The sequence below is a fragment of the Chenopodium quinoa genome, unplaced genomic scaffold (assembly GCF_001683475.1).
Source record: "Chenopodium quinoa cultivar QQ74 unplaced genomic scaffold, ASM168347v1, whole genome shotgun sequence".
Taxonomy (NCBI): Eukaryota; Viridiplantae; Streptophyta; class Magnoliopsida; order Caryophyllales; family Amaranthaceae; genus Chenopodium; species Chenopodium quinoa.
In genome coordinates this window covers 689,367-761,455 of record NW_018745403.1, presented here as the reverse complement: position 1 = coordinate 761,455, position 72,089 = coordinate 689,367, and the positions used below count along the sequence as shown (strand labels likewise).

General features: G+C 37.1%; 3 protein-coding genes and 1 long non-coding RNA gene across 6 annotated transcripts; 3 read left to right on the top strand and 1 right to left on the bottom strand.

Moving 5' to 3' along the window:
* The first annotated feature begins 269 nt into the window (after positions 1-269).
* LOC110713083 (probable LRR receptor-like serine/threonine-protein kinase At1g51820) lies at positions 270-7,941 on the top strand. Its single transcript, XM_021891547.1, has 6 exons — positions 270-660; positions 6,680-6,801; positions 6,929-7,025; positions 7,161-7,220; positions 7,319-7,508; positions 7,606-7,941. The coding sequence occupies exons 1-6, from the start codon at positions 270-272 to the stop codon at positions 7,898-7,900; spliced, it is 1,155 nt and encodes a 384-aa protein (XP_021747239.1). The 3' UTR covers positions 7,901-7,941.
* Positions 7,942-8,290: 349 nt separating this feature from the next.
* Positions 8,291-8,885, bottom strand: LOC110713082 (ubiquitin-conjugating enzyme E2 10-like). Its single transcript, XM_021891544.1, has 3 exons — positions 8,767-8,885; positions 8,537-8,664; positions 8,291-8,419 (listed from the first exon to the last, which is right to left on the bottom strand). The coding sequence occupies exons 1-3, from the start codon at positions 8,834-8,836 to the stop codon at positions 8,291-8,293; spliced, it is 327 nt and encodes a 108-aa protein (XP_021747236.1). The 5' UTR covers positions 8,837-8,885.
* A 24,214-nt stretch (positions 8,886-33,099) lies between these two features.
* LOC110713081 lies at positions 33,100-33,543 on the top strand. Its single transcript, XM_021891543.1, has one exon. The coding sequence runs from the start codon at positions 33,100-33,102 to the stop codon at positions 33,541-33,543; it is 444 nt and encodes a 147-aa protein (XP_021747235.1).
* Positions 33,544-57,118: 23,575 nt separating this feature from the next.
* LOC110713047 lies at positions 57,119-64,846 on the top strand. 3 transcript variants are annotated; one of them, XR_002509750.1, is made up of 2 exons: positions 57,119-57,478; positions 64,543-64,846. It is a non-coding gene; the product is annotated as an uncharacterized LOC110713047 (long non-coding RNA). The 3 variants fall into 3 exon arrangements; XR_002509748.1 differs by having other exon boundaries at positions 64,321-64,846; XR_002509749.1 differs by having other exon boundaries at positions 62,318-64,846.
* Positions 64,847-72,089: the final 7,243 nt, after the last annotated feature.

The window sequence follows — 72,089 nt, the reverse complement described above, 5'->3', positions numbered from 1 at the left end:
CTCGGAAGAAGCCAAATTTCCTACAATATGAAATGCGACGACGTGTTCCGAGGGAATTCTGTCGGAAACTACCATTTCTGACGGAATTTCATGGTTTTCCAAGGGATTTTTTCCGTCGTAGATAAGCTGTTTTCTAGTAGTGAAAGGATTTCTGGAATACTAGTCCCTTTCAATCTATTTTGAATGATTCTCCAAACTCCTCTTTTCGCTTAAAGCTAGTCTGGCTTGTAGGTAAGTTAGATCGTAATGAATTGCGTGTATTATGTGCCATGGCTTGGTCGCTTTGGTTTCGCAGGAATAAGAGGGTTCATGAGGGTCTGTCCCTTAATGCTTCTCACACCGCAGCGGGCTTTGCAAAACTCGTTGAGGACTATTGTTTGTATGCCAAGGTGTTCTCAGGCCCACCTCGAAGTTCAAAGATGTCGTCACCGATTAGGACTTGTCCCTCAGATGATTTTATAAAAGTAAATGTTGACGCTCATCTCATTAGCTCCTATATGGGATTGGGAGCGGTAGCGAAAAACCACCGGGGGGAGCTTGTATGGGTGGCGATTAGACGAGTTGATAGTGTGTGGGAGGTGGAGTGTGCTGAGGCAGCTGCGGCTCATGTTGGGCTTTTTGTGGCAAGGCGACTAGTGGTGACGCGAGTTTGGTTAGAAGGTGACTCTTCTTCAGTGTGTGAGGCAATCAATAGTGGCTCCAGAGGGTGTTCGTCAATTTGGTTAATTTATGATGATATTAGCTTTTTATCACAGTCATTTGATGCTTTTATTTTCTTACATGTTTGGAGGGTAGGTAACACAGTAGTCCACCATGTAGCAAGATGGGATACTCGTGGTTGTTCGGAGTTTGTTTGTATGGATCCGTTTCCGCATAGTCTTGTATCTCTAGCGAATTTTGATTTATAATAACATTTCCTAAAAAATAAATAATAAATAGTAGTTTGGCAATAATAAAAAAAATTCCGTAAAGATAGTAGTTTGGCAATCAAATTGTATTAAAGATAAGTGCAATGATTATGGACATTAAATAAGGGGCAAAAATATGCAATATCAACTGCACCCTACTCTTAATGAATTTCAATGTTATTTTATCAAGTTAGTTGCGAGTAAAACTTTTCTTTTCACTCCCACTCGGTATGATTTATGGTATTATGGTAGGGAGCGGCACTAGTAAAGTTGTGAATGAGCCAAGCCAAGTTTCACTTAATTCAATCTACTTAAATAACTTGAACGAGCTAGTTTGAGTTTTTGAAATTCTTATTTAGGCTTGGCTTGTAAAGAATTTTGTTTGTTTGAGTTTACTTCATGAGAATTGTCCATGTTTTTATTTCGAACTGTTGTGTGGCTCGGGCGATGCCCCGACTTACTAGTTTGTACTTGTTTATTTTGCAAATTATGTTCGACTATTTTTTCTTAGTGTTTTGATAATGATATTGAAATTTCATGACTTGAAAAAAAAATTGTAGTAGGAGAACCATAATCAATACTTGATATGTTATGATTTAAAGATAATTAACAACTATTGACTATTTAAATAGAGAAAAGTAAAATTATAATTTTCATCAAATAAAAAAACAATCCAGAGTTTTTCAAATTAAACTTCAAAATTAAGTTGTTAAATCGTCTAATGTCACTACATAATGAAAACAAATAGTACAATTAAAGACTAATGATCTTATCTGTTAGAATGATGTCTATTACAAGAGGGGGGTGAATTGTATACTATAAAAATTTATGAACTTTATGTGGAATTAAACAAAGTATGAAAAGAGAGAACACACGAAATAGGCTTTTCGAATTATTTCACTATGCAAAAACTCATTTAAAACTGTGAATATTCAGCCTGTACTTAAGTTCCTCTAGGAACTCAAGTATCCCAACTACGGTCCCTTAACCGCAGCTTAATTCTCTAAGTGATTCAGACGTGATTCGACTCTGAATCACTTACAACTTTGTGATAGACTCACTCAAGTCTCTCAATTACAACTCTCACAAACCCCAATCCCAATTACAAAAGTAATTACAGACTTTCCTAATGCACTAGAGAAGATTAAGGCAGGAAGGAACTCAGCTCTAAGACAGTAAATACTTTAGAAACTTAAGGCTCAGAAAACTCAATATTTTTGCACTCTTAAATCAGATTCGTTGCTTGCTTTTTATAGAGAGAAGGAAAGTCTCAACCTTGTTCCCCACTCTTCCCATGTTCCACGTTTACTTCAACTAGGAAGTTTTTGAACGTTGGGTAGGGAGTGGGCAGTAAGATCTCCCTGACTTTTCTCTCAAGCCATCAACGTGATTCCTTAACATTAGGCAACCAATTTTACTTGGTCAAAAATCAGTTAAAGATATTTACTAAAAAGATATTTATTTAAAAAGATATTTATTTACAAAGATAAAACTTTAAATAATTATTTAATTTAAAAATAACAAACTTATCTTTTAATTAAACAATTATTTATCTTTTATTTATTTACAGAAAATATATTATCTCAAAAACTTATTTTATAATATCCTTTAATCAAGGAATAAAACTGATTTAAATCTTACGTTTAAAATACTTTCTGATTAAAAAATTAAGTTCCTTAAGAAACACAAGGTTCTTTACTGAGTTCCACTACACATTAATACTCTAGTGCTTACAGAGAATCTAAGACTGGAATTTGCTCTTTTTCTTGAAAGCTTGCATATTCATCATCAAGACTTCCAATCCCTTTGCTCCTACTCCGGAACATGTTGTTTGTACCTGAATCTTTTTGTTCTACCAAGACTTAACACACAACATTAGTCGAAATTTGTTTTGTTATGTCAATCATCAAAATACTAAGAGGGTCAACATTATCTAAGTTAGTTATAATTTTGTTAGATAGAAAAGCAAATTAAATGAATAGTTAAGATGGTAAGACTTGTAACTAAATACTTGTTGTTTCAAGTCTAGGCATATGCATGTTTTAGTTGTCAAATCTAATACATGTTTTGGAGGTGACATGTCATATTTGTAGTGTTTAAAGATATGACGCGTGGCTCATACTGCTGACACGTCATGCTTATAGTGCTTAAAAAAGATGACATGTGGCACATATTTTGTTTTAGAAACGCTTTTTAATATAGAAAGTATAGATATAGATTTGCGCTCTTACTTGAAGGATCTTAATTGGAGCTTGAATTTATAAATGGGTTTTAAGTTACCTTTTTTTTTTTTTTCTTTATTAGTATTAATAATGAACTAAAGTTTTCATAGATTCATTATGTTGGTTCAAGTTTATCTCAATATTTCTAATACTAAAGTCATGCCCAAAGTTCATGCTTACCTTTGATGAAGTACTTTATAGCTTTTCCTGATTAAAAAAAAAAAGTACTTTGTAGTTAATAGCTATAAGTTTTATTTAAATTTTTTTTTATTTATTATTTTTTTATTTTATTTTATTTTTTTTGGTTGAAAAGAGGTAAAAAAGCTAAATTAAGTTTGCCCAAAGGAGGCTAAATTAGAGTTATTACAAACATTAGTGATAGGAGGTAACAACCCATTAGAGTGAAACACAAAAGACATATGTTCATCAATAAGTAAGTTTTTCAACACGATTCCCCGCAGGGAGTAAAACACCAGAGTTACTAGGGAAGGGGTTGCTTGCCAAGTTCCATAAGATATCAGTTCCACCATGCACCAATCTAGCTTGGTACGCCAGAAGATGAGCCTGCGCCACTTGGTGTTTGATTGTTAGACACTAAATACTCTTCACTTGATTCCCTTGCATGAAATCCCTGCATACATGTGACATGTTAAAATAGCTATAGGCTTTAGTTTGTTGTAAAAGATGTACAAATATGTTAAGAAAGTTTTTTTGCATGTCTCACACATTAGAATTTTCAAGTTTGAACTAGTTGTAACCAATTATTATGTATCGAACATGAACATACCTACAAATGAACTTAAACTAGTTATTCATAAAATGATGGACACTAATTAATCAAATGTGAAGTTCTTCAAGTTTGACCCATTTATTGAAAGAAGTTAAGATTATTGTTCAAAAGTTTGTTTATTAATTTAACAATTGAGTTTTGACAAAGATTTTACTGCAACTGTAATGGCAAAAATCTTGAAGTGCAAAAGATTAAAACGTATCTTTCAAAAAAAATAAAATAAAATAAAAAAGATTAAAACGTAAATGATTTTTTTAAAATCGATATATGGATATAATAAACGACCATAAATAAGATGGAGAGAGAAAAGAATGCTTAATTGCAGTCACTAATAAAGGAAGTTTAATGACCTAGCCAACAAAATATGTTAAGGTATTAGAGGTGATCATAGGTTAAATCATATTGGTCTATAAGGACTAGACACTAGAGTTCCTAGTCCAACTAGACTCACAAAACAAAAATAATGAACATTGAACAAAATGTCCGTAAGTTAAGCCTTAGCTTAAAATTCATGAAATCACACCGAACATTGAATAAAAAATTTGGCTTAAGATTCAAGCTACACCCTGCTCAATAACAACTCAACACCCGACCAACTAGTTTGAGCGGAGCTTATTTTGATCACATCTACAACAAAACATAATTCAAAAGTTGTATGCTTCAATAGCCTCATATTTATTTGGCAATAGTATTTTAGGGAGCAGTCAAAATAGTAATTGGAAAACACAAAAGTAATTTGTAAGGTAGCGGTTAAAGTAGCGGTTAGCGGTAGACGTAATTTTTCTCGAACGGCAGATTAACTAGCATTTCAGAGGTAGCGAGTGATGTAAGATAAATTATAATTACTTATTTTCAACAATAGTATACTATTTTATTGTATTTTATATAGGGATTGGAAGGGGGGTCACTACGACACCCACTGTACTATGTCATACACAAGACAATCAACCCAAAATCAATCTAATCAAACCAAATTCTCATCCAACCAAAATAGCACAGCTAAATTAGCAATAGAGTAGTAGCAAAACAACAATAACACCAAAAATATGAGGACAAAACAATAATAATAATCAACACACAAAGATTATACATGGAAAACCCTTCAATGTGAAGGATAAAAACAACGGGACCGTTTAAGGAGTCCACCCTAGCTTCTCTTATTGATAAATTAATGGAAAAAGAATCCTAAATTAGTTTACAAATGATTCACAACCCACCAACAACAAAAACAATAAGAGTTTGAAATTAAAGAGTGAAAAGAGTAGAATTCACCCAAAAAAAGCACTTTTGTCCAGAGACGATTCTAACCAAACTAGAGCTCAAACCAACAGTCCAGTCGTCCAAAATGAAACCCTTGATGTCAAAAATAAGATGTCAAAATTTGAGCACGATCCAACGGTGGAATCTCTAGAAATGACCAAATTTGTAAAGGCTACCCAGAAAAATCCGAAGTTGGAAGCTCTTGTAAAGAACCCTCACTCTCTCTATTTTGTGCGTGTGAATGCTCATCTCTTAACTGCTTAGTTGGTGTAGGCATCATTTGAAGAGTGTTCCTACTTAAGCATGTTGTGAATATGCTTAGCAATCATAGGAAGTAGGAATTAACATTATACGATTAGGGAGCCGCCAACAAGTTTTTAAGCAACTTGTAAACCGTTCACGGATCATTTAAGGCAACCACAAATAAGGGACAAAGATAGGCAACAACAATTGACCCGTGAAGATTACACCCAGCCCATTGATAATCCATGAGATTACTAACTCCATATGGTTCAGAACCACGAAAGGAGGATCAGGGATGATGGTACGCATGGAGTTACATTCGCCCATATTGGTCTCTACTCGATTCTTATTGTGAAAAGTATTCCTACGATCTCAAAGGCACACAATACAAAGATTCAATTTTGCTCCAAACTAATATTAGCTAAATTGGTTGAATATTAATGCACAATTAATTCTAAATATTGTGATCACTTCAATTAACAATAAGATTAAAAAGGATCCTAATCAGTCGTCCAAACACTACTACATTTTTTATCTATTGCAACCCCCAAATCCGTTGCATTAGGCGTCAAAATCCGTGGCATTAGGCCTAATGCAACGGCCATGTACCGTGGCATCTGTTGGCGTTGCAGTAGGTCTCATGCAACGACATATGACACCTAATGCCACGGCACCAATGATCCGTGGCAATAGACCAATACCTGTTGCAACGGCATAACTTATTCGTGGCAATAGAGTACTGACTAATAATTATGATGAAATTGAACCTATTGCAACGGATGAAGATAATTAATACAATGATAGGAGTACGTATCTACTGCAACGGATTGATCATTGGTTTTTTTTTTTTGTTGGGATGAAATGGTAATATAATATATGTATAATTAGTCCGTACAAATCTAAATATACTAACAGAAAAACAGTATCATTTATATATAATAATTATAATGCGAAATACGTACATTACAAAATATTACTTGCTTGTTTAGGTATGACATACCCTACTAATAAAAAATAAAAGTTATATAATTAATTTAATCGTCTAAAATACAAATTGTCAACATATATATATATATAAGCTGGAATTTCCAAATCTTCACAAAGTCGAAACTTGAATAAGAGTCGCCAACATATATGCACCATTTGTTAGATGACTAGTCACTATACTTCAGCTCCATTTAGTTCCCCATGCACCTACACATAAAATTTGAAAAACTAATAGAAATATAATTGAACTAAATTATAAATTATAATAGACCAAGGCCACAATCAACATGAGAAAAGTTCAAAAGGCACAGATGATGGTTGTTTAAAAGATGGCAGCAAAGAAGTTGCAGTCAAGGTGTTCTCAAAGACCGAGGCCCCTAAGCAATTTAAGGTTCGTAATTAGGCAACCAAATAGAGAATCATGCTCTCTTGATATCATTTATGCTGTATGATATGAGAGCTAAAGCCTTAAGAAATGTTTTGGCACAGATTGAAGTGTTGGTCGAATTTCTCACAAGAATTTGGTTTCTCTCGTTGGATACTGTGAAGAAGGAACCAACTTGGCACTTATTTACGAGTTCATGGCCATGGGAGACTTGAAAGCTCTTCTCTCAGGTAGGACCTTGCATCCTAAAACTTCTATAGTCCTTTATTTTTTCCTAGCTGTTGCACTTATTAATTGAACCAAATGTTTCTTTTTTTTTTACTTTCAACAACAATCAATTTGATTTTTGGGTGGTTTATGAACAGAATATTCTGACTCCATAAGCTGGAGAAAGAGAGTTGAGATAGCAATCGACACAGCTCAGGGTGAGAGATATAACATAACATTCGTGTCTGCTTCTAAATCAGATTTTTTTATCAGATCACTCAATATATTAAAATTTGTTGTGTAACTCTATATATAGGACTGGATTACTTGCATCATGGTTGCAGCCCTCCTATAGTTCATAGAGATGTGAAACCCGCTAACATTCTTCTAAACAAAGAATTTCGAGCAAAGGTAGCTGATTTTGGGTTTTCCAAAATCTTCTCAGCTGAATATGTTTCAAATTTACAAACAAGGGTTGTTGGAACACTAGGCTATCTTGATCCTCAGTAAGTGAGCCATTTCTGTCATTCATACATGACTATCTCACATATTCTAACACTCTTTTACCAAAGTAAAACTTTTATGCCACAATGATTATTACAGGTATAATTTAACAGGACAAGTGCATGAAAAAGGCGATGTTTACAGCTTTGGGGTTGTCCTGTTGGAGCTAATCACAGGGAAAACAACAATAGTAAACAGAGTCATGAACTTGGGTCAATGGGTTAGGAGTGTGCTTGAAAGAGGGGATATAGCCAGCATACTAGACCAGAACCTGAGACACGGTACGCATGTAGATGACAACTATCTCACTGTGTGGAAAGCAGTAGAACTAGTAGTGAGATGTATTCAGCTAGAAATTGCAGATAGGCCAACAATGACTCAAATAGTGACATAACTCAAAGAGTGTTTGAATATGATGAACACAGAAAGTTCTAGTTCAGCTAAAGACTCTCTAGAGATGATGAGAACAGCTATTCCATGTAGTACGATTTCAAGTAGTATGAAGAACACAGAAAGTACGAGTAGTAACTCAAGAATCTAACTCAAGAATCATGTCCTCATTGATTGATAATTTAGAGATGTAGCAGGCTATAAAAAGCATGAACTCAGCAACAAAAACATACAACAATGAAAAGCATCAGCAAACAACTAAAGCATCAACCATATAAATAAAAAATAACAAAAGCAATAAAGCAATAATGGGCATCAGAAAAAGACATCAACAGCAGCAACCTTTCAACAGTAGGTTCAGGGTATAAGTTATATTTCATGCATATGTAATTTGTTAGAAAAAAACAGGGATGATGACCTTGGATATGGTGAGTGCAAGGCTCCATTGCTCCTTAAGTATATCAAGGAAAATACTCCCATTGCTATTAATATTTGGATGGAATACCTTCGTCTTAAAGGCCACCTACAGATAAATTTTATGATTTTAAGCTCGTTTTTACAATAACTATTATTGTACAACAGAAATGAAATTTAATACTCTACTTAAATTCGAGAAATATGAAATGAAATAATGATATACCTTAGGAGGCTTAAAGGGATAATCAGGTGGAAAATGGATGTTCACAAGGAAAACACCTCCTGCATAAGGACTCTCGTTTGGACCATAAATTGTTGCTTGCCAATGGAACATATCTTGTGCAATTGGACCTATATTTGTCACCAGCTAGTGAGATTAGAAGCGACGAAAAAGATTAATGAATAAGGACTAGTTAGACAAATTAGAATTGCAAATCTCATATTTTGGATTACCTGCACTGCAAGAACTAGGTGGATCTCTTTCCAGTTCCTTAAGCTCCTTTACAATTCTTCTAGATGCCATTTCGAGTTTTCTAACACAAAAAAACTGCAAAATAATAATCCAAGACTCTAATAATAATAAGGAATTCAATGCATTACAAGTTTATATGAGAATTGTGGTAATGGAGATGATGGAAGGAAAAGTGTCACAGCTTCTGTTTACACTATTGAAAATGGGCATAGAATACTTTTTTTTTATCATTGGTCCTTACAAAGAGTTTCATCTACAACTTTTCCAGTGGAATACTGGCTAGACTGTCCCTATCCAGAATCATCTGGGATAAGGTCGACTTCGCCAGCAAGTTACAGAAGGAACACCCTCTAGAAGAACACATATAAGCCAAGCTAAGTTGCTCAGACTCTTCATTCACACCATAAGACTAGTACAGATACACTTACCACGTCATTTTAGACCAAAATCATGAATATCCTAGTCTACAATGCAACAGGAATTCAACAAGATAAGCACAATAGCACATATAAGCAATGTTAGTCAGAAATTAATCATCAGAAATTTGAGTCTTAACACTTGGGACATAAACTCGCAATGGACACATGTACCCGAGTTCAAGTAAAAATGCCTATAAGCATGCAAGCAACCAAAACCAGAAAGGGCCAAGATTTCTTAAATGCTTCCAAGTTACAATTGAACATATCGTACAACCAAATGTAATATTGTATGTATAAGCCTCTTAAAGCTTAGTTTACACACTTCTATTACTACATCCTCATAAAACACACAAATTTTACAGAGAACTCTTCTCTCTCTGGTTTAGAAACATAGTGAATACTGATATACATATTACAACAAATTTGAAATTAACCAATCCACCACCTGATACTGCTAATAAGAGCGAGAGCCACTCAGTTTTGTCAGTCAAACTATTAGCATCTAAAGACCATCCCACTACTCTAATATGATGATGATAGATGAGTAGGAAAATGTAACAGAAGTAAGTGGACTTCTTAGGCCAATATCTCCTTGTTATAATATTGAACAACCTTTCTAAGACTTTAATTGCTCTGATAATGTTACCCAAGTTCTGAACCATTACATGCCATATAAAGACTGCAAAATCTTCTTAGTCAATAGACCTCTTTAACAAAAATAATGCCATTAAATACAATCAAATACCAAGAATGAAACAAGAAAAATCAAAGCCAAATACATACTGAGGAACAGAAATTACTAGGCCTAAGGTATTAAAGAATAAAGAAGCTATATTTTCCTATCCAAACTAGCGAAGTCAAACTCCTTCCAAAATCCAAAATCATTTCCTCCAAACCCATTCAAACCAAGCAAAGCTTCAGTATATTTACTTGGTGAAGGATAATTAGGTCGTTGGACTAACTACCCTCAACCAAACAATATTTATAAACCTACACCTACACTAAACAAGTTTAGTGGTAAGTAGAGGGTCGAACCACGGAGACGGCATAAACACTATCAACACCACCACCAATTAAGCTAGGTCAAAGAGATAGGATGGATAGAACAATAAACAAAAATGAGATTTATATTAAGTTAAACTAACACCAAGGGAGAGGGTCAAACATGACAATGATCTTCAATAAAGTTAGGCAATGGAAATGAGTTTACATGCAAACCAAATATCTCATATAAGGCAATACCAACAATACCATCTAACCACCTATCGGGGTCAAAGGCTTTCCCAACTTAACACATGCTCATACTATCGTCATAAGCTGTGAAAGTTAAGGTTTTTGCATAGAATCGATCACCTAATGGATATCCCTAAGTTACACTATCGTCATAACTTAGTTCAATCCACCCAATTACAACACATGATTGGCCATTCACATGGAGTAATTAGTAAAACATGGTTACAAGGTATATTTAATCACATATAACCAACATTTGTCCAGCCTAATACATTCAAGATTCACCACATGCTATCACCAATCCCTTAGTAAAGGGAATTACTCACTAATCATGAACAACTAACACAAAACCCAACAAGAAGAACAAAGAGAAGCAATTAAACTAAACAACTACTCTAATCAAGCAAGAAATTAAGAAAGAACAATAAATGAGATAGAGTTTAGAATGCTCATTGAAGTATTGAAAAGGAATCCAAAACAATGTCACTTTGCATCTTCATCTTCTTCAATCCACCATTGAAGCTCTTCACTTTCTCTCTCTAAAATACCCTAAATTACTCTTAATCTACATTGCAAAGTATAAAAACAAAGATTAAAACTAAATCTAAGCCTAATTTATGTGAAGATTGATGGAGAGATGTTAGGGTTTAACCCCTCAAAGAGGAGAGAGAAAACCCCAAAGAAACCCACCATCCAAACTTATAAAAAGAGGAGAGGAAGAAGCCTTTAAAAGACCCGTAGCTGCTCGTGCGCGCCCGCGATATTTGCCTGCGCGCCCGCGCACTGGGATTGGCCTGACAGCGACATTCATTTTCAAACGGCCATAACTTCTGTTCTAGGAGTCTTCTATGGGCGTGCAACCGACCGTTGGAAAGCTCTTTAAGTCTAGTTTCCAATGCAACTTGATTCACCTCAATCCAATTTGTAGATAAAAAGTTATGGCTAAAAGAGTGAACAAAGGTTAGCTTTGGAGTTCAGGCCCTTGAGCGCCCGCGCCTATCTTAGGAGCGCCCGCGCCTATCTTAGGCGCGCCCGCGCCTAAGCCGCGCCCAAATCGCGCCTACATTCTGCCTCCTTCAATATTTTCAACCCCAATGTTAGGCACGCCCGCGCTTGGTTTGGCGCGCCCGCGCCATTCTGAAAGCACGACCCGCGCTGTCCGTATGGCCTTGCTTGCTTGCTCCTTAACTTCCTTTGTAGCTCTTCAAATGAACTCCAATTCTCCAAGCTCTTCATTCTATTAAAATCAACTCCAAAAGCCTACAAAACACGAGGAAAAGCACAAAAACATAATAAAGGGAGAAACGGAGCAAAAGGGGTACAAACAAGGGACAAACGTAGAAAAATACCGCAATTAGAGGATCTAAATAGTGGCATAAATGCCACTTATCAAATTCCCCCACACTTGCCTCTTGCTTGTCCTCAAGCAAGAACAAAAGCAGAAACAAAAAGAAAGAAAAAGGATCTAATAACACTAAAAGGAGAGGGGTGAAAAAGAATATACACTAACTCACTTTCGTAGGAATCACGGTTGTTTTTAGCGTAAACAACAAGCCATTTAAACCTCAAAGTCGCCTTTGAGGACGAGTGTGCTCTCGTAAGGGTTTCCAAAGAGTTTAACCCATAACTCTACACATAAAGCAACACAAACAAGGCAATGCATAGACAAATAAAATAAACACAAAAACAAGACGTTCTTGGTGGACTTTTTGGAACGAAACAAGCACCAATGAATGCACAACTTTCTAAACAAATAAGGGTATGCACGTTCCAAGATGTTTAGGGTTGAAAGAAACATAGACTAAGCTAAGCATAGAGAACTAAGAGCCGTACAATTCACCTTTCATCCCAAACTAGCTAGCCGCGTTCTCTCCACTAGCTTCAAGTCAACCATTAGGTGGGCTTCTCATGGTTCCTCGAAGGAACCGGAAAAAGATAAAGAAATGAAAACGATGAGAAGGTTATCCCTACGTCTTGGCTATGCACTGTCTCTCTAAAAGCTTGACAACTATCTTCCTCCATCGATAAAGACTAAACTATATAGGATCTAAAGGTCTTTTATTGGTTGTAAGGGTATGCTTGGGGTGTAAGGTGGGAAAAATTTTGAAAATTTTAAAAATTTGGTGGTATTCCCCCACACTTATTCAATAAACACACACTTACAAGACTAAGAAACAGGACTCCCCCACACTTGAACGGAGCATTGTCCTCAATGCTCAAACACGAGGGATATGAAGGTTTTTTTTTTTTTTTTTTTTTTTTTTTTTTTTTTTTTAACACGAGGGATATGAAGGTTTTTTTTTTTTTTTTTTTTTTTTTTTTTTTTTTTTTTTTTTTTTAACACGAGGGATATGAAGGTTTTTTTTTTTTTTTTTTTTTTTTTTTGGTCCTTACCTTATTTGAGTAAGGACGGCTTTTCATAAGCATTTGCTCTTATTTCACTGAATAGAATCACAGTTTACTCACTTGCTTGACCAAAGAACTACAACTTTCTCATTTGCGTTCAAAATCAACACAAAACAATTCTCAAACCAACATGCTTCACATAAACAAAAGGTTTAGGGGAACAAAAGGTCATTCGGTTCGTAATGTGGCTCAAAATCAAGAAAGGGAAATAGGCTCAAAGGGTTAGCAAGAGGGGCAAATTTAAAAGAAAACCAATTTTGTAACAAAACAAAAAGAAGGATAAGAAAATGAAAAATGCCTATTTCCTCCCTTAAAGGGTTCGGTCACGATCTCGGGTAGATAGAAGTCAAACTCTGGATTGAAAAATGCATAACCAAGGATCCAAATATGCCACTCAACAAAGTTGATGAAGGCTAGAACAAATAAACCTCACACGGGATTTGTATAGCAATTACCGACCTAAGGGGTTCATATCCACTATGGAGAGCGACACCGTCTTACCACAACCATGGATTAAGGCTACAAGTATCCCAAAGTTCTTAAAACCGCTACCTTAGCATTAAAATATGTTTAACTCAACCCAAAACACTCTCAAACCGTGCATACCATTACCAATTAGGAAGGAAAACATTCAAGGACACAAGTTCAAAGTAGTAAGACCAAAACAAGAACGGATCAAAACACATATGCAAACTTGCCTTGTTTTCAAAGGAAAAGACGCTATACAAACAAATATTCACAAAACGAGAACAACTTGAGAATGTATATACAAATTGCGCTAGAAGAGAGCATGATCAACGACAAAGCCATGCATACCAAAAGTCAAGTCAATAAGGCACTCATGGCCATCCAAATATAGAATAACCAAAGTCAAAAATAAACCTTGGTATGTATGGGGGGTAAATCAAGCAATCAAGAGACCAAGAAAGGGAAGAAGGAAACAACAAAACCACAAACATTTATCTTTCAAACCATATGAAAATAAAAGGGTAAAGCAACAAAAGAGAGGAGATGGAAAGAGTGAACCAAAATGTTAGGTGGGTGTAGAAACCCGCAAATTAAGTCATTTTCCTCATTTCCATTAAATTGCTCTTCTTTGATGCTTCAACTTCCATTTACAAATATTCCTTGGTTTTCTACTTCTTATGGTTCTCGGTCAAAGGTCATGCGCAAAAGTATAGACATCAAGTACCTATATACAAAGATAAACAAGAGGAAAACAAAATTAAAAGATATAAAAGAAAATTAAAAGCAATATAAACACGGGTTACTTCCCGAGAAAGTCTTGTTTAAGGTCCAAGATTGACCTTATTAGTAAATAACCGGACAAAGAACGCAAAAGCTTGTCATATGCATCGGAAAATATTTCATGAAAAAGAGCATAAGTGATGCTCATATGACAAGCAAGCACAAAGTTGAAAGAAACTCTATGCTTGAGGGGAGGGGGAAAAGAAAAATAAAAAGAATTAAAAGAAAAATCAAAAGAAAAATTAAAATAAGAAAAAGAAAAAGAGGGAACAAACTCATTTAGTTGCATTTTGGAAGGTGAAAGCTCATCATTGAAATCAAAAGTAAGGCCATGGTGGTATAGAGAGGCAAGGGGCTCCTCAATTGGTTTATTTTTGAGAAAATATGGTAGTGAGATGGGAAAAGAAGGAATATTGCTAAACTTCCTTGTAAAAGGGATGTAAGTTGAAGGGGTTTGAATTGAGATCGCACTCACCACCTCAATTACACCACCTAGCATTGAATCACAAGCTTTCTCTTCCAACTCATCTTCAATACCCTCAAAGATTTTCGATGTATTCTCAATCACCAATTGGGATATTTCACTCTCAACAAGAGCATGATCATCATTGTTAACATTCCCTAAGTCACCATGAATGAACATCGGTATCTCATCATCACCTAAACCAAACTTTTCTCTAAGCAACCTCAAATCAATGTTTAATTGCATCAATTTTGTATCGTCAATGGGTTGCGAAGAGTTTTGAGGCTCAAATTGGGTGGAGGGGTTGGTATTCACAAATTCATGAAAAATCTCACCATCCATACTCCCTCCATCACTTTCAAAATCATCATCCTCAATCACATTCTCAAATTCCAAATGAGTTGTCTCACTCTCTTGATTACCCTTAGGCTCACTCAAATGGGAGGAGGGAGAAGAAGGAAAGGCATCCTCTTGGGATGAGGCTAGTTGGGAAATTTTACTTTCCATCATTTTAATCCAAGCTTCCCTTTCATTCCTCTCTTCATCTTGTTTTCTCATAAACTCCTTAAGCATCTCCATACACTCTTCTTCCTTCGATCTCCCCACTGAATTACCCTCACAAAAAGGCTCATTAGACACATAGGGGAACTCATTAGGAATCGTGTATGAAAAAGGAAAGGAAGATGAAGAATTATGCATTTGAGAATTTTGGGTGTGTGAAGCATCATTGGAATTCATGCACATAATTGATGAACATTGAAAAATATCATGAACATTATCAACATTGGGATGCATCTCATTACAATTAGCATACAAAAGGGAAGGGTTGCCATCATGCATCAAGGGATCATCATGGGGAACATAAGAATCATCATTAGAGTTTATGCAAGAGTTAGAAAAATCACGACAATTATCATAATTATCTTGCTCATTGCTATCCCGAGCAAACCACAAATAGAAATCCCAAGCCTCATCCGAAGATGTGGCTCGAAATTCACCATTAAATTTGTTTTCAACCACCCCCCTAGTGTACTCATTCAAACCCCAATAAATTATCTCACAAGACTCCCTTAAAGTACAACCAAGGTAATTAGAGAAGTCTTCAAACCTATTAAAGTATACCCAAAAGGGCTCATATTCAAATTGAGGCAAAGAAGGACATGACATTTCATTTTGGACAAATTGATCCATGACTCAATGAGGCAAAACAAATAGCAACCAAATAAGAAAGCTCAAATATTTTTGGAATTTCCCCTTTTTTTTCCCTTTTTTAAACAAAAAATAAACAAAAAGAAAAGAAAATATTCGCAAAGACCTAGACTTAATAAGGTAATACAACAATAATGGAAGCCGTCCCCGGCAACGGCGCCATTTTGGTGAAGGATAATTAGGTCGTTGGACTAACTACCCTCAACCAAACAATATTTATAAACCTACACCTACACTAAACAAGTTTAGTGGTAAGTAGAGGGTCGAACCACGGAGACGGCATAAACACTATCAACACCACCACCAATTAAGCTAGGTCAAAGAGATAGGATGGATAGAACAATAAACAAAAATGAGATTTATATTAAGTTAAACTAACACCAAGGGAGAGGGTCAAACATGACAATGATCTTCAATAAAGTTAGGCAATGGAAATGAGTTTACATGCAAACCAAATATCTCATATAAGGCAATACCAACAATACCATCTAACCACCTATCGGGGTCAAAGGCTTTCCCAACTTAACACATGCTCATACTATCGTCATAAGCTGTGAAAGTTAAGGTTTTTGCATAGAATCGATCACCTAATGGATATCCCTAAGTTACACTATCGTCATAACTTAGTTCAATCCACCCAATTACAACACATGATTGGCCATTCACATGGAGTAATTAGTAAAACATGGTTACAAGGTATATTTAATCACATATAACCAACATTTGTCCAGCCTAATACATTCAAGATTCACCACATGCTATCACCAATCCCTTAGTAAAGGGAATTACTCACTAATCATGAACAACTAACACAAAACCCAACAAGAAGAACAAAGAGAAGCAATTAAACTAAACAACTACTCTAATCAAGCAAGAAATTAAGAAAGAACAATAAATGAGATAGAGTTTAGAATGCTCATTGAAGTATTGAAAAGGAATCCAAAACAATGTCACTTTGCATCTTCATCTTCTTCAATCCACCATTGAAGCTCTTCACTTTCTCTCTCTAAAATACCCTAAATTACTCTTAATCTACATTGCAAAGTATAAAAACAAAGATTAAAACTAAATCTAAGCCTAATTTATGTGAAGATTGATGGAGAGATGTTAGGGTTTAACCCCTCAAAGAGGAGAGAGAAAACCCCAAAGAAACCCACCATCCAAACTTATAAAAAGAGGAGAGGAAGAAGCGTTTAAAAGACCCGTAGCTGCTCGTGCGCGCCCGCGATATTTGCCTGCGCGCCCGCGCACTGGGATTGGCCTGACAGCGACATTCATTTTTAAACGGCCATAACTTCTGTTCTAGGAGTCTTATATGGGCGTGCAACCGACCGTTGGAAAGCTCTTTAAGTCTAGTTTCCAATGCAACTTGAATCACCTCAATCCAATTTGTAGATAAAAAGTTATGGCTAAAAGAGTGAACAAAGGTTAGCTTTGGAGTTCAGGCCCTTGAGCGCCCGCGCCTATCTTAGGAGCGCCCGCGCCTATCTTAGGCGCGCCCGCGCCTAAGCCGCGCCCAAATCGCGCCTACATTCTGCCTCCTTCAATATTTTCAACCCCAATGTTAGGCACGCCCGCGCTTGGTTTGGCGCGCCCGCGCCATTCTGAAAGCACGACCCGCGCTGTCCGTATGGCCTTGCTTGCTTGCTCCTTAACTTCCTTTGTAGCTCTTCAAATGAACTCCAATTCTCCAAGCTCTTCATTCTATTAAAATCAACTCCAAAAGCCTACAAAACACGAGGAAAAGCACAAAAACATAATAAAGGGAGAAACGGAGCAAAAGAGGTACAAACAAGGGACAAACGTAGAAAAATACCGCAATTAGAGGATCTAAATAGTGGCATAAATGCCACTTATCATTACTCTGCTTTATTCTAAATTCATCTGTCTAATATATGCAAACATATAAATACATCGATTATAAATTTGAATCAGCAAATATGTTCAACCAATGTCCAATGATCATTCCATAGTCTATACTATATACCTAAATGTTTGACAAGAACAGATGGATATCAGATCAATTACAGCATTCCATAATCAGCATCGTTCTCGTGTTTAACTATCTAGTTGACAGCACCCTCAAGACTGGAATTACATGAACATAAGAGCCACATTATATGATAGTAGTCCGTGTAGTTGAGAATCCCATTCCTTCAAGTTCCTGATGTAGGGCTTTATCAACCTCAGGGACAAACATTTCTACGAGATACAAACCCAAAATTGACATGTATAATCATGGTTTTGAAAAAGAGTTGAAAAGTATATAAATTTATAGAAAAAGTGGAATACCAACCTTAAGAATCAATGTCCATAGGAGCAGTAGAAGACGGTGATTCTAGAATAATAGGTTTAACGGATTCAAAATTCTTATCTGAAAATTCAGTGTGGCCAGTTCTTTTGGTATGCAAATCACTCTCCTGATAAATCAAATTCAACAAATAAAAAAAACCCTAATTTGACATTGAATTAGAGAAATGGAAAAAAATATCGGCCTCCAATTATCAAAAACAAATAGTCAAAAACCGAAATTTACATACATATACATACATAAGAGAGAAACATGGAAAAAAAGTTCACACAAATAATTCACAGCTCACAAAAATGGATATAGCAATTAGAAATTCGTTGTTTACCTTGAAGAGAATTTCGAGCAATCAGCTCAAGGAAGGGACATGCAACAACGAAATTGGATCGTCTGTACCGCTTAACTGCCGCCACCACCGCCTGACTGTCGCTATCAGCCACCACCTTCGTCTTTTTCCTCTTCGAATTTTTGACTGATTTTTTTTTCGTGATTTTCTGAGAATAGGTACTGTGAATTTCTGGAGTAGAATGTGAGATGATGGGGAAAATAGAGAATTGGGGGAAATTGAGAAAATGGAGAATTGGGGGAAATTGAGAAAATGGAGAAATTGGCTGAGAAATCTACTGTGAGTCTGTGAGAATGAGTGGAGAACGAAAATGGGTGAGAAAATTGGGTGAGAAGATTGGGTGAGAAAATTGGGGTAAACATACATGACGTGTGTTTGTTCAAAATTTTGGTGAAAAAATTAGAGGGAACAATGCGCGCTTTATCTAAGCTAAAATTTTCATTTGATATAATACCACCGTTGCAATAGCTTTTATTTTTGTTAAAATAGCTAGGCTATTGCAACGGTTCTTTAGAGCCGTGGCAATAGCTCTACCTCTAAGAGCATTAGTTTAAACTCTGTGGCAATAGCCTACTCTATTGCAATGGCAATAAAAATACCGTTGCAATAGGCTATCTATTGCCACGACATTTGGATAGGGCGTTGCAATAGCTCATTTTGGGGCGTTGTATTTGATTGAAAATGTAGTAGTGAAATTACCTTATTAGGCATTATATTCAATTACATATTCTCATTAAACATGCAATATGGTGATCAATAAAACAATAGAATAACAATAACCATAATAAATCTAACAATTAATACATGAAAAACATAATAAAAGTCGTTAGAAATATAATAGGAACAAAAGGAACATGATTCCTTACTTTGATTGCGTTTGCTTGCAACTATAAAACAATAAACACGTTAGTAACTTCAAGGAAAATAAATAATAAAATGGAAATTAAATTAAATGAAAGTAGAGTTGATTTGGGGCCAAACCCTTAAACAATTCTACCTTTCACGCCTTAACTTAAGTATAGAACTTCAGGTAAAGTACAGACTCCGGGGAGTGCTTATGAGATGAATTGTGAAATAGGGAAGGAAAGTATTTAGGGTAGAGCATAATAAAGAAAGAGAGAATCTTAATTGGTGCCCCGAGACTGCAAATTAGCCTCGTATCTATAGAGAGGAAATAAAGGATGAGGTCCAGAACCCTAGAAATGAGGCGCCAAAGAAGAAATGTGCACCATGCCACGTTATTGTGCGTCGTGGCACGGTATTGAATACCGTGGCACGACACATGAACCGTGGCACGCTACATGTATCGTAGCGCGATACTCAATTTTATCATTTATGAAGTAAAAACTCGTGAAAAAAGATAAAAATGGGTGAAAATACCTGCCGTGGCATGGCAGTATGTACCGTGGCACGGTACATAGTGCCGTGGTGCGGTAATCCTTCCGTGGCACAGCATACTGTTTTTCTGGAAACTTCTTAAAAATTCATTTTTATCTTGTTTTTAAATAAAGCACGTGATAATTAAGCGTCGTTTCTGTCATTCCGAACTCATTTTTAGGTTTAGGATTTTATTATTTTATTAATTGGGCTCAATTAATAAATAAATGAAATGGATTAAAAATGGTTTGGGCTAAAATGAGGATTGGACAAGGTTTGACTAAATACTTGGCTTGAAATGTGGAATGATTTGTAAACTGTATTGAATTGATTTTGGATTTAATTTTTAGCACACCCGAGATTAAATACTCGACCCAAACAATAATGGCGGTGAAAGGTTGTTCATCGTCAGGTTTGGTTTTGGGGAGACATTTTTAGGTGTCTACACTTGGTCATCTGTTTACCACAAGATATCCCCTCAAAAGCTTCCAAGAGAAGCCACAAAAATAATCCTCAAGGAGGACTTACAAAACTTAGTAAAATGACTTGAAATGGACCAAATTATTGGACCTAAAGTAAACTCATTTTGCTGCCACTTGGGCTGGACCTGTTGGAATAAAGAAAGGGAATTCAAGGCGTTACCCTCCCACACTTAATTTCTTGAGTAATTCTTATAACCCCCCATTTAAGAGGATGTTTAAGATGATTAGTCACCACCGTTATTCTCTTGAGTAACTCTTATAACTCCCCATTTAAGAGGACGTTTAAGGTGATTAATCACCACCATTACTTTGATTATTCACCTCCCTTGATGTTTGAGATTCTTCTTCTATGTACTTTCATGTTTCTCTATAAATAGAAGAAGCCTTTTTTTTCCTGATTTTTACACTTGAAAAATACATCAAACACAACAGCTTAAACACATTCTCTATTAGGCATAAGTTACTTGACTCCAACCTTCCGTCCAAAAGTGCCTTTATGTTAAGTGGTGTGTTAACCTTAGAGAACGTGCCGACGAATACAATTGAGCACCTTGGTTGCGCCGGAATTTCATTTTCAAGTCAATGATTTGCATCACGACACACCGATATTGTTCCATTGTTTGTGAGATTATCTTTTTTATCTTACTTAAATATTTTTATACTATTTGTACTAGACTTGTAAGCGTCGCACAAAGAACGCCTATGTTGAGCATAGGTGAATATGCTTGGCAATCATAGGAAGTTGGAATTGACATATAACGATAGGAACAAAAAAGTAGGGAGCCGCCAACAAGTTTTTAAGAAACTTGTAAACCGTTCATGAATCATTAAAGATAACCACGAAAAGGGACAAATCGAAAGGCAACAAAGATTTGATTTATGAAGGTTACACCCCATTCATAATCCACGAGATTACTAACTCCATAGTGGTTCGGAACTATAACTGGATATTTGGAGATGATGGTACGGATTGAGTCATGAACCCAATGCTGCCTGTATTGGCCTCTACTTTATTCTTATTGTGGCATGCATTAATTGCAACTCAAAAGACATACAGACAATATACAATTCGCTCCAAACTAATTAGTCTAAGTTGGTTGAATATTTAATGCACACATAAAACTAAGGGAATTTTATAGAATAACACCAAAAAAATTTCACGATTTGATTTATAACACCAAAAAAAAAAAAAAAAAAAAAAAAAAAAAAAAAAACTTTTATTATAACACCACCAAAAAAACTCAAAACTTGGATTTCACCACCACTTAACGGATTTTTGGATGAAATCGTTAGTGGGACCTACCACGTACACGTGTCAGTAGTGCATTGGTTAAAAGAAAAGAAAAAATAAAAAAAGAAGAAATAAAAAACCCCAAACCCTTACCCAGCCACCAATCCAACCACCGGCAAACCAAACCCCTCCACCGCCGGCAGCCCCCTCCAAATCCCACCCATGCCTTCCGCCAGTAGCCCAATCTATTGTCGGTACCCTAGCTTACCGCATCACCGGCCTACATCTCCACCCCGCATCTCCACCCCCAACCCCTTCACCACCGTGCTTGACCCACATAACTCCATCTTGCCAACGACGACAACCCACCCCCATTCCTACCTACAAATCCATCCGGCGACCCCATCCAGTTGCAGACCCAAAAACCCCAAATTCCCTATTGATCTCACCGTCACCTGAACCTAGATAAACCCTCACCTAAAAACCGAAACCCAAACCAAATCTGAAAGGAATAGTGTCCTTCGAACAAGTGTATTATTCCGATAGAGGGTTCGAAATTATTAGAAAGCTAATTATTCAGTGAGGTTAAGTGATCGGAATGCCTAGTTGGAGGCCACTTCGATCAGTAATATTAATGTATAATTAATATTACAGCTTAATCTTGACTGAACCCTTTGGTTCACACCCAATCGAGTAACCGAACTGAAACGACGAATTAATTCGAAGGATAAATGAGTCATTAGAGTATTACGAACAAAGACATCGGATATCGAGCTTGGAGCGTCGAAACCGAGCGTCGCAAGTCGAGTCGAATTTAGAATTCGACGAGACGAGAAATCAAGCAAACGACAAATTTAAGTTAAGCCGTAGCTTTGCATTGGCCTAGCCATGCGAAGGCTAGGCTAGCATAGGGCACCAACCGCATCGCATGGATGTGCCGCAAGCCAAGCATGCATGTTTGTGCTATGCTTGCTGGCCGAGCATGCTTACTAGGCTGGTGCACCTGGTCGCACGCATGCTAGCAGCTGGCGTGCCATGCGTGCTAGTGTGCTGGGCCTCGCACTCAGCCGCAAGCATAGCAGCAGCTTGGTTGCGCCTAGCACGAGCATCGCATCAGCAGCAGCAGCGTGCTATGCGTGCGTGTGTTGTGGGATGTGTGTGCTTGCATGCTGAGCAGCGCCTAGCATAAGTAGCAGCTAGCTAGCGATGGCAGCACAACATGTGCGTGTGCCGCACAGCAAGGCTGGCAGCAAGCCATGCCTTGCGCCCATGCGAGCCACAGCTTGTGTGTGTTGCTGCTGCTCTTGCGTGTGTTGTTGTGCGTGTGAAGGCATGTGAGTGTGGGTTTTATTAGGGAGCAAGGGGAGGATGGTCCCCCCCCTTGTGGTCCTCACCTAACCTCTTGCTCAACACTTGACACTTGTCGTTTGTTTATTCACTTGCATTTCAACTTGATTTTTGAATTAGAATAAATTGAATAAAATGCATTTTACTAACTCTCCCACATTGATGGGAGATTGGAATTCAAGAGCTCCCTTCCCTATAAATACCAATCATTTGGCATTGGGAAGGGACACTTGAGTTGTGTACTTTAAGGGATCTCCAAGAAGAGAATACCTTAGTTCTAATACTCTAGGTTCTTTTGGTCTAGCCCCGACTAAGCTTCGGGGTCGGGACCCTTTGGGTCGGGTCTCGAGGGTGAGAGTCGTCGACGGCTTGCGCATTTGCGGAGCTTTACGCTTTCAAGTACAAGCTCTTAGAAAGAGCAAAGCACACATCAAGGGTACGATCGTCTTTTCTTCTTTCTCTCTCCTTGTTAATTAATTAATATGCATGTTTAGTTACTTTAATTTGTGTGCGTATTTTGGGAGGGTTTCATTCCGCGTAGTGTCGGACACTACAAAACCCAACAGTGGTATCAAAGCCGCGCTCATTTAATTATTGTAACTAATAATTAATTAAGGAGATTTAAATGGATTTAAATTTCTGGTTTTGCTTTCTAACTAGATTAGAAGCTCGTTTTAATTAGTTTTAATCTCGTATTTATACTAATTTTGGCTAACGAACCTAGATTTCGACCCAACAATAGTGAATTTTTGGTGGAATCGATGTCCTAAATCAATTTTGACCCTTTACAAAGATTTCCATAAGCCAAAATCCACCCAAAAACATGTTTTTCGAGGGGTTTTTCGTTTTTAACTAAAAATTTTAAATTTTTTTTAAACCTTGATTAATTATGGCATGTTAGTATTAGATTATGTGTATGGTTACATCATTAATCTACTGCAGTAATAACCCTTATTAAGCATGTTTATGAAATCATATTTGGTGCTTAATTTGGTGAGTTCATTTTTCACATAAACTTGCAATTTCACATTTTTGCAAATTAATTGCTTCAAGTGTGAATGTTTATGGTGAATTTGTAATTTTGAATTCCCTAAAAATGTTAAAGATCCAATCTTTGATTGTTTATTTGGTTGGAACTTTACTTTCTAAATTTCATGTTGAACTAATTTTTGGAATTAATCATTTTTTAGTTGATTAAAGTCTTAAAAGTTTAAAACTTGTGATTGAAATTTAATTAATCTTCATATTAGAAGATGTAATTTTCCAAGATTACACAAGTTAGTGTTGGAAATTTTTTCATTGGATGATTGTGGTTATTTTTCCAACTCCTTTTATTTTGTCAAATCTCATTATTAATTTATGTTTGGTTAAATTAATTATGAGAATAACCCTCAATTTTTGTAGCATCAAGTTGAGCCAAAAATAATTTAAAGAATGGTTCTTGAATTTAATTTTGGTTTGTGCACTAAAAATTGAATTTATTTAAGTTGGACTTATTTTATTTTCATTTTTGCTCAATATTGGTTCTAAAATTAATTTAGAATTAATTTTAATATCACACAAAAAACAGAATAAAATCCCGAGGTAAGAGCACACAAATCGAGGCACAAAATTCCCAAGCACTCCCTCAGCTAGCTAAGCTGCTTGCGTAGCCCGCATGTGGCTGTCGAGGAGTGCGTGATGGTGCTTTGATGGTGCGCTGCTACTGCGATGTGTGCGAGCTTCGTGCACGCTTGGTGCGAGCTCGGTGCGGTGCGTGGGGTGCTGCGGTGTGCGGCAGTGGCCAGCACAACCCCGCACAACCTAAGGCCTTTGAGGCCGAGACTTGCTTGCGCGCAAGCACGCTGATGTGGCCAACATAACGCGCGAGCGATGCTGTCAGCCACTCCCACGTGCTTGGCACAGCAAGGGGTGTGCGAGGGCAACAATCGCGCCTTGGTTCCTAGCACACCGAGCCTCGAGGGTTGGTGCTAGGCACCTGGGCATCGTTGGGCTATGTGTTTTGCGTTTTTGCCGATTTAGTTATTTGTTTTAATTTAAATGAGGCTAGGCCTCGGTTTTTGCTGGCACTTGCAAAAAAATTGGCAAAATTTGGGTAAACCGGCTTCATTAAATTAATTGGATTAATTTTTATTAAGTTGGATGCGGAATTTAGTGGGACCTTCGTTAATTTCTAGAGCTAATTTTATTGCGTTTTAATCACATAATCAATTAACAACTTTGACTAGTTTTAATTAGGCGCTGTAATTGGATTAACCACCTAAGTTGGTTACTAGTTTGAACGTTTTATGCACTGTTACTTGTTTTACGTTGTAAAATGCATGGGCAATTCATATATAGTGAATGGGTGAATGGAATGAATATTCTATCACAGGTTCTGTGACAATGACAACTAGTGGGGCCCGATTAGGATAGTAAATTCGGATTGCGATCCATTATGTATTTTTGTAAATCTAAATACGGTCTGCGTACCGTTGCGTATTTTTGTACCTTAATATTTAGATTAGTCCTAGTCATAATTACTAGTAGTTGCATGATTAGTGGAGATGTCTCGAAGACGGCGTTTCTAAGAAGACAAGCCAAGAGGATGCAACGAAGACCCTTGAAGACTTAAAGACTCAAGGGGTCATGCTAGTTGCCAAATGCATATTTTATTTATGTTTTCTATAATAATTATGCTTATACATATATGAATCATATGTTAGATGCATGTTTAAGATTTCGAATGTTACGATGATTAATTAAGTTCACTTAAATCAACCAACATAGAAACCCTAGGTCTCTATAAAATTGAGCCAAATTTTCCATTCCAAGATAACACTTACCGAACTAATGTGAATAGTGATGGGCTATGCCAAAGCAAGGCATCACTATCTCCCTAGGAACGTAAGGTATACTAGGTATATAAGTTGATTTTGGTTAAGCTCAACGATATCAGTAAGGAGTCCTTAGATATCGTGGTAATGGAGATAATACGTGAAGAAAGCATTAGATGCAACGTTTTATCGAACCAAGAGTAGCTTAAAGCTATTAGCAATTGGATTGCTTACCTTAAAATATTAAGTGTTAAGACAAGCCAAAGCATGCTTAATCACTTTTTGATTTTTGGGATCTTGGAATCGTTTTATTCTCGCCTAAAAGGGACAAATTTTAATGCGTGGATAAAATGATTAATAAGATTGAAAATTTGCATGTATGCTTTAAATTTCAAATTATTGGTTTTATGAATAGTTTTTCATTTCAAATTCTTTTAATTGCAGAAACATGTCTGTAAATAACTCAAACAACCAATTTTTGTTACGCTCAATTCTCGACAAGGAGAAATTGAGTGGGCCAAATTTTCTTGATTGGCAAAGGAACTTGCGTATAGTTCTCATGCAAGAGCAAAAGGAATACGTCCTTGATGAGGAAATGCCCGACGCTCCCAATGAGGAGGTCACTCAGGCTGCCCTAAACTGATGGCAAACTGCCAATCGGGATGTCAAGTGCATCATGTTGGCCACGATGTCTCCGGACCGCCAAAAGACTTTCTTTAAAAAGGATACGACTTTTGAGATAATTTTTGAACTTCAGAACATGTTCCAAGATCAGGCCCGAACTGAGAGGTTCGAAACCCACAGGCAGATCCTTGAGAGCAAGCTTAAGACAAGAGAGCCAGTTAGCCCACATATACTTAAAATGATTGGATTATTTGAGAATATGGCAAGTCTTGACGCTGGGTATTTGATCGAGATGGCAATTGACATTATTCTCCATTCGCTGCACAAAGGCTATGATCAGTTCAAGATGAACTATAATATGCACAGCATGGAGAAAACCCTCACCGAGCTTCATGGGATGTTGAAGCAAGCCGAGCAAACGCTCAAGGATAAGGGGAAGCATGACATGCTTATGATAGAAAAAGGCAAGCCATTCAAGCGCTCGGGCAAGAAGAGAGGCTTTAAGGGGAAGAGTAAGAAGACTTTTTTGTGTAAGTCAAATGCTACCAATGGAAACAAGGTCAAGAAGGTAGCCTCTTCTAAATTCTATTCTAAATGTTTCTATTGCAAGAAGAAAGGACATTGGAAGCGGGATTGCCTCAAATTCAAGGAAGATAAGAAGAACGGCATTGTTGCTTCTATATCAGGTATTTTTGTTATAGACTTAAACTTCGCTAGCAAAACATAATGGGTATTAGATACCGGATGTGGCTTACACCTTTTTTCCAATGCTCAGGGACTAAGGATAAATAGAAGGCTAGAGAAGGGAAGGGTCGAACTACGGGTCGACAATGGAGCCAAGATGTTAGCTGTATCATGTTCCAATAGTTACTAAAATCATTATTTCAATTTCGGCATTGGATGCCAAAGGATTTGAATTTAGAATATAAGACAATAGTTGTTCTTTTTATTTTGATAATGTTTTATATGGTATAGCACATTCAGAAAATGGTCTTTATGTGCTTTCTCTAGACAAACAATTTTATAATGTTAATAATACCACCAAAAGAGCTAAGACCATTGAGTCGAATCAAACCTACTTGTGGCATTGTCGTCTTGGCCACATTAACATCAAACGCATCAAGAAATTTCTTCATAAAGGTATTCTTGAATCATTCAACTTAGAGTTGTTTGAAAATTGCGAAGGATGTTTATTAGGCAAGATGATAAAACAACCATTCTCCAAGTTGGGAGAAAGGGCTAATGACTTATTGGGTCTTATACACACATATTTATGTGGACCAATGAGTACACCCGCAAGTAATGGTTATCGTTATTTTATCACTTTCACGGACGACTATAGTAGATATGGATATGTCTACCTTATGTCGCACAAATCTGAATCTTTTGAGAAATTCAAAGAGTTTCAGAGTGAAGTGGAAAATTAGCTAGGCAAGAAAATCAAAGAGCTTCGATCGGATCGAGGTGGCGAGTATTTAAGCCATGAATTCGAGCTCCGTCACTCTGAACCGAGCTCGGTCAAAAGCTCCGTCAAAAGCTGTTGAAAAGACTCCATTATGAATTATGGACGAAGAAACCTCCATGGTTGTCTTTTCTTAAGATTTGGGGTTGCGAAGCATATGTCAAGAAATTAATTTCTGGCAAACTTCACCCAAAATCAGACAAGTGTTTCTTTGTGGGATACCCAAAAGAAACTAAGGGGTATTACTTGTACAACAAATCCATGAACAAAGTGTTTCTTGCTCGTGATGGTGTCTTTTTGGAGAAGGAGCCCTTTTCCAAAAATGACAAGTGGGAGGAAAATCGAACTCGATGAAGTTCGAGAGGACGAGCAACAAAGTCAACCTGACAAAACTGACAATCAAAGTGCTTTAGAAGCAGTTGTTGACAATGGTCAGAGTCAAACAGACAATGCAAATGCTCAACCTATTACCCAGCGTAGGTCGAAACGGCCAAGATCTCAACCAGACAGATACCTCGGTGTTGTCTTAACCGAAGATCAAGACATCCTAATTATGGATGGAGATGATCTAGCGACGTATAAACAAGCTATGACGAGCCCCGACTCTGCAAAATGGCAAGAGGCCATGAAATCCGAGATGGACTCCATGTTTGAAAATCAAGTCTGGGACTTGGTTGATTTGCCCGAAAATTACACGCCTATCGGTTGCAAATGGATTTTCAAGTTGAAAACCAACAAAGATGGAAATGTATATGTATACAAAGCTAGATTGGTGGCAAAAGGTTACAGGCAAATCCACGACGTTGATTATGATGAAACCTTTTTGCCAGTCGCCATGCTTAAGTCCGTCCGGATTATCCTAGCAATTGTCGCATATTATGATTATGAAATATGGAAAATGGATGTCAAAACCGCCTTCCTTAATGGGATTTTGGAAGAAACTGTGTACATGACACAACTAGAAGGTTTTGTTGATCCAAGCAATGCTAGGAACGTACGCAAGCTTAAGAAGTCCATTTATGGATTAAAGTAGCCAAGAGACGGCATCTACTCATGTCACATGGTATAACTCTCAGCAAGAAGCAGTGTCCACAGACATCTGATGAGCGAGAGAGGATGAATCAGATTCTAAATGCTTCGCTTATTGGATCGATCATGTATGTCATGATATGTACTAGGCCGGATGTATCGTATGCCCTGAGTGCTACGAGCCAATACCAATCAGGCCCAGGAGAGGTGCATTGGACTGCAACCAAAAATATCCTAAAGTACCTGAAAAGGAACAAGGATAAATTTCTGGTCTATGGTGGGAGTAATGATTTGGTTGTTGAAAATTATACTGACATAAGCTTCCAGACTGACAGAGACGACTCCAAGTCGCAGTCAGGGTACATATTCTGTCTATATGGAGGAACGTTTAGTTGGAAGAGTGCTAAGCAAAGCACAACTGCAGATTCTACAACTGAAGTCGAATACTTGGCAGCTTCAGAAGCAGCTAAGGAGGCAGTTTAGATTCGTAAGTTCATTGGTGAACTTAATGTTATACCCTCAATCAAGGGTCCGATAGACCTCTATTGTGATAACAATGGAGCTTTTTCTCAGACCAGGGAGCCAAGGGAACATTAGAAGGTCAAACATGTCAAGAGGCGATTTCACATGATAAGGGAATGGAATTCAAGGGTAAATCAGAATTTGTAAGATTGGAATGGACGACAATGTAGCCGATCCACTCACTAAACCTCTGCCTCAAGTGAAACACAACAAGCAGTTGAGGCATAGTAGGTTGTTCAACAGAAACGGAAGTAGGTTCAGAAGAAACATCATATCAACAAATGAATCTGAGTTAGTATGATACCTTACACTCAGAAGTCCTGCACTCATCTTATGCTCAAAGAATAACACTACATCTCTGCTTGTCACTACCTTTTGTTTCTCAAGATCATAAAGCCTGAACCAATACTCTTCATCACCATAGCCAACAAAAACACCTCGACTAGTCTTGGAATCAAGCTTCAATCTCTGATCTTTGGCACATGCATGTATGTCTTGCATCCAAAGATTCTAAGATGTTGTTGAGGAAAACATAGTTTTTTGCGGAATAATCAATCGACCGAACAAACCACAAGCACGTTTTAGCTACTAGTTTGTTCAAGGTCACACCAACCCAAGCTATATGATATGTTCTCCAAGATAAAAAAAAAACAACAGCAATATTAACACACCTAATGAAGCAACATAAGGCAAAGAACGAGCATAATTAACCAAGTAAAGACACGTGATATTTACGTGGAAAACCTCTTTGATGTGAAGAGTAAAAACCATGGGACTTTGAGCAAGTCCACCCAAATTGCTCTTATTATGATCAAGAAATTTTACACAGGCATAATTCCAAATCCTAAACGTGGGTACTCAATTTACCCAACAGCAACAATCATAAGAGCTAACAATTGAGGAAGAAATTGAGAGATATCACCAGAAAAACAAGCTTCTATCTAGCAGCCAAAACTCACGAACTGTAGCGGAAAATGACAATCCCACCGTTGAAAATGAAGCCCTAGATTGTTCTAGACAAGTTGTCAAAATTTGAGCTAAATCGGACCGCGGATGAGCTTTAATCGGTGACGATTTCTGAAGCTTCACAGTGAAAAATGCGGACCGGGATGCTCTTGTGAACTCTTTGTATTTCCTCACTTTCTCTCAACTAATTGCCTTCCCTCATTTACTTCTCTACTAGCAGCAAGTGAAATAATATCTCAGAGCACCAGCATTCAAGAGGATTATAATCCTTTTAACTGTCCTTTTCCTTCCTTTTCAACTTCCTTATTGATGTCAACATTGCTAAAAGGATACTGTTAGGAAAAGGATTTGCTCGTTTCCTTTTGGTGGAAAGGATGCAACACCTTGGCTGATGTGCCAAAAAGTTGCCAAATTGGCCTTTTTTTATTATTAAAAAAAAAGAAAATGAAAAGTTGGGGATAAAATTCAATGGTGTCAATCATTTATGGGAAACTAGTGCTCAACGGTAATATCTCAAATTGTGGGAAATTTTTGTTCATGATGTTAAAGTGCAATTATTTTCACATATCAATAATATCTAAAACGGTCATATTTTTTAAAAAAACAAAAAAACACCAACGGTAATAATTTTTTTCCTCTATAAAATGAGTATAATTTGTGCATAATTTGACAGACTTTCATTTTTAGCATTTTGTTGTAATTAATCTATAAATTCCCAAAAAAAAATTATATTCTCACTCATACACTAGTATAATTCTCCATTTTAGTTTCAATATCACTTTCAATTAATTTTCAACATGTATCGTAATAATTCAAATTACGGGAGAAATATGAATTTTCAAAATAATTCAAACTTCCAATATAATTAAAATAATCCTCCTTTTGATCCAAACCTTATGAGTAATCCTCAATTTCAAGCTACTTTACAATGGTATAGTAGTCAATCAAGACCAATAAATGTCAATAATATAACATGCCCCATTTTCAACCCTCTTTTCCTTTTCCTCAAAGTAGCTCATCATCTCAACAACCTCTTGGTAATATGTCGGTTTTTTGCATTTCTAAACATTTCAGTCAGAATATGGACTAATCATCGGGAGGTTTTGCTGGTAGCAATGCAACTCCAAAAGAGGGGAGTGGGGATGAACATGTAGAAGAATATGTGGGGGTGCAACATCTAGAAGACATTGACGATGTTGATGTCGAAATTGTTCCCGAACAAAATGTCAATACCACCGGGCAAAGGAAAAACCAATCATAGGGCATAGCCGAAGATAAAGCACTTGTGTCGGCCTACATAAATGCAGGAGGTGACGTAGTGCAGGGAACCAAGACAAAGAAAAGCGGGTTATGGGTTGAAATCTATAACCTTTGCGAAAAGGCCAGAATAGAAAACCCCGCTGAAATAAAGGTAAGAAACATTAAATTTATGCAAAATCAATGGGATTTTATCAATATACATTGTGGTAAATGGGTAGATGCATATGGCTATCATTATCGAACCAAGGGTAGTGGTGAGTCCGAGCAAAATTTGGAGAAATTTGCTCGCAAGGGTTATTACGCAACTAACGGTAAGATGTTTTGTTTCTTGCATTGTTTTATAACTTTGAGAAAATATCCGAAATGGGATCCTTCATTGGCCAAAGATCAATCGAATATGTTGCCTAGTGGCCAAACATCAACCGAAAGTGGGGGAAGCGGTAAAAGATCACAACCTAATTCACCATCCGAGGTTGGGGGAAGAGCTAAAAGACCTAGTGGCATTAAACAAACAAAGATGAAAGGGAAAGCTTCTACTACTTCATCTTCAAGTATAAATTTTAAATCGTTAAATACAAATTTTAACGAAGTTGGTGATAAGTTGAAAGATTTGGGTGAGCGACTACTAGATCAGTTGAAGGAAAGAGATTAACTAAAAAAAGCACAAGCTTAATAAAAGAAAAGGCAAAAGGACGAGGCTATGAAGTTTAGAATGTTAGAAAGGTTAATGTAGAAGCCCGTTCTTGATGATGTTGAATTAGAAATGTATAAAATAAAACTTAGAGATGAATTCAGTTGTAGATTTTTGCTTTGATTTAATTTACCTGATTGTACCGGGTTATCATTATTACTATTTGCGATTATAAGTTGTATGATTTTATTATTATTGTCATTGTAACTAGAATTATTGTCATCGTACCATTTTAATATGAGTGTAATTTTTATGTATTAATATGACGTTTATTTGTACTAATTCTAGTTATAATCTGTTAATGCTATTTTATATTATTGTGATAACATTGTAAGTCTTATCTTGCAATACTAACCAAAATCCTATCTTCTGACATCCCTTGTTTTATGACCACATATCCTTATCAGAAATCTTATCTTTTGACTAACCTTATCCTATTTATATCTATAAAATTCATAAGATTACTCCCAATAACATTACATCTATTAATATTAACCTTCTATTTTCCCCAAACAAAAAAAAAAAAAAAAAAAAAAAAAAAAAAAAAAAAAAAAAAACCCAATAACCTTCTATCTCAAATATTGTTTGGTAATAAACATAATATGAACTTCGATTCTAACTCTTCAAGTTTTTCTTCTTCATCTTCAAGTTCAACTGATGAAATCTATGATCACATGGTCATGGATTTTATTAAGGAGAGTCATCGATTACAAGTAATGCAAAATGTAGTACTTGTAGCTGTAAACAATTCAGTACAGCAACATGAACAAAAACGTCAAAGAAAGAGAAGGATAACTGTGCCGAGAAATCGTGAAGCAGCTCACGTCAATTTAGTTACAGATGACTTTAGTGACTAATCGGTATACGATGAAACCATGTTTCGAAGGAGGTTTCATATACGAAGACCCATTTTCCTTCGCATTGTCAACACAATAAGTGCAACTAACCGCTACTTCCAACAACACCCAAATGCTGCCATGCGTCTTGGTGCTTCACCCCTTCAGAATTGCACAACAGTTATATGTATGTTAGCTTATGGTTGTTCAGCTAATCAAGTAGATGAATATCTGAAGCTTGGTGAAAGTACTGCTAGAGAATGCCTTGGAAAATTTGTCGAAGGGTTAATTGCTCAATTTACAACTGAGTACCTTCACAAGCCAACAGTGGAAAATATCCGACGCCTCCTTAGAGAAGGGAAAGATAGAGGTTTCCCTGGCATGCTGGGAAGTATTGATTGCATGCATTGGGTATGGAAAAGTTGTCTAGCTAGATGGAAAGGAATGTATCAAGGAAGATCTAAAACGACGATTGTATCTTAGAAGCGATTGCTTCTAGAGATTTATGGATTTGGTACGCTTAGATCATGCAACAACATAAATGTACTCCAACGTTCTCCGGTGTTTGATGATATAATAAATAATCGTGCTCCACAAGTTCTATTCACAGTTAACGAAAATACTTACAACAAAGGATATTATCTCACATATGGGATTTATCCAAAAATGGTTGACAATTTATAGATGCTATTGCGGCCCCAAAAACCTGTAAGGGTAAATTATTCACTGAATGTCAAGAGAGTGCTAGAAAGGATGTTGAGCGTGCATTTGGTGTGTTACAAAGCTCGATTTGCAATAATTAGGAAGCCTGCTTTGGCATGGAGTGTAGAGTTGATGTGGAAAATCATGATGACTTGCATCATCATCCACAACATGATCGTTGAAGACGAGCGTGATACGTATTTAAACTATAAAGATCCACTTGAGTTCGCCCGAGAACAACCTGAAAATATGCCAGGGTCATCCTCAACCAGAAATGCAACAATATTTACCGTAACTCCCGAGCATTATGATCTTGATAATTTCGGTAGATTGATAGCTTCAAGAGGGGAGATTCGCGATAAACAAGTCCATGTGGCATTGAGCATTTATGGCCAAGGTCTAGGACCTCGAATGAAAATTAGTATTTCAATAATTTTTAATTATGTTATTTTCTTTGCTTATTTTCATCCATGTATTTCACGTTTTTAATTCATATGTTTTAATTCATGTATTTTATATTTTTACTAATTTTTTATAATAACGTGCTAATGTGATAAAGTATTAGTTGACGTGTTTTATGTTCATTTAATAATAATAATAATAATAATAATAATAATAATAATAATAATAATAATAATAATAATAATAATTAACATCTTTTACATACTTTAATAATAATTAAGTGTATTAATAAGAGAGGGAATATATAGTGGGGTATATGTAAATAGGAGAGAGAAAATGAGAAAGGATTATCATTGATGTTGGAAATATTTAAGAAAGAGGATGAGTAAAAGGATGGAGATAGTGGGAAGTGATGTGGAGGAAAGAGAGTGTGATGTGTCTAAGTGGAGGAAGGAAAGAGAAAATGGGAAAGGATATATGTATCCTTACCATTGTTGGTGCTCTCAATGACTTTGTTTCCCAAAAGCTTCCACGGTAAGGCACACACAAAGTCAAGAAAGGAAGCTTCCTTGAGAAGACTTCATATTTGGACATTAGCTATACTACTTGCCCAAAAAACATTCACCGCATCAAATGGGCTTTCTCCACATAGGAAATGACCCATAGCCAAACAAATCTCCCTCCCGACTATGTGGAGGTGGTTACCATTCCGGCAATCGAACGACAAGTCTCAAACTTTCCCCTTGGCAATGCTTTAGTCATCATGTCGGAGCCATTGTCATCGGTATGGATTTTCTCAAGCTCAAGGAACTTAGCATCAAGAACTCCCGTAACCAATGATACCCCACATTAATGTGTTTCGACTTTACATGAAAGGTGGAATTCTTAGCAAGATAAATAGAACTTTGACTGTCACAATACAACACATACCTCTTTTACGTAAATCCAAGTTGACGAACAAATCGCTTCATCCATAACAACTCCTTACATGCCTGTGTCGCTACAATGAACTTTAACTCAATTGTGGACAATGCCACACATTCTGTAATCTAGAATGCCAAGAAATTGCTCCCCCTGCAAAAGTTATCAAGTAACCCGAAGTAGACTTCCTCGAATCGATATCACCCGCCATATCAGAATCTGAGTAGCTAACAAGAATAGGCTTATCACTCCCAAAGCATAGCTTCATATCTGCAGTACCTCGTAGATATCCCATAATCCATTTCACATCATTCCAATGCTCCTTTCCCGAATCAGAGAGAAAACGACTAACCAAACCAAATGCATGAGCTAAATCGGGCCTACTGCAAACCATTGCATATATCAGGCTACCCACATCTTAAGCATAAGGTATATGCAACATACTTTCCTTCTCTTCCGATGTAGAAGGACTTTGTTGAGAACTCAACTTAAAATGCAAAGCAAGAGGAGTACTCACTGGTTTTGCTTTCTCCATGTTGAACCTTTGAAGCGCATTTTGAATATATGTTTCCCGTGACAACCACAACCTTCAAGCCTTATGATCACGGATGATCCTCATGCCTAAAATGATCTTTGATTTCTCGAGTTCCTTCATAGAGAAAGTCTTGCTCAACTGTTGCTTCAAACTGACAATTCTATCCACATTTCGCCCTACAATAAGCATGTCATCAACATAAAGTACCAAAATGATAAAATCATTATCAAAATTTCTTCAAGAAGGCACAATGATCACAAGAAGTCTTCTTGTAGCCTTAATCCCCCATAAAGGAGTCAAACTTTCGATACCATTGCCTTGGAGCTTGTTTCAGGCCATACAAGCTCTTCTTCAATTTGCACACATACTCTTCCTTGCCCTTGACTTTGAAGCCCTCTAGTTTTTCCATGTATATGTGTTCCTCAAAGTCACCATAAGGAAATGTAGTCTTCACATCCAACTGCTTTTTCTCCAAATTCAAGCTAGCAGCAAGACCCAAAATAACTTTAATGGAGGACATCTTGATAGCCAGTGTAAAATCCTCTTCAGATTCTATTCCCTTCTTCTGGTTACAGCCTTTTATAACAAGTTTTGCTTTGTATCGTGGTTACTAAGCATTCTCACCTTGTTTCTACTTGTAAACCCAATGATTTTTCAAAGCTCTCTTACCCTTCGGTAGCTTCACAAGCTCAAAAGTATGGTTATCATGCAATGATTTCATTTCATATTTCATTGCATCTAACCAATGCTTCTTGTCATCACTATCCATGGCTTCCTCAAAGGACTCAAGTTCTCCCCCGTCAATTAGGAGAACATAAGAAGGATACCTCGTGGAAGGGCCGTCTCACAGGATTTGGTTGTACTTTAGTTGAACCTTGGTCATCAAGCTCAATTGCATCTTCACCGTCATCATTATCAACATTATCACCTACCTTAGGAACATCATCCCCATTTTCATTATCTTGCACCTATTCAGTTGGAGTAGGTGCAGGAGTCAAAGGAGGTAGATCTAAATAAACCAAATCATCGCCAATGTGAGACGTAGATTCTTCAACCTTTTGGATGTCTTTAATTGTCTAATCTTCGTCAAATACCACATCCTTACTTCAAATCAAATTATTCTCTACAAGAACATAAAACATGTAGCCAAACTGCTCCAAACCACAACCCACAAAGATGCACTGGCGAGTTTTTGAATCCAGTTTTGATCTTTCATCATTCGGAACATGTACAAATGCTTTACACCCGAAGACACACAAATGATTATAAGAAAACTCCTTGCCAAGACAAACCTTATCTGGAACATCACCATCTAAGGAAACACAAGGAGACAGAATAATCACATGTGTAGCTATATACAAAGCTTCACCCCAAAAGTGTCTTGGTAATTTTGCCTCTGAAAGCATACATCGTATTCTCTCTAACAAAGTTTTGTTCATTCTCTCTGCTACGCCATTCAGCTGTGAAGTCTTCTTTGGCGCGAATTGAAGCCGTATGCCCTGTGACTTGCAATAATCATCAAGTGGTCTGATGTATTCACCACCATTGTCATAACGGAGGCACTTTAACTTTTTACCCGTTTTCCTTTCAACCAAAGCTTCAAATTGCTTAAAAACATCAAGCACTTGATCTTTGGTTTTCAAAGCATACACCCACAGCTTTCTTGAACAATCATCAATAAATATAACAAAGTAAAGTGCACCACTAAAAGTTTTGACTTTTAAAGGACAGCAAACATCAGAATGAACAAGGTCAAGCAAACTTGATTTTCTGGAAGGAGGGTGTCTCTTAAAAAAGACTTTGTTTTGCTTGCCTGCAAAACAATGTGGACATTTGTCCAAATTTGCACTCTTCAAGTCTTGAAGTGCATTCTTCTTCATCAAACAACTTAGCCCTTTTCACTCATATGACCAAGTCTTCTATGCCACAACTTTGCTGGATCATCATCTGCTACATTTACATTATCTGTGGAAATTGTAGCTTGCAACAAATACAGGCTTGTGTGCTTCTTCTCACGAGCTAACACCAAACTTCCCTTAGTGAGCTTCCATTGGGCACTATGAAAGGTGTTACAATAGCCTTCATCATCGTGCTTGCCTGTTGAGATCAAGTTTAACCGGATGTCTAGAACATGCCTAACATTCTTAAGCATTAACTTTGCTACAATGTTAGTTACCAAGCAAACATCACCAACACCAACAACTTGAGCCAATCCATCATGACCCATCTTCAATACCCTGAAGTCACCAGGTGTATAAGATATGAAGAATTCCTTCCTTGATGTCACATGTAATGAGGCTCCACTGTCAATAACCCAAATTGTCTCATATCTAGCAAGATTCATAGAACTCTCATCATGAACAATGATAAGATCATCAACTGTTGTCGTTGCAGCTCGATCATCACCATCTTGATCTTTCTAATCATGCTTCTTTTCTTGCTTGCCATTACCACCCCTGTTGTTATCCTTCTTCCACTTATAGCAGTATTTCTGAATATGACCCATTTTATCATAATAGCTTCATTTCATGTTTTTGTATCTCCCACGGGACTTGCTCTTGCTTTAATCTCTACCACTCGGAGCCCTGTTCTTGCTTCTCTCCCTATTATCAACAACATATGCTTCCTTGGACGAAGATGACACGCCATGAGAATTCTTTCTTATCTCCTCATTCAAGATACCAACCTTAGCAAGATCCAAAGTGATTTTTCCTTGTGGTGCAGAGTTACAAAGTGTCATTCTAAAAGTGTCCCATGAATCAGAAAAAGTACCAAGCAATATGAGTCCCTTAATTTCATCATCAAACTTTATTCCCATGGCTGACAACTGCTGAAGAATGCCATGAAAATAATTCAAGTGATCTGAAAGTGTCTTGCTCTCTCTATAATTTAAGCCCATCAATTACTTAATCAAGTACAGTTTATTGTTTCCAGACTTACTAGCATACAAGGATTCAAGCTTCTCCCAAAGGGACTTTGCATGCACATCATCATTTATGTGATTCAAGACTTTATCATCAACCCATTGGAGAATGAACCCACACACTTGCTCATGTTCAAATTTCCATTACTCATCACTTTTACCTTCTGGTTTTTCGGTACTAAACACAGGTAAATGCCAACTGTTGACATACAACAAGTCTTTCATCCTTCTCTTCCAAAGATGATAGTTAGTTCCGTTCAAACTAACCATCTATTAGTGTTGATATTACCGGATTCCATCCGGAGAAATAAAAAATAAATTCGTGTCTCTAATGCTATATTGTTGAGGTACGTAAACACTCCTCTTGCGGAATAATCAATTGACTAAACAAACCACAAGTAGTTCTAGCTACTAGTTTGTCCAAGGTCACACTAACCTAAGCTATATGATATGTTCTCCAAGATCAAAAATACACCAAAAATATTAACACACCAAATGCTGCAACATAAGGCAAAGAACGAGCATAATTAACCAAGCAAAGACACACGATGTTTAGGTGGAAAATCTCTTCAATGTGAAGAGTAAAAACCACGGGACTTTGAGAAAGTCCACCCAAATTGCTCTTATTATGATCAAGGAATATTACACAAACATAATTCCAAATCCTAAAAGTGAGTACTCAATTTACCCAACAACAACAATCATAAGAGCTAACAATGAGGAAGAAATTGAGAGATATCACCAGAAAAACGAGCTTCTGTCCAGAAGCTAAAACTCACAGATCGTAGAGTAAAATGACAATCCCACTGTTGAAATTGAAGCTCTAGATGTCTCGGACAAGCTGTTAAAATTTGAACTAAATCGGACCACGGATGAGCTTCAATCTGTGATGATTTCTGAAGCTGCGCAGTGAAAAACGCGAACCGAGCTACTCTTGTGAACTCTTTGTATTTCCTCACTTTCTCTCAACTAATTGCCTTCCCTCATTTACTTCTCTACTGTCAGCAAGTGAAATAATGTCTCAAAGACTTTTTTGCCCAAAAGCTTCCACGGTAAGGCACACACAAAGTCAAGAAAGGAAGCTTCCTTGAGAAGACTTCACATTTGGACATTAGCTATACTACTTGCCCAAAAAACATTCACCACATCAAATGGGCTTTCCCCACATAGGAAGGGACCATAGCCCAATAGATGTGAATATATATTATCATATACCTTCCATGCTCTCTCGGGAATGTCAAGACCCAAAGGAATAGAAGGAGAACGGTTGATCAAGTAAACTACAGTTTGCACTGCTTCTGACCCAAATGACTTAGGTAGATCTGACATCTTCAATATACACCTCACCTTTTCCACAATGGTTCTATTCATCCTCTCTGCTACACCATTATGTTGTGGGGTGCTTGGAATTGTCTTCACATGTCGAATACCATGATGTGAACAATAATTCTTGAACTCATGTGAAGTATACTCGCCACCATTGTCAGAACGAAGGCACTTTAACTTCCTTTATGTCTCCCGTTCCACCATAGCATGAAATTTCTAAAATGTCTCAAACACTTGGCTTTTGGTCTTCAACATGTAAACCCATGTTTTCCTAGTAGAATCATCAATGAAAGTGACAAAATATTAGTTGCCACCATTAGACTCCACTTCAATAGGACCACAATCATTAGAGTGAAAAAGCTCCAACTTGGCTTGCTTTCTAGTAGACTTTCTGGAAAAATAAGCTATGTGCTGCTTTACTGCCAAACAATGATCACAAGGGTCAAGAGCAACTGTAGTATCAACAGGAATAAGAGATTTACCTGCTAAACATTTCAAACCCTTGTCACTCATGTGTCTTAATCTTCGATGCCACAAATTAAGAGAGTTCTTCTCTTCCACTGCATTAAGCTCACCAAAATATACACTTAAATATATTTTATACAAGGAGCAACACAACTCTCCTCAAGCAACTTCCGTCAAGCCCTTAGACAACTTCCACTTACCATCACCAAAAATGTGTCGGAAGCCCTCTAAATTAAGACATTAGCAGACAACAAGTTAAGGCGTAGATCAGGAATATGACGCACATTTTTCAATGCAAGCACGCACCCAACACTTGTCTTCACACAAGTATAACCTAACCCAATAATGCTTGCGGAGCTCTGATTTCCCATCTTCACACTACCAAAGTCACCAGACTTGTAGTTTATGAAGTACTCTCTCTTGGGAACACAGTGGTATGAAGCCCCTGTATCTACAAGCCACTCTATGTTTGAACTGTTAACATAATGACACTCACTAGTTGCACAAATCAAAGTGACCTCATCATCACTCTTAGAAGAGGTTGCTACAGTATTATTATCATCTCCCTCATTTTGTGAACCATTCTTCTTTCTTTGTTTCGTTTTCAAACGGAAACAATACTTCTTGATATGATTAGTAGGCTTCTTGCAGTAGTTGCATGTAGTCACATTTCTTCCATCACTAGATTTGGACCTACTCCTTGAGTTATCACGGGCTTTAGGACCCTTACTCTTGCCTCTTCCTCTGTTCTCAATAACAAGAGCTTGTGAATTATCAACTCTCATCTCCTTTCTTCTGATTTCTTCATTGAACATGCTCTCTTTGATCACATCTAATGATATCACACCTTTCGGAGCGGAGTTACTAATAGTTACAACCAAAGTTTCTCAACTGTCTGGTAAAGAACTTAATAAGAACAAAGCCTGCAACTAATCATCATAAAAAATCTTCATAGTAGTCAACTTGTTAATAATATCTTGAAAGTCATTAAGATGCTTAGAAATTAACTTTCTATCCTTCAATTTCAAATTAACAAGTTTCTTAATCAATGAAGCTTTGTTATGTGTGGTCTTCCTTTCATAAAGACCTTCTAGTTTCTTCCACAAATCATATGGGTCGAACTCCTGTGACTCATGGTTGAATATGCTAATATAAATCCATTGTCTAATAGTCCCTAAAGTCTTCCTTTTCAACTTAGCCCAATCTTTATCATCCATTTCTTTCTGGTTTTGTTGGTTTAACAATCATTAGTAGAAAATGCTCATTTGCGTCGCCTTATTTGCGTTGTTCATAGAAATAAATGACGCAAATGAGATATTTTGGCTACATTATAAGTAATTTGCGTTGGACATTAGCGTTAAAGCGAAGCAAAAACCTGAAATATTTCCGCTTACTTATATTTGCGTCGCTTTTATATTACTTATATCTGCGTTGCTTTTATAAATAGGAACGACGCATATAATATTGTTATTTGCGTCACTCATTTATCGACAAATGACGCAAATAACTCTGTGGACTAAATTGCGTCGCTTCTTTCTGTATTAAGTGACGTAAATGTCTATTCAGTATATAAAAAAATTAAATAAAAACTCATTGTTGCATGGCGTTCGAACTTCATAACCCCAGCAAATTCAACCCCAAAATCCCAAGAAATTCAACCCCGAAATCCCCTGAAATTCAACCCCAAAATCCCAAGAAATTCAACAGGAAAACCCCAAAAATTCGACCAGCAAAACCCCAGAAATCCCCAGCGCTACCGTTCAACCCCTAAAAAACCAGCGAATTCAACAGCAATACCTCGAGAAATTCGACCCTAAAACCTACAAATCGACCACTAATCGAAAACCCAAGCAAATGTGAGGCAAAACCCCCTATATTCGAGCAAATCCGAGCCAAAACCCCCTATTTTTCGAGCAAAAGATCGACCCAAAACCCCCACGAAGTTCGAACAATAAAACCCTAGAAATTTCGACCAAAAATTCGAACAAAATTGTGAGAGAATTTAAGTTTCCGTTTCGAATTTAGGGTTCATTTAATTTTTCGCACATATCTAAGCAAGGAAGTTGGATTTTTGTTTAAATTAGTAGCAATTTGTTTCGATTATTTGAAAGTTAGGGTTTGTACTCGATTCTATGGAATTTTGGCTCCACTTTTGCTGAAGTTGCAAGCTCGATTTCAACAAATGTAAGACCTCATCATCTCTTTTTCTAATTGTTCAATCTACATAGATATTTGGAGTTCAATTGTAAATGAACTTAGTTTAATTTACTATTTCGTTTCTATTTTTTGCACGAATTTTAGAATCACAAGCAGATTTCCTTTTAACAGATTTATGGTGTTCTTTTTCGAATTTAGGGTTCATCAATTATAGTATATATTGTGCACAAATCAAAGAAATATAGGGGTTTATACTCGATTCTAAGGAATTTTGGTTATGTTTTGGTGAAATTTATGTAGTTGATTTCAACAAAGTTAAGATCTGATCTTTTTTCTGACTGTTTTCATACTAGATGGAATTTAGGGTTCAATTTTGCATGAACTTAGTTTAATTTTACTATTTTGTTGTGATTTTTTGCATGAATTTATAATTTAATTTTACAGATTATCTGCTTTATGTTTAGTATACAGATGTCTATTAACCTACTTTTGAGTTGCTGAAGTGAAAAGGATTAAGATGTAATAAGGTGTTCTTGAAATGTAACCTGCCTATCAAAATGTTGTTCATCATTGTTAAGGTCGACAGTCTCAACACTGACCAATAATTAGGAAATGGGATATATTCCTTCCCTCAGCTTAAGGCCTTTATGGAGTTTTTGCTGTCATTTTGTGCTTCTGATGATTTGTATTAATCAATATTGGCACCCAGTAGTAGATATGCTCTCTATATTATTCATGGAATTGGTCACAGTGGCTCCTCACTTTTCTTTGCCAATCTTTACTGGTTTTACACTAGTAGAAAAAAAGAAATAGGCAACCCCCCTATGGAAACGGTTCATGAAAACAATTGCCAACTTAAGTGAGCGCCATTTTAAATATCAGAGTTGGCAACGGTTAACCGTTGCCAATTTTTTTTTTTAAAAAAAAAAAATTGATTAACATTGGCAACAACCGTTGCCAATTGCCAATTGCGTTTTTAAAAAAAAAAAAAAAAAGGTAAAGGTTTGGCAACGGTTAACCGTTGCTAAGTTTTAAAAAAATTGCGGGTTTTGTTCCCTACTCTCACTTTTCATCAACGTCTTCATTCATTCAATTGCAAAAAAAAAAAAAAACCTTCTGCCAAATTGCGTTTCCCTCCTCCCTTCTTCATTCAACTCCCCTCTTTGTTCCTCCATTGAAGTGCTGCAGCTTTCTCACCTCCGTTGAAGACAACACTCGCGTCGTACCTATGTCCAAACTCCCTCCATTGAAACAGCTTCAACCTAATTAAGGTAAGTTCGTAGCAATTAGGTTTTATAATTGATGAACTCCTTCGAGTTTTTGGTGGTTTTGATTTACAAGTTAGTAATTATTAGTTCTTGTAATCTAGGTTTGTCAATATAGACGCGCATTGCCCCCCCTCCACGTAATTCTCGCTCTCACGGTTGGCTGATAATGAGTCTGGGAAGAGTATACCAAGTGAAGTGAGAACTAGTTCTGGCATGTTTCTTCAAAAGGGTCAGGTTTGTATTTTTTTTTTGCTTAATCTTTTAACTAGTTTGTTTGATTACTTTATAATTGCTTAATGTGGTTGAGCAATAGTCACTTTATGTCATGATACTACTATTTAAATTTTATGAACCTTGAGAAACTTAGGAAAAAATTAGTTTAGACAAGGGTTACCACCAAAAGGTTGAATTTACAATTAATTAAGTTCAAGTAAGTTTAGGTTAGTTTAGATAACTGAAGAATTATAGGTTAGTTTAGATAAGTGAAGAATTATAGTTTAGTTAAGGCTAATTTACAATTAATTATAGTCCCTTATTAATTCAATTAATGGATGTATACATACTTACTAACTTTTAATTTGTTTTTTGTCTTTGCGTTTGTATAGGTTCATATGTGAATTGAAGTTCAAGCTAGTTAAGTTTGAAGACTACACATTAATTAAGCTCAAGTGGGAAGTTTGAAAGAATACATCCATTGTGTTGGTATGAATTATAAACTTCTCTAAGCTATAAGTATTTCTTTCTCTCTATTATTGTTTTAATAAAAGTTTTTTCATGCTAGATATTAGATTTGTGTATTATATAATGACAATTAAACTAAATACAACAATAAATGTATGAAATGTTTGCATTGCATCATCATATGCCTAGATACCCGTTCAAGGCTTTCTCATTAGGAGAAAGTCTTGAATAGTCCCCGGTTGGGACTGTTCTTGAACGTTTACTCTCACTTAGGTGGTGAATGTATGTCTTTTTTTCCGATTTTAAGGAACATCTTGGCTTACCATTTCCTCGATCACCATGTTCTCTGGGTACATATGTGGGTAAGTAATTACCTACGTCGTGTACTTGGAGAACTGGGGGAAATGCTGCCGGATTTTCCTTAAAATTGGAAAGTTGACATACATTCACTAGTGAGAGTAAACGTTCAAGGATGGGTTAGGTTGGAGTGATAAGGACCCTTTGAAAGCATATATTCATTTGTGTATGTATATGAAAGTTATATGCATGGTGTGTGTTTGAATTTGATTTATATATATAGTAGATGTAGCAATTATACATTATCATTCGTAATATGTTGCCATGTTTAGAGACAATTTACTTAATGGAGAAGGATCGTGGATGGATGTATGGTAGACGTGATACATTGGAATTCTTTAATGGGGTTCAAGAGTTTTGCGAGACGGCTTCATCTTATCAGCGCAGAATGGGTTTCGAGTGCCTCTATTGTCCTTGTGTTGATTGTAATAGTGTGAAGGTGGTCAATAGTGTTGATATCATTAGAGATCATGTAGTTTGTCGTGGGTTTAGGATTAAATATCATGTGTGGATTTGGCATGGTGAAGAAGGAGAGTACAGTGGGGATGTTATTGGGTATGATGTGCATGATGATAGAAGCAATGATATCCGTGTGGACGAGGAATACAAGAATGATGAACATATTGTTGATGATGGTGCTGATGAGGAATTTGAGGATGATCATGTGGATGAGGTTGAGGATGAAGGTGTGGATGAGATGATGCGTGGTTTTGAAGGTAACGTGTTTGAGTCATTATCAGAGGCTTCTAAAAAGCCTTTGTATCCTGGGTGCAAAAAATACTCCAAACTATCAACCGTGCTTACTCTTTTTAACATTAAGTCGAAGCAAGGGTGGACGGACAGTAGTTTTACTTCCTTGTTGAGCGTGTTAAGTGAGATGTTGCCCGATGGGAATGAAATTCCTAAGTCTTACTATTACGCTAAGAAGCTCATGTGTCCATTTGGTTTGGAGTATAAGAAGATACATGCATGTCCTAATGATTGTATTCTTTACCGAAATGAATATGAACAATTGGAGGAGTGTCCAAGATGCAAGAAGTCGCTCTACAAGCGCAAGAGTTGCAATGCTGGCACAAAGGGACCTCCTGCTAAGGTGTTGTGGTATCTTCCCATAATTCCAAAGTTTAAGCGTCTGTTCTCTTTACCAAAAGACGCTAAAAACTTGAGGTGGCATGCAGAGGGAAGAAAGAAAAACATAATGCTGAAGCACCCAGCCGACTCCCCGCAATGGAAGAACCTTGATATGAAGTTTGGGGAATTTGGTGATGAAGTCAGAAATTTAAGGCTTGGTTTGTGCACGGACGGGATGAATCCATTTGGCACTCTTAGTACCCAGCACAGCACATGGCCGGTACTTTTAGTGATCTACAATTTGCCTCCTTGGTTGTGCATGAAACGGAAATATGTAATGCTTTCACTCTTGATATCGGGGCCAAGGCAACCTGGAAACGACATAGATGTGTATCTTGCGCCATTGGTTGATGATTTGAGAAAGATGTGGGACGAAGGGGTTTCCGTGTTTGATGCTCATAAGAATGAGATGTTCACATTGCGTGCAGCTCTTATGTGGACCGTTAATGATTTTCCTGCATATGGAAACTTGTCTGGGTATAAGAATAAAGGGAAAAAGGCATGTCCCATTTGTATTGATGATACGCCAAGCAGACGCCTTGATCATTCTTTCAAACATGTGTATTTGAGGACAAGAAGGCTGCTCAGGCGCGATCACCCGTACCGTCGGCAGAAAAAACTTTCGATGGGACGGTGGAAGAGGGGACTGCTCCTAGGCCACTGTCTAGTGAGGAGGTTTACGCGCGGGTTAAGGGTGTACGAATAGTATTTGGGAAATCTGAAAAAGCAGCGGAATCAGTTGCTCTCTTTAAAAAAGAATCAATCTTTTGGTTGCTCCAGTACTAGAAAGAACATGACGTTAGGCGCTGTCTTGATGTAATGCATATAGAGAAGAATGTGTGTGACGCTCTTGTGGGAACGCTGATGAATATTCAAAACAAGACAAAGGACGGAAAGGGTGCACGTTTAGATTTGGAAAAGATGGGGGTGCGTCCAGAATTGTGGGTTCAGCAAAGGGTTAGTAAGGGAAAGGAACAGCCTCCTCGCTGTGCACACGCTGCCCTTCCCGCCCGGTTTCCGGTTTTTTTTTTTTTTTTTGCACTCGTTTTGATTTTTTTTTCTGTTTTTTTTTGTGCCTAAGATACTTAGTTATGAATATTTATGGCTTGAAACAACATAAAAAAAACAATTTCACAAGTTTTAGGTTCATTTAGAGTGTTTACGGGTCGAAATGACCTAAATGAGTTCTAACTTGCCCATTTTTCATGATTTTAGCTCAATGCTTGATTTAAATCCTATATTACACCTAATATACTTAGTTATGAATATTTATGGCTTGAAACAACCTAAAAAAACAATTTCACAAGTTTTAGGTTCATTTAGAGTATTTACGGCTCGAAATGGCCTAAATGAGTTCTAACTTGCCCATTTTTCATGATTTTAGCTCAATTCTTGATTTAACTCCTATATTACACCTAAGATACTTAGTTATGAATATTTATGGCTTGAAACAACCTAAAAAAAGCAATTTCACAAGTTTTAGGTTCATTTAGAGTATTTACGGCTCGAAATGGCCTAAATGAGTTCTAACTTGCCCATTTTTCATGATTTTAGCTCAATGCTTGATTTAACTCCTATATTACACTTATACCTGGGCACGGGCCAGGTTGGCCCGCGTGCCGCCCGGCACGGCCCGCCGTTCGGCGCAGCCCGGCACGGCCCGAATTCAAGCACGGCACGGCACGAAGTTCAACTCCCGTGCCACGGGCCGTGCCACGGACAGGGTTGAGAATTCCCAGGCACGGCCCGGCACGAGCACGACCATGGCCCGCCGTGCTGGCCCGTCGTGCCGGCCCGTAGGCACGGCCAGCAGGCACAGCCCGGAACGGCCCGCGGGCCAGTGGTAATGTTACCGTTTATTCTAGCTCCTTAATAAGCCAAAAAAACAGCTAAAAAACGGCTAGTTTTTTGCCAATTTGCTCCCCAAAAATTCTATAAATACTCACCTCCATTTCATTCCCAAATCACAATCTCTTCTTCTTATCTCTTATATTCTCTAAATCTCTAATAATCCTTATTTTCTTAAATTCTCTAATTATTCTCTTAAATTCTCTAATTATTTTCCTAATATCGGAAAAAATTAAAAAGTTCGTAATCGTAATTAGTGGAGCGTTGAAGCACGGTTGTAAGATCTAAACTAATCTTAAATTTATTATTGTTTTATTGTTATTATTAGAATAATCTTGTTTAATTATTATTGTTGTTAATTGTTATTGTTGTTGTTATAATTGTTGTTATTAATTATTATTATTGTTACAATTGTTGTTATTATTTATTTTTGTTGTTATTGTTATTGTTATAGTTGTTATTAATTATTATTATTGATATTTTTATTGTTAAAATTGTTGTTATTAATTATTATTATTATAGTTAACCACTTTTTATTAAAAAATTAATTGTTAATTATGGCATCGAACAACCCATCATCTAGGTCTAGGGGGAAAGGCCGACTTATCCGTAGTAGTAGTTCTAGGGAACCACCAAATACAACGAGCCCCCAAATTACGAGTCAAACCAATGACCCCATTTACTTCCCCCCGGGCTATGAGCCATATAATACGTCGGGATTTCCAGCACCACCACTAAACCAATTTCCACTACCACCATACCAATTTCCACCTAATTATATCGGTGATCAACAAAACTATTGTTCTAGCCATGGTAGCCAAGAAAGTACCCGAATTCCCTCCGGTTCTACCCCTTCTACTGCCACTCCCACTAGTCCCACTACTAACCATCACACACATCATGAATGGTTAACCGAAACTGAGATGCTACTTTTGAAAAACCGAAGGAGTGAGGTATGGCGTTATTTTGTCCTAAGTAAAGATGGTGAACAATGGGCAAAATGTAAAACATGTAATAGTGTATTCACGGCAGTTACCAAAAACGGGACGGGACACTTATCTAGACACATGAAATCTTGTGCAAAACCAGCTAGTGATCCAACCCAGCCCAAAATTTCCTAATTCCATCCATACGGCTTTACATACAACTATGAGAGGGATAGGGATGAACTATGAAAAATGATAGTACACGCCGAACAACCTTTTCTTTTCTCGGAAAGTGACGCATTCAACACCTACATTAACAAAGCACTACAACCCCAACATAAAAGAATCTCTAGGAACATTGTTCGTTCCGCCGCAATGAAAAATTTCCTAGAGTACAAAGTTCGGTTACAAGCCGAATTGAGTAACCTTAACTGTAGAGTATCTTTAACAGCCGATTCTTGGGATAGTGGTTATAAATATCACTATTTATGTGTGACTTGCCATTGGGTAGATGATCAATGGATGTTACAAAAAAGAATAATACATTTCAAAATGCTGGAATACCCACACACCGGCATTAACATTGCTCACCATTTAATGCAAGCAATAGACGAATACAACCTTCGAGATAAAATTATGTCTATGACTTTTGATAATGCAACCTCTATGACATACACAGCTAATCTTATCAAACAAAACTTAACCGATGTACTATTAGACGATGAAGCTCTTCATACTAGATGTGTTTGCCATGTACTTAACTTATGTGTACAGGATGGAGTTCGGGCAATTGGCCCATACTACAGCAAAATCAGAGATGCTATTATGTCTATTAATAGCTCTAACATGAGATACCAAGAATGGAAGAGTTTTCTAAAACAACAAAAGATAAAGGTAATAAAAATTAGAACCGATTGCCCAACTAGGTGGAATTCCACCTATGACATGTTAACAAAGGCAATTGAGTACAAGGGCCCGTTAACATTATTTTACAACCAAAAATTTCCACAAAATGCTTTGTATGATGATGATTGGAATAACTGTGAAAGATATATGCAATTTTTACAGTTATTATATAACATGACGTATTGTTTTTCTACTGTTTACAATCCTTGTGCTCAAAACTTTCTTTCTAATGCATGCTTACTCGCCCAACTTTTCGCTGATCATCGCCATCAAAGTGATTATGATCAGTATCTTCCAGCAATGGAAAAAAAGTGGCGTAAATATTATAGTGAGATTCCTTTGATTTATATTTTTGCTTCCATATTAGATCCTAGGCAAAAGTATGAAAACACATTTATGTTAGTTGACATTTACTTTCAATGCATGTTTCTTGACGATGATGTAGAAAACTATAAGACTAATGTGAAGGATCAGTTTTTTGCTTTATATAGAGTCTATGAAGCCAAATATGGCACCGTTCCTCGCTCAGGGCCTTCCCAACCATCCAAAAACGTAAGTAAGAAGGCCAAACATTTATTTTCACAAGCTACTAACTTGATTTTAAGGTTTTCAGGTGATTCATCAATCAGGAGAACGCAAAGCGACGTCTCGGAGTTGCAGATGTACCTGAGTTACGACTTCACCAAAGGCATGGACGACGATGAGATAAACAGCCTCGACCTCCTTGCATGGTGGAAACAACAAAGCTCGAAGCATCCAACTTTGGCGGCAATGGCACGAGACATTCTTGCTATCCAAGTTTCCTCTGTCGCCTCCGAACGAGCTTTTATCGCATCCGGAAGGGTTTTAGACGATAGAAGAACAAGTCTAAAACCCGAAACACTAGAAATGTGCGTGTGTTTCAAAGATTGGTTGGATGCGGAAAATCGCTCACAAGACCGTTCTTACGACCACAACGACAACGAAGAAGGAACCTCCGCTTCCGGTTCGGGTTTGGCTAGTTCCCAATCTATGCAACTAGCCGATGACCTTGAAGGCAAAGGCGAAGACGAAGACGAAGACGAAGACGAGCAAGAAGAAGGAGAAGAAGAATAGACAATTATTGTATATTGTACGATTTTAAAAATATCAATTTTATCATTTTCCAATTTTTGTTTAATACCATCATTGTATGATTTTTATCATTGTTATCATTGTACAATTTTCTCAACTCAATTAATAATAATATAAAGTACGCATTATTCACATCCAAAGTCCAATTTGCCTTTTTTCCCCGTTTTGTTACAATTTGTAAATTCATATTAAACAAATAAAATTATACCAATTACTAATAAATCATAAACATTAAATTTTAAAGTAATAGTATAAAGTAAATATATAAATATAAATATTGAATATACAAATTATAAAACATAAATATTCAACTTATAATTATAAAATTCATAACTTAATAACTTATAACTTATAAGTTATAAACTTATAAGTTATAACCTTATAAAACTTATAATTATAATTTTATAACTTATATAAATTATAAACTTATTAATTTATAATGTTGTCATATATTTAAAAATATATATATATATATATATATATTTGAAAACTGCACCAGCCCGCTGCCAGCCCGCAGGCCGGCACGTGGCCGGCACGGCACGAGCCCGCCAGGCACGAGGGTCGTGCCGTGCCGTGGGCTGGCCTGTGAAAATGGCCGGCACGGCACGGCACGAAATCCTGGGCCCGCCGGCACGACCGGCACGGCACGAACCAGCCTATGGCCCGCGGCGGCACGGCCCGGCACGGTGCCCAGGATTAATTACACCTAAGATACTTAGTTATGAATATTTATGGCTTGAAACAACCTAAAAAAAGCAATTTCACAAGTTTTAGGTTCATTTAGAGTATTTACGGCTCGAAATGGCCTAAATGAGTTCTAACTTGCCCATTTTTCATGATTTTAGCTCAATGCTTGATTTAAATCCTATATTACACCTAAGATACTTAGTTATGAATATTTAAATGAAGTATCTTCCTAATTGGTGCAGGAAGAGACCCGTTGTGAACTTCTTCACCCGGGCGAATCATATGATGGACCTCTGAAAGTTGTTGCCTATGGTAGTGCACAACCGGCCGAACAAGGTACGGTCCATCTTCGACCTCTTCTGCCTGAGCATTATTCTGTCGGGATCCATTCTGTGGTTCCCGGGTTCGAGGAGATCTTAATACCTGTGCCCGTGGAGGAGGATGAGTTCACTACACTCTGGGCAGCAAAAGGTAGTTTTGTGCAATGGCCATCTGCTTGGATACGGTTGATGAACCAGGTAATTAAGATTTAGATTTCACGATTTAATCTTTTCTTCCAAAGGGTTGGATGGAAATCTTTTCTAACTATTTATATGATTTGTCTTATTAGCCATCGAAGAACAGCCAAACTCCAAAGAAGAGGGTGGAGGGGCCAAAGAACAGGAGTGAACATGGCTCGGTGAGTGGAAAAGCGTCGATGAAGAGCCCTTCACGGTGTTCAGCTACGCAAGCTACTCCATTAGTTGAAGACACGGTGCTTCAATCGTTATCTCAGGAGTTAGCTTATTTGCACAACCGTGTTTGCGTGTTGCCTAATGACAGCCCCATCCAAATCCAACTTCCTAAGGAAATGTTCCAATACGATGATGATGCAACGGCATGGCTATTCAAAGAAGATGTGAAGGAATTTCTAAGTGGTGCAATGCTTAACATTTCCCTCATTCAAATATCCATGAGATAATTCAACTGGTACTCAATTTATATTATTAGTTTAGTGGTGTTTGTCGTTTGGTTTTCGATTAACATTGTGTTATCATGCATGCAGAGCACTCCAGGAGCAAATATGGGAGCTTGAATCTCCTTGTGAAGTTGGGTGGTTGTGCCCTGAGCAGATGTCCACTGCTAGAATTTTAGGCAACTCCGCTGACGTGTTGTACTATGCTGAACGGGGTATCAGGCAATCAGTGAGTGCGGGAGACAAGTTTATATTCGTCCCATACTATGAGGAGTACGTCTGATTTTGCTAGTCAAGTTCATTTGTTTTCCCAGTTTATTTGTTGTAATAGGCTAACTATTGATTTGTTTGTCTCGTGTGTAGTTATCATTGGACCCTACTTGTGATTTGTGTTTCCAGTAACACAATCTTCTACTTTGATTCTGCTCGGTTACCTCAAGTAAGAAAGCGCCTCGTGAGGTCCATACTGCAAAAGTAAGCATCTAGTTTGTTTCACTTCTTGTTATTCATTTTCATATCTTAACTCATATGTATTGATTATACTAGTCAAATTTGAACTTATTACTTTGATTTTTTGTAGTACCATGAAGAAGATAAATCCTCGATCTCCTCAAGGTCCTACATGGAAAGCGCCCAAGGTAATTCACCCATGATGTTGTGATTTTCTTACTTTACAATGCTTAAGATGTTGCTTATTTGCTATGCATTTTGATTCATGTGCTTTGTTCCTCATGCTAGTGCGCAAAACACGAAAATGGAGTTGACTGTGGCCTATACGTGATGAGATTCATTTATGACATAGTGATGAGTCATTGTACAGACACACGTCAGCTTGAAGAGGTATGCCATTTTGGTTGAAATTGCGTCCCAAAACCACTTACTTTCTCTTTTCTTGTAATCTCAAGCATTAGGCACCTATAACTAAGTGATAATGACATGTTTTAACTAGTTATGAGTTCAATAGACAAGAAATATAGAAAATAGGCATCCTAGTAGCCAAAATGGCCTTACTTGAGCCATTTTGGTTGAAATTGCGTCCCAAAACCTCTTACTTGCTCTTTTCTTGTAATATCAAGCATTAGTCAGCTATAAATAAGTGATAATGACATGTTTTAACTAGTTATGAGTTCAATAGACAAGAAATATAGAAAATAGGCATCCTAGTAGCCAAAATGGCCTTACTTGAGCCATTTTGGTTGAAATTGCGTCCCAAAACCACTTACTTGCTCTTTGCTTGTAATCTCAAGCATTAGTCACATTTAACTAAGTGATAATGACATGTTTTAACTAGTTATGAGTTCAATAGACAAGAATTATAGAAAATAGGCATCATAGTAGCCAAAATGGCCTTACTTGAGCCATTTTGGTTGAAATTGCGTCCCAAAACCTCTTACTTGCTCTTTTCTTGTAATCTCAAGCATTAGGCACCTATAACTAACCCCAATTATTATTAATTCACTTCTACTAACTCACGTTTTGTGTATTCTAAGTTTTGCAAGGGGAAAACGGGACTTCCATACACGAGCGAGGAACTCCATGTAATTCGGGAGATGTTGGCGACCTACATCACATTTAATTTGTAAATATCGTCATACATTTTTGTACTATATCATCTCTTCATCAATCCTAGCTTAGCCTTAGCTTATTAATTATGTACTATACATGAAACATTTTTCTAATTTATATCATCTCTTGCGATTGTTATTATTAATTATTTATGTTTTGTTATTAATAATACTAATTAATGTTACTATTATCATAATAATAATAATAATAATAATTATTATTATTATTATTATTACTATTATAATATTAATAATATTGCAGCCAAAAAAAAAAAAAAAGGTCAATATTAGTGCAGCAAAAAAAAAAAACAATACAGGTCAATGGCAACGGTTAACCGTTGCCAATATTTAAAAAAAAAAAGGCGCGCATTGTCTTTGGCAACGGTTAACCGTTGCCAATTACTTTTAAAAACAAAAAAAGGGCGCCATGGTCAATGGCAACGGTTAACCGTTGCCAATTTTTTTGGGATTTGGCAACCCTCAAATACTCAACGGTTCAAAACCGTTGCCTTTGGGGGGGTTTGAACCGTTGCCAATTTGCTGGTTTCGTGTAGTGTTAGGTGTTTGGTCTTGTTCTCACTAAGCTTTATAGGCCTTCCTGTTTTAAACCAAAGCATTTGTGCAGTTCTATGAAATTTAAAGTTCTGTGCTATCAAAATAAAGCCTTGAGTATCTGATTTTGTAGATGCAGATGAAGCCAAAGTAGAACAAAATTTAAACCCTATTCACCTTTCGACCTCCTATATATTATCGGCTGCTTGAAAAGGTGTAGTTATAGAAAGTTAAACATGCCAAGGGGATCCCTCTTTCAATTGACCGACTTTGGGATTGAGTATTATTGGCTAGCTTCCGTTAAAGATGTGATTAAATCTGTTTTTGCGTGCAACTTCCGTTTGGGATTTAAAAATATGGGCTACAATGTACTCTGCCGTTTTTGAGGATTCTTTATCAATCTTAGGTTGTAACCTACATCTTTAAATGTGCAAAATTTTCCTAGCTCTATGCTAGGCACTAACAGACTATAATTTTTTTTTTTTTTTTATGTTTTTTTTTGGATGTTTTGCTGCTCATTTTACTGTTTTTTATAGGGTCAAAAATTAGTTCTAGTGAATATTGAATACATAGGATGGTCATGTATACTTTTTTTTGTAGCTCTTTGTTCCCCTACTAAGAGATGCTCTTTCCCATATTTTTTGTTGCTCGAAAATGTTCCATGATATACTTAGCTGTGAATAGATAAACTATGATACAATGTTTGTATTCAAATAATTTTACCAGGTTGTTCTGTAGTTATTTTAGTTGTTTAAATAATTGTAGAATTTTATTTTGCTGCTTTGATGCTTAATTCTCATCTTTGATTGTTTATTGATCCATTATTTTATTTTAGGAGTTGGTGACTTTAAACTGTTTGCAAGAGAAAAAGGAAGTAGACTTCCATTATGGACTTGTTGTGTTAGGGATTATGCAGATTCTGTTAGCTTTAAACTTATCAAATTCCATTTATTTATAGGATTATTTTGTTTTAGTTCTTAGGCTTGAGATGAACGCATTTGGTTTACCAACATTTGGGTTGGTCGTGGTGCTTGTGTTAGTTGTTTATGATGAAGATGTCAATATTGTTGAGTTGTAAACTTATTTGATAGGTTGTTAATACAAGGCGTCGTCATTCCCAAATTAATGGGTAGGCCAAAATACAAAGGAAATTATGTCGAAATTTGTACTTGATCTTATTATTTTAATTTTTTGTCTTGCATTATTATATTATACAAAGGGATATTGTTTTAATGTCTGGTATTTTAAAAAAATGTTATTTGAATCTCTCTTTAAAAAAGAAGTGATGTAAATAGCTCATTTTCTCTTCCTCAAACCAGTTATTTACGTCACTCATTTATTAAAGAAGTGACGCAAATAACAAAATATATGTTATTAAAAAGAGTCATTTGTGTCACTCGTTTATTAAAGAAGTAACACAAATAACAGTATATATGCTATCAAAAAGAGTCATTTGCATCACTCATTTAACAAACGAGTGACGCAAATAACTTTTATTAGCGTCGTGCATTTGTAAACGAGCGACGCAAATAACACTTATTTATGAGCGATGCAAATGACTTTGGGTCATAGCGTCGTGAGCTGTTGCGTCGCTCATAGAAGCGACGCAAATATACCCTAAATGAGAGACGCAAATGAATGTTTTTGTACTAGTGAATGCTACCATTTGTCTTTATGGTTGTTTCTATCAGTTCATGTAAGTCTTTACAATACAACAGATCTTCCATCATAGGTCTCCAAATTAAATAATTAGTTAATGTCAATTTAACCATCGAACTACTACTACTCGACTCCATAATGTGACAATTTAAATTCCGGCTCTGATACCAAGTTGTAGGTATCGAAAGGGGGTCACTACGATACCTACAATATAACACACAAGACAATCAACCAACAATTCAATCCAATCAACCCAAATTCTCACACAACCAAAGTAGCACAACTAGATCAGCAATAGAGCAGTGGCAAAACAACAATAACACCAACAAACCAATGAAGAAATGATAACAATCAACACACAAGGATTATACGTGGAAAATCCCTTCGATGTCAAGGATAAAAACCACGGGAGCGTTTAAGGAGTCCACCCTAGCTTCTCTTATTGATATATTGAGGGAAAAATAATCCCAAATTAATTAGTTTACAAAGGATTCATAACCCACCAACAACAAACAAACAATAAGATTGAAATTAGAGAGTAAAAAGAGTAGAATTCACCCAAAAAACAGTTGTTTTATCCAGAGACGTTTTTGAACAAAAAGAGCTAAAACTGACGATCCAACCGTCCTAATTTAACCCCTTGATGTCAGGAATAAGCTGTCAATATTTGAGCACGATCCAACGGTGGAATTTTTGAAAACAGACGATTTTCTAAAAGTTTTCTAGAAAAATTCAAAATTGGAAGCTCTTGTATAAACCTTCACTCTCTCCCTATTTTGTGCGTGTAAATGCTCAGCTCTTAGCTATTTACTTGGTCACTTGTTTACCACAAGATCTCATTTCAAAAGCTTCCAAAAGAAGCCACAAAAATAGCCTCAAAGAGGACTTACAAAACTTAGTAAAATGGCTTGAAATGGACCAAGCTATTGGACCCAAAGTAAGACTCATTTTATTATGGACCCACAAATTTCATATTCATTTCACCGTACATGTACATCTTGGAATCGGTTGGATGGTTGGATGCAGTCACGTAAGGTTTACGAGGTTTTTCTTTTTGTCATTTATATTTTGCCTGGGTTACTGTTACTGAAATCCTGAAATGAGAGTCTGAGAGAGTATCACTGAATCAGGAATCAAACTATCAACCCTATATTTATGTCTTCCCTCGACCAAAAATTTCTTTTTCATCGTTTGAATTTTTATTTTCCAATTTCGATTCAAGAACTTCCAATTCAAATTCTCATCCTTCGACTTCTGCCGCCGATTCTACTTCCGCCATCTGCAATGCCGCCGAATCTCGCCTTAGCTCTTGTGATCTTCATTCTTCAATTTAATCAAGGTACTTGCTAGTTACAAATTCAATCAAATTTAATTTTATTATTTTGAATTTTGAATTTACTGTTTCTGAAATCTACTTTGTATTTATTTGAGTTTAGTAGTTTTATTTTTGAGAAATTGGATCATGAATTTTTGATTTTGAGTTTATTTGAGTGTTTAAATTGCGCGCAATCATAATTCTTAATTTTTTTTTTTTTTTTGTAATTTTAGAACTATAGAAATGTGAATGAATTTGATGTTGTGCTGATTATAGTGTGTATGTCGATTTTAATTTGAATTTTCTGCTTTCATTTTGTGACTGGGTTAGTGACATAAGTTATAGAAATTAGAAAATGAACAACTGCCTTAATTGGCTAAATTTGTGATTGATTTTGATCTAACAAATTCTTGAAAAGGAATACAGCCTTGAGAAAATCGGGAAACCTTTTTCGAGGCAAAGTGAGAAGGAATTGACTCTATGGGAGTAGAATGTGAAGTTATTGAACATTCCGATATCAATTTCATTGTCCGCAACTTTATCTGTGTTGCATTCGTAAATTAACATCTAGCAATTTGTCTCTTCACCTTTATTTCAAAATCTTAGTACTTATTCTTATTGATTTCAAACAAGATTAGAAAATTCATATTTGAACACCTTCATCCAAGTGTAGAAAACATAACCTAACTTTTACAATTCAAAGCACATCATAGAGTTAAATTCCTTTCTCTCACACTTGGGAGTTGGTACATTAAGGGAGATATAGTGATATACCATGCTTTCGGACTGTGTTTTTCATTCAAGTATTACATATTATGATGAAGTTGTTAAGTTCTTTAATTACTTACAGAGTAGTTTATGTTGAGTTATTTAGAGTGTTGAAGTGGAGAGCTCGCTCCACTTGTTAGCGCTCGTGAAAGGCAGGCGCGACCCGCTCCGAAAGCGCGACAAAATCGCGCTGAGTTTCTGGAAAATCTGGCAGATTTTGGAGGCGCACCCGCTCCTCCGCCCGCGCCAAAGTTTGGCGCGACCCGCGCCAGGTTGTTGGAAAAATTGGAAACTTGGCAAAACGGGGAGGAGCGCCCGCGCACGAAGGTGGCGCGCCCCCGCCTCCTCCCTCTTCTACGGTTTTGCGGTTATTTCCTTTATATTAGATCGGGGCTTTTGTTTTTTGAGATGGACAGAAAAATTCTCTCAATCTCTCCAAAGAAATTCTCCACCCTTATTCTCTCAAATTTCTTGCAAACTTTTGTGAGAATTCTCTCGCAATTAATTCAGTATTGTAAATTATTCATCTTCAATTCGATTCTTAGTGCAAAGAACAATTGGTTGTCTTTTGTATCTCAAAGAGTATTTCCGGATCAAACCCAAGCACCATTGTGGGGGAAATTAAACTCTTTAGGAAAGTGTTCACACGCCTAAGACAGTGTATCAAGGATTGAGACTCAAGCGGTCACCGGTTTTTCTCATGTTCATGTTTGTTTTCTAAGGCTTGGAGTAGAGGAAAGTTTATTATCTTTCACACTAGGGTTTTCGTTGTAATTTCTGGAATATTGTGATATTTTGGTGTTTGGTTGTAATACATTGAATTGTATTAGGATTGTTGTATAATTTGATATTGATTATACACTTTTAGGTTTTGTTCTCACAATTATTAAAGTAGTTCTTACTCTAGAATTACTTGAAAACCTAACAATCTAAAGAGTTTAAATAGAGCAAGCATGTCTAATGTGAAAGAATTGACCACAAATTTTGTCAAACTCAAGAAGTTTGACGGTGTGGAATTTCGAAGATGGAAGAAGAAGATGTACTTTCTTCTTACATCTTTGAATGTAGCCTATGTCATTAGTACTCCAAGGCCTAGTGAACATGAGAATGAATCCTTGGAAAATGTTCGGGAAAGGTCGAAATGGGACAACGATGACTTTATGTCATGGTCATATATTGAATGGTATGGAGGATGATTTATTTGATGTTTATCAAAATGTTGAGTCGGCTAAGGAGCTTTGGGAGTCCTTAGAAGGCAAATATATGGGTGAAGATGCTTGAAGTAGGAAGTTATTAGTAAGTAATTTAATAATTTTAAGTTTGTTGATGGTCGGTCCATAATGGACCAATTTCATGAATTACAACGAATCTATGGGAACTTGAAACAACATGGTATATCTATGGATGAATTATTTGTTGTTTCAAGCATAATTAACAAGTTACCTTCTAGTTGGAAAAGTGTTAAGCATGATCTCAAACACAAGAAAGAGGACATGTCTTTGTCCGAGTTGGTCACCCATCTTCAAGTTGAAGAAGGGATAAGAGCCATGGAAAATGCTAAGGATGGGAATCCTAGCTCATCTACCATTAATTTGGTGGAGGAAGGGAAAACTGGTGCTTCCACTAGTGGAAAGAGGAAGAATAATAACTCTTTTAAGGGAAAGTCCAAGAAGCAAGCAAACAACAACAAGTTTGCTTGTTGGGAATGCGGTAAATTTGGTCACCGCAAGGACTGCATTTCTTACAAGAAAAGGATGGAGAACTATGATCCAACATATTTCCAATCTTTGGCTATAATTCATGAGACTACAACTGGTTATGCACCACAATCAAATGGTGTAGCTGAAAGGAAAAACAGAACTCTTGAAGAGATGGTTAATTCCATGTTATCTTACTCTGGTTTGAGAGAAGGGTTCTAGGGTGAAGCAATGTTGACAGCATGTCACATTCTTAACCGGGTTCCCATAAAGGGAAAAGAATCTACTCCCTGTGAACTTTGGTACAAAAGAAAGACAAACTTGAAATATCTCAAGGTTTGGGGTTGTAGGGCAATCGTAAGAGTGCCCGGCAACAAGAAAAGAAAGCTTGGTGAAAGGGATTTGGATTGCATTTTTATAGGTTATGTTGAGCAGAGAAAAACCTATAGGTTCTATGTAATAGAACAAAATGACTATATATCGATTCATTCGGTTATAGAGTCAAGAGATGTAATTTTTTATGAAAAACCGATTTTCATTAATGAGTAGACTTAAAGATCTACAAATAAGTGCCAATGATAGGGAGATAATAGAGTTGGATGTACAACTTGAACCTCCTCATGAAGAAACATTCAATGAAGAGAATGTTGAGCCTCCTCAAGTTAGGAGGAGTACTAGGGATAGGAGACCTAAAAACTATGGTGATGATTTTATAATCTACCTAGTTGAAGGTTCTCGAGATACCCTTATTTCTACTACTCCATATTGTTTCAATGTGGATAGTGACCCAAAGACTTATAGTGAAGCAATTTCTTCCCAAGATAGTGCATTTTGGAAAGAGACTATAAATGATGAGATGGATTCCATCATGGGAAATAACACTTGGGTCTTAGAAGATTTACCTCCTGGTTGCAAACCTCTTGGTTGCAAGTGGATTTTCACTAGGAAAAGGAGACCAGATGGCTCCATAGTGAAATTTAAAGCCAGATTGGTTGTTCAAGGCTTTAGGCAAAAGCAAGGTGTTGATTATTTTGACACCTATGCACCGGTTGCAAGAATCACCTTAATAAGGTTATTAATTGCAATGGCTTCGGTATATAATCTAGTAATTCATCAAATGGATGTCAAAACGACATTCATGTATGGAGATCTAGAGGAAGAAGTGTACATGAAACAACCTGAAGGGTTTGTTTTGGAAGGACAGGAAGATAAGGTGTGTAAATTGGTTAAGTCATTGTACGGACTTAAGCAAGCACCAAAACAGTGGCATCGGAAATTTGATGACACGATTTTGTCCTTTGGATTCAAAGTGAATCAAGCTGATAAGTGTATATATAGCAAATTTGATGACAAAGGTCATGGTGTCATCATTTGTCTATATGTTGATGATATGCTTATCTTTGGTACAAGTCTACAACAAGTAGAATTGACCAAGGAATTCTTATCCTCATTTTTTCAGATGAAAGATTTGAGGGAGGCGGATGTCATTTTAGGCATCAAGATTATAAGGGATAATGGTAGACTTATTTTAAGTCAATCTCATTATATTGAGAAAATGATCAAACGGTTCAATATGTTTGATAAGTGTCCCGTGAACACCCCCATGGAACCTAATGTCAAGTTGGTTAAGAATTCGGGAAAAATAGTTTCCCAATTGGAATATTCAAGGATCATTAGAAAGACTGGAACCCTGATTTAAGATGTTATAGTGTGTCATTTATATGTTGTTGGAATCATCACCGAAATCAGGAAACATTGGTGAAATCAATTATTTTTTAATTGTTAGGTGGTATTTTAAAATAAAATGAAATCAGGCAGTTCAATCAAAACGTGGGGTTTATTAAGGTGGTAAATTACAAAAACTCTTAATAGTCGCGATTGTAATTGTACATAATAACTTAAAATTCATAAGGTCGCACCAGCTGAAATTTAGGTTGGGGTTCATAACAAAAAATAACATAAGTCTCCTGTTTTGTATATTATGTTAAATTTCTTAGTTTATGCTTTGATTTACGAAACAAAAGCAAGCAGTTTAGCAATGAAGTTGGAATTTGTATTATCATTTTCATACTGAGAGTCAGTGTCAGTTGCTTTAAAGTGAAAGTCACTATCAGTTGCTTTAGAGCAAGCAGTTTAGCAAACTTTATTACAAGTATTTGTTTGAGTGATTAGTGTTTGTGTAATAATAAAGGAAATAAGGAAAATTTTGTAAGGGTTTTGGGAAAGGAGTAATTAGTAAAGGTATACTTGGTATATCATACAAACGGAATCCAACATGTTAACAAACGGATTTATGAAACGCTCCAGCACAGCTAACTGGCCTTTATACTGTCTAAGCATATGACAGTGCAATTTTATGAGCTGGCAAATTAACACTGTTGTTCATTATTGCAATTAGGCCATTAGATTGACAAGCCTTGTTGATCAAAAAGATCAACTGGCGCTTGCTCGGGTTGCTCCAGAATAGAAAGAGCTCATCATGACCACATTAAAAACTGTGGGAAGGATGACATTAATATGTGGCGATGGTACAGTGATGTTAGAGCTCTCAAGCAGGTAGTTTTTGTACTTCATGGTCTTCTATTATGTTGCATACTGATGTGTTCGCAAAGAGTGAATTTTTAAATAATGCCTTGTGGAAAATGAAAAGAAAAAAGAAAAAAAAAATGAAAAGATTGCATGGTGTAAGTTCAATCAAACTGTTTAAATGTGTGAGATGTCTTAATTTCTACTAAGCGTGAAATTTCATGCTAATTGAACTGTCTAGATACTATGTTACTTGAGCTTGTGACTTGAAATATGATCCGGAGAGCAAACCTTTCTGTAACATTTACAATACTTGGCTATGATCACCATGGTCAGGGTAGGAATGGACTACTGCTTGGCATGGAAATGTATTGGACAATTTTATCATTGATCAAGAGAAAGTTGTGCTCTTTCAGCGTTGCTTGGGCTTTTATGTTTCATAGTGAGATTGATGAAGACCGTTGAGTATTTGAGTATTTGCATATTTAATCACCTCCTCAATAAGGTGCTTGGGGTTTGGTCAATTGTTGTACATATGTGTTTGAACTAGTCAGATGATTATCCAGCTGATGCTGGGAAGTGACTGGGGCATAGATGGATGGGGTTCTATAGAGGATTAGAAGTTGATGTTTTTGTGTGATACTTGTTAGACTTGTCTTGTTAGATGGATGGGGAATAGAGGATTGGAAAGGAAACTCAGGGAAGGGAAGTGAAAATGAAAGAAGAGAAAATTTGCATGTTAAGTTGGATTGTGCCAATAAATTTAGCAACAGCTGAAAGAATTAATTAAGTCTCCAGAAGCTTTTGTAGATTTCCCTTGTTACTGCCAGTATCTCACCCGTCTAAAATTCTCACCAGTTGATTTGACGATAATTTCACCAGGGGGGGTGTTTAGCTATGAGGAAGCATAAGTTTGATAGAATTGATAGGTGGTAAACCTGTATACTTGATAGGGGGCTTTCAGGGAAGGAAAAAAGTATTCCATATTTTCTGCATGTTTGTAATTGCTTCTTTTACACCCTTAAAGATATAACAATCTGTCCTATTTTATGCTGAACTCATTCAGAGGGACAGCATCACAATCTGATACAAGGTTCTTCTCTAGTCCATGCTTTACTACATGTAGTAGGCTCTATAATCAATGGTTTTGCTCTGCTAAAATGTATTAGGCACATGTTGGGGTGCCTGGGGTGGGGTGGTTTTGCTAAATGCTGTCCTCAAACCAAAGTGGAGATCGCTCTGAAGCTTCGAAATGTAACTACTACATCCAAGTCCAAGAAACAAGAGATTGCTTCGGAGGATAAGAAAGTTGTCAGTGTTAGGCAGTTGAGTTGCAGAAACAGCTGGAAATAAATGATGGAAGAGATGAATGAAGATGGTGGTGATGGCCGTTCAGCCCCTATTGTGAAGTTAGGGAATGCGTCTATGGCTTCGCCATTAACGCATGCATCAGTGGACCAAATTACAGATATCATGCGTCAGGGTCAGAGTACTCTTGTTACTACACTTCAGATGTTCAATTTAACTGCCTTGCAACTGCCTACGTGTTCGGTGTCATGAACTTGGATGGTGTCAAGCTTGGTGATATCCAGGCAACTATTAGTGTGAGGTTTTCATTGCTGCATTTTTCCTATTCATCTCCCATGCTCACCCAATTCAGACTCTCAGCTGATTGACCACCCAGTCCACCCCAGTATATTCTGCTGTTACGTTTTTCTCTCTTTAATTGGACAGTTTTCTGTCCACCTCCATTACTTGACTAGTGCCGGGAAGGAGGCTGGGAAATACATGCTTGATGAATATATTGAGCCAGACTCTAATTTTTATCCAAACCTGGTAAACACAGTTTCATACATGGTTCAATTGATGTTGCAGGTTGTCACATTTGCAGTAAATTACATGGGGTATCCTTTTAAGCAGAGCACTACAGAAAACAAGCCCTTACTTTATTCTCTTCTAGCAGCTGTTGGTTTCTGTGTCGTCATGATGTCTGATTTATTAAGGGACCTCAATGATTGGCTTAAGCTGGTGCCCAATTGCCCATGCCCGCAGCTTTAAGAGATAAACTATTGATCTGGGCTTTGCTCATGTTCTCAGGTTGCTATTTCTGAGGTCGTCATTCCCCAGAAAAATGCCTGCTTGGAATGCCAGCAGAAAGCTATGGGTAACTTGGAGAAGAGAGGTCTAATTTTTTGGCAATGAGTTACTGATGAAACTATTTCATCAACCTTTAACTCATCTCCCTGCTGCTGTCGCCATACATAGATGGAACAAAATGATGTTGGCTTACATGTAGCTATATGTTACTTGTTTTAAGGTTAGTTGTGTTGAGAATTTTTGTTAGGATATGCTTCCATATTCTTTGCAAAGAAATGAATTGCTGATTTAATTCCTTCAGACAGCCATAGTTTAAAGTAGTTGCCAAAAAAAAATGTAATTTTTTAACTTATGTACCCCGTAATTTCGGATTTTTTTCCAAACTAACTTCTTTAACAAAATATTTTGCAAAATGGATGCGTGGCAAAACTATTTACCAAACTAAGTTTCTGGGGTAAAACGCTGTCTCGGACAGCGTTTATACCCTGGTTTTTTTTAAAAAAAAAAAAAAATTTAAGTATAAAACGCTGTTGTCTCGGACAGCGTTTTTACTTGTTGACTTTTTTTTTTTTCTTATTTTCTGATTTTTTTTTTTTAAAAAAAATCAAATACTCATAAGACGCTGTCCGAGATAGCGTTTTATGTACAATTTTTTTTTACATAAAACGTTGTCCCAGACAACGTTTCATGTGGGAATACAATCCCAGCATCAGCTTTCTGCCAATTACACTCAATTGCATTCCCTCACTCAATCTCTCTCTAACTCAAAGCAAGAACGTGTCCTTCAGGCCGCCACCAACCGCCGCCGCCACCCTCCGACCACCGCCTGCCAACGACCGACAACCCTGAGTAGCCTCACATCACCCCGATTTTGGTACTTGCGCTCTCTTTCTTTGGTTTTTAAAATCTAGGGTTTTTTTAATGGTTTTTTTGTTTTAGAAATTGTGGTTAAAATCTTGATAATGTTGAATTGTTAGTGTTGATAATTGTTGGTATTGTTGAATTGTTAGTGTAGAAAATTGTTGGAAATGTTAAATTGTTAGTGTAGATAATTGTTGATAATGTTGATAATTATTGATAATGGTTGATAATTGTTGGTTTTTAAGTGATTGTGATAACTTACATTGTTGTTTATTAATGTTGATTTAGTGCTTCTAAGCTGTGTTAATTTGAAAAGTATGTACATTGTTGTTTAATTATGGCGATTTAGGGATGATTTAGTGCATTTAAGTGTAATGTGTTTTGGTTGTTATGTAGAATATGGCTGCACAAAATGTAGTTTTGTTATGCCGATGGGGTGGTGAAATTTTGTTCGATGGACCCGTGTCGAGTATAGTGGGGGAAATATGGAACCACTAACACTTGAACCGAACATGACTTTCAATGATTTGATGAACGAGGTTCATAGTAGTATTGGTTCAAACCCAAGGAATGTTGAACTAAACATTAAAATGAGGTTTGAGACTGACAATGGGGTTCAAATGTTACCTGTTTCTACGAATAAGCATTTGAAAGCTTTAAAGAGCGTTGTTGCAATGAAGGGTGTTCCCACTGAGATATATGTAAAAATGGTGTCTATATGTACCCAACAAAGTACTCGGGCAGAACAACAATCTACATATAATTCCGGTTACAACACAGAGCCCTTCCAAGTACCCTTACACGACATTCCATTTCATCAACTGAATATGGGATGGGATCTTTCAGTCGAATGCTGCACGACGATCAATTTCACATGTCGTTTAGTTGTCATATAGCTTCACCTGTACATGGGGGGGCATATGTGGCAATGACCGGCCAACCTAGGCCTTCGACATCAAACACCGTCATACCTTCACCGATGTAATTGCATAGTTATTTGCCTATGCAAAATGATATTCAAGCAACGTCGTCTCAACTTGTGCCAAATCATCTTGAAACTATTGTGAATAACGAATTGTCTGTGTATGATGTGTATACAAATGATGAGGCCGAGAGCGGAGAGGAGGAAGATGGACTTTAGAACATGGATGTTGAACCTGCACACATGGAAGTTGGCGACCCCCTGGTTAGAACTCCCGTACCTTGGTTCAATCAAATAAACGAGAACTATGAAGTTGATCAGTATTGGGCCGAATCGGGTAGCCATACATTGTTTGTTACAATTGACTGATCGATGATTATTGCAGGCGGCGGATATGGTGGTGATGGTTGATACACTATCAATCGCCCTTGCAGATGGACCCACCAAACCCCAGGTCGAGCGGGTGCGAGATATGGGCGTGGCTACCTTACAGAGATATGGTCATGGCTATCTCGTCCCTAAGCGGGACGGTCATGATGGTCACTCCGTCCATTCACAGTTCGAGCTCGGCCAAGGTAGCGGTGGAGGTGATCCTACGTCACCCAGAGACGCAGAGGATTACATCATCCACAGTTCTGTGCCCACCCCTACCCAAGAGGGCCCATCGTCCAGCCAGCAGACTCTCCCACCGCCCCGAGACCCATTCACCACCATTACTCATTACAGGCGGCGTCGTATCAGACAGAGGGCCGACATATAGGATAGAGAACCATTACCCCAAATAAATGAGTCGAGATAGTATTATCTGATTTATTTGCTGTAGCCGGATTTTCTAGAATGATGTATATAACACTTACATTATTAATATAATAAATGTATTTTGAATGAATCTATGTGTAGTTTGAAGTTTAATTTCCTTATTTGTCCAAATCGGACTTATGTCAGTCAAAATAGATCCTTCTAGGCCGATATATATCAAACACAAGACATTTGGGCTCCATAATGAGAAACGGGGTAGAAGCGATGGCCAGTCGTGGTTAATGTGGTGGTTCATGGTGGTTGTAGTGCTGTTAGGGGTGGTTTGAGTGGTTTGAAGTGGCTAAGGGTAGGAAAAAGCGGTGGTTGGTGGTGGTGGTGGTGGTGGTTAGTGGTGGTGGTTGGTGGGGGTCGATGGTGGGGAGGTTGTCAGGGATCGTGAATGGCGATGGCGGTGGAAATGGTGGTTGAGGTTGGGGTTGGTGGTGGGGATGGTGTTGGAGGATGGTGGTGGCGGGTGGTGGTGGTTGGATGAGTGGTGGAGGGTGGTGGCTGAATGGTGACGGGTGGTGGCTGAATGAGTGTTGGAAGGTTGGGGGCTGAAGTTGATGTGAGGAGTCTGCTAGTTGATGTGTGCTACATCCAGCAGGAAAAACGCTGTCTCGGACAGCGTTTTATGTGCAAAATAAATTGTACATAAAACGCTGCTTAGGACACCGTTTTATGTTGAAGAAACGCTGCCTCAATCACGTTTTATGAAAAAAAAAAAGGTCAACAGGTAAAAACGCTGTCCAGGACAGCGTTTTACGCCTGAAACTTAGTTTAGTAAATAGTTTTGCCACGCAACCACTTTGCAAAATATTTTTTAAATATAGCTTAATTTGGAAAAAAATCCCGTAATTTCATAAGCCAATTGTTAGTTGCTATTGCCTAATTTTACTAAATGTTAACTTCTATGTTAACCATTCAGTAAATCAGATTGTTACAAATCCTACAAGGACCTACATATACAATAGCTTAAAGTTTTAGAAGGGTTGCGAATATCTATTTTTTTTTTTTTTCGGCTGATAAGATGAAGGGCCCTATCGGGTTGGAACCTCTCATAGGTTTTCCCGGTCCGGGTTAGCGGGCTAGACACTTTGGGAGTGGGGGGGAGGGTAAGGAAATCCCCAACCTAAAGTGTCTTTAGTGAGGTTTGATCCCACAACCTCAAGATTGTGAAATGCAAACCATACCACTTACAAATCGTACTCTATTGTATAATTTGGTAACTAATATATTACAGAGTATTCCATTAATTGAGCATGAGATACATTGTACTAAACTATAAATTACAAAACTCTCTTTATTTCTCATTTGGAGTTTTCAACCGTAACAAGGGTAATGAATCATTCTTAAGTTTATTATTATCAGTGCATCTGATAGATGTAACACAAATGCTGTGTACGCTAAACACGGTCAAAAAATATGTTAAGTTTTCAACCAACAATACAATGGCCCTTATAGTTATGGCCTCATGTCATAAGAATTGACTTAAATTATGATATAACTTATTTTCACATCAAATGTTAGGTTAAATACCTTGATATTTAAATCATTAACGTCAGAAAAATTGCCCAGATTATTGACATTATAGTCTAGGTAGAATGCATTTTTGGACTTCGGTTAAAAGCACAGTCAAAATTATAAGAAGTAATGTTTCAGACTATACATTTTGTAGTAAACTTTAACACGTATTCCTTACAATAAATCTCTATTTCTCGCCCGTTTAATCAACTTTTTTAAATTTCTATCATATAATGGAGTTAAAAATTGATGGATGATAGTTAATAATTCTCAGCTTGAAATTAACTCAGCACAAAAAGACTTAAAGTTCCAACAACTCAAATGTTGAAAATATGGCTGCAACGACTCCTTTTTAAGACAAATTAGGTGAAACATTTAATCACACAAATCATCAATGTAAAAATAAATAAATAACAAACAAAAAAATCTTAGTAATTATTTTTAATTGAAGTAATTAATTGACACAATCAAACTTGGCTCACATGTCAATGCACTAGTTTAACTTTAAATATATGTATAATTATATATTAGTTAAAAAAAATTAAAAAAAAAAGTTGATATAATGAAAATTTATATTATTTTAGGGTAATGATATATGTGAAGCATTCATGACAAAATCACGTGCACATTGGTGTAATTAATGTTAATTTATTCTGAATATTTTATTTTTTTTTAGCTTCTTATACATAGCCCTAAGGGCTTTGTTTATCCTTTTCCTTTATTTTAATACTTATTGAACAATATATTTTATGATTTTGTGTTTTATATGTTACAAAAAAACAATAGTCAAAGTTATTATATAAATAGTGAAAAAAAAAAAAAGAAAAAAAAAAAAGAGTCAAATGTGTCAATTATTTAAAAATGGAGGGTAAAGAATACATTGGTTGATTAACTAAATATAATTTTACTCACTTGGTAAGAGTTTTATCTTAGATCTTAAACTCCTTAAGTCAAACGAGGGTATTTGATGGTAGAGATGTTGTTAGGTCATTTTCCTTACTATACCAAAAAATAAATTGGCATATACATGTGGACAAAGCAAAAACTAGGTTTGTACAAAGTAGTAATGGATATGGACCACGAACCCATGATAAGAAACCAAGCGGGATCTAGTACATGTAGTGATAGATATTATATATAGGATAATATTTGTCACAGATTAGGATATTTATTGTATATATTTTGTGTATATTCGGTATCCTTATCATATGAGGATAACCATACTTTGTAAACTTCTATATATATTGATTAATGGTACACACTCTAATTTGAGGAGTTTTCCCAAAATCTAACATGGTATCACAGCTTAAGTTTTAGATCTCAATTTTATTTTTTTCCAATTTTCTGGTGTCTTTTGGGACCTAGCCTTCCTCGAGCTACCGCAACCCCTGCTCTTTGTTTTCCTCTTTTTCTTTTTTGATTTCGGTGCTTTCTATTTTTTCTTTGTTCACTGCCTCTTGTTAAGCTTGTCATGGCAAAGGATGATGACACTCCTCCTCTTCCACCCACGTCGGAGTTTCACCCCGCCTTAGAGGTGAGCAACATCAAAAACGCAATTCCCCTTGTTCTTGATTATGAGAAGGTCAAATACTCTAATTGGGTTGAGCTTTTTGAGAACCATGCTTGCGCCTACAATGTGCTTGCGCCTACAATGTGTTAGATCACATTGACTCCACCGTTTCCCGTCCTACGGATGTCTCGGACTCTCTATGGCGGCGTCTTGATGCAATTGTCAAGCAGTGGATTTACGGCACAATCTCCACGGACCTTGAAACGATTTTGTCTCGAAACTCGACGGCTCAACAGATTTGGGATCGTATTAAAGAGATTTTCCAAGATAACAAAAATACTAGGGCTGTTTATCTTGAAAATCAGTTTAATTTGCTTCATCTTAGCAATTATCCTAATGTCACTGCATATTGTCAACAACTTAAGAGCATAGCCGATCAATTAGCCAATATTGATCAACCCGTCTCGGAGCAAAAGTTGGTGATCCGTCTGGTGTCCGGGCTCACCAACACTGATTTTGACACGATGGCGACAATGATTCAACAAACCGATCCCCTGCCCACTTTCAACACTGCCAGGTCTCGCCTTCTTCTTGAGGAATCTCGGCGAGCCAATGATCATGGCCAACCTCAACAATCTTCCTTCGTTGCACATCAAGATTCGGGTTCCAATGATCAACCTCAGCACGCCCCTTCAGGTGGTGGACGTGGCTCAGCTGGCCGTGGCTCCGGTAGTGGTCGTGGGGGACGTCCAGGTGGCAAGGCCGCCGGTGGAAAAGGTCGCGGCAAAGGACGAGGCAACAACTCGACCAAGTCAGCAACCTCGTCCCAACAGCAACAGCAGCATTCGTCTCACCAGCGCAACAATTCACAGTGGGCCGGCCCACCTATGTGGCCTAATCACCCACCTCAGCAATGGGCTCCTCAGCAGTGGCCAGGTTATTGGATCGTACCTCCCTGCCCATACCCTACGGCCCAAGGCCCAATTGGGCAGCCCAGGATGGTTTCTACTCCAAACCAGTCCACTCGTGGCCCATCTCAGCAAGCTGGGCCGCCTCAATACGGGCAACTATACACTCCTACTGATTTGGGCTCTGCCTACTCGTCCATGACTCTTGCAAACCCTGACAACGGATGGTATATGGACTCGGGTGCTACATCGCACATGACTCACAACTCAGGTACTCTCATGCCTCTGTTTAATTTGAGCACTACTAATAACATTTTAGTGGGAAATGGTCACCGCATTCCAGTCACGGGTTATGGTCACACCACTCTCCCTAACAACAAATTAGCCCTTCGTGATGTCTTATTAGCCCCTCAAATCATTAAAAACCTAATTTCTGTTCGTAAATTTACCTCTGATAATTTAGTTTCCATTGAATTTGACCCTTTTCGTTTTTCTGTGAAGGACCTTCGAACGGGGAAGATAATCACGAGATGTAATAGTTCGGGAGACCTTTACCCAGTCACCATCAAATCTTCACCATCTTCATGTCTTGCATCAACCCTCATGGTCACTTCTCCAACAACTTGGCATAGCCGTTTGGGACACCCAGAGCTAGTTCTTTAAATTTTCTTAGGAGCAAAAACTATATTGATATTAATAAGGAGCAACCCTCCGATTTTTGTACTTCTTGTCAATTAGGGAAACATGTTAGACAACCTTTTTTCGACTCTACTAGTCATACTCTTTGTGCTTTTGATATTATTCATGCCGATTTGTTTACTTCTCCTATTCGGAGCGTCAATGGTCATAAATACTATTTAGTCTTAATTGATGATTTCACTCACTTTGTTTGGACTATTCCCATTGCTTATAAGTCTCAAGCCTTTCCAATGTTTATAAACTTTCAGAACTATGTGCAAACTCAATTCGAAAGACCAATAAAAGCTTTTCAAAGCGATCACGGACGTGAATTTGATAATGATCC

Coding starts and splice junctions, on each gene's coding strand:
- LOC110713083 (XM_021891547.1), top strand. CDS start 270: ATGGCTTGGTCGCTTTGGTTTCGCAGGAATAAGAGGGTTCATGAGGGT. Junction 6,802..6,928: donor AGGCCCCTAAGCAATTTAAG/GTTCGTAATTAG, acceptor ATTTCTCACAAG/AATTTGGTTTCTCTCGTTGG. Junction 7,026..7,160: donor CTTGAAAGCTCTTCTCTCAG/GTAGGACCTTGC, acceptor GTTTATGAACAG/AATATTCTGACTCCATAAGC.
- LOC110713082 (XM_021891544.1), bottom strand. CDS start 8,836: ATGGCATCTAGAAGAATTGTAAAGGAGCTTAAGGAACTGGAAAGAGAT. Junction 8,665..8,766: donor ACCTAGTTCTTGCAGTGCAG/GTAATCCAAAAT, acceptor TGACAAATATAG/GTCCAATTGCACAAGATATG. Junction 8,420..8,536: donor ATCCCTTTAAGCCTCCTAAG/GTATATCATTAT, acceptor ATTTATCTGTAG/GTGGCCTTTAAGACGAAGGT.
- LOC110713081 (XM_021891543.1), top strand. CDS start 33,100: ATGTTTCGAAGGAGGTTTCATATACGAAGACCCATTTTCCTTCGCATT.